The following is a 55,280-nucleotide window of genomic DNA, read 5'->3' as shown; positions in this document are numbered from 1 at the left end:
CATCTTAAGAATAATTTTTATGTATAGGAAAAATCGGATTTATGCGGAAGCAATTTTATGATATAGTATATTTGTATGCTTATCGAATTATTATCGTCTCTCAGACATATCTCTTGTAGAACGAATCTATAAGTGACCTACTTGTGTGTGAACTCTCTTCACGAACTGATCTCCTTTGCGTCGCAACATGAAACAATCTCCCTGTAAAGGCTGGCCGATGGCAGACCTTACATACTATCTCTCAAGGAGGTAAGTGGATGGTGGGTGTGGACACTTTCTCACTTTCAGAAAGATGACATTATCTCAGCAACACAAACGGAAGATCGACGACTGATGACTGAAAGAGAGAAATATATATATATGGGTCACAAGAAATTCTAACCCTAGGCTACTTGAGCTCTAGACTTCTTGAGTTCTTCTTATACTCTGAGCCTAATTGGGCTTATAGTGAAAGAGCGTAAATACAACATATTATGTACTCATCAATAACTTGTAGCATTTTTTATTTTTATTTTTAACTTTAGCTTAAAAAAATTTATAAATAAGTTCTTATTTAATAACAAACAACATATCATCTTTCTACCTGAATTAATTATACAAAATTTTATGCCATATTATTAGTTTTTGATTGATTTAATGTACACAATAGGAGGATGTTTAATAGATTTTTTTAAAGGTTATGTTTATCTCATTTTACATAAGATAAACAACTCTCCTACACACACAAAAAGGGTTGGATATCCCACTACTTTTTTTTTTCTCTCCTCTTACCCGTGGGTTCTACTTATACTTTTATTTATACAACATGAGATAATTTTTTTCCTACTTTTTTAATGCGTAAAAATCTTAACGAATGATAATTAAAATGAAAAAGAAACACGTGTTGTTGAAGTTTGCTTATTTTCTACAAAAGTTATTTTTATAACAACGATGCTACACACATAGTAATGTTAATTTGGGCCGACTGAACTTATTCGTGTTAGCTCAAAACCAGATCGACTCCTAACGGGTTAATTATTCAGCTCATTTGAGTTATGAAATATTTCGGTCAACTTCTAAGCTCGTATTTTACTTGTTTATTTATATTAAAATTTTAATAATATTAATTTCCAAATTATATATTCAAATAATTTATATTAAAAGATTAAAATAATCCATTACTTGAAAATAAATGATTGTTTGTTTCAAAATAATATTTATATAAATTTAAAATAATAACAATAATTATTTAGTTATTATAATATGTTTAGATTTATAAGTTGGTTCAAAACTGTCGTATATATACTCAATAAAGTTGAATTGAGTTTTTAAAAGCTTTTTTGTAATTAGCCTTTTTTTAATATAAAAAACGATTGATTTAAATCTTTGATTTAAGAGATACGAATGGGATTCAAAAGAATTTAATGCAACAATGAATAAGTAATAAAACAATAGTTAAATATGCCAAATGATAAGGCGAAGTGTACTAATAAAAAAGAGATACAGATATTACAAATGGAGATTTATGCTCCTTCGGCCACCGTTTATGATATATGTCTAATTTTCAAGCTTCAATATATGTCTAATTTTTAATGTGATTAAATAACTGGAGCTAGGTTTCTGAATAAAATTTAATGTTAAGTTCTACCTAAATTTTTGTTTACCATACTTAAATGAATAAGAGAATATGTACTGGCTTGGAATTGGGTGGTATTCAGATATTGACCCTCCAAAGCTAGTATTTGGATATTTATTGAGTGGTATGCATGTCATGTGTGTACTGGTTGTACCTATATTGGTATCCGGATAAAAAGCAAGTGATATCTTAAGATACTGACCAAACAAAAAGCCAATGTCTTTATCAAATCTCACCCATTTCAATTTTAAATGGCTCTCAATAACCTAAGAACATGTAATTTGCTATAGAAATATAATTTGTGATATTAAAACATGTTAAAAATATTTTCCATGCATTTTTGAGAGAATTTTCGGTATGAATGCACTATTGATTTATGCAATTTAAAAAAGGACTCTTTGTTCATACAATGCACTTATCATATTTCCTTACAAAATTTCTAAGTCTTAAAAGTGTGTTATGCTAATACCTTGAGTTTAGCCTCATGCTTTGATATTTAAAACTTATCTTTCTTTTATCATTGTCGCTTGACTTGTTGAATTAGACAATGGTTGCTCTTTGTAGATTTTGCTTCTAATTCATCTTTGAATGTTGCTTATGCACTTAAAATACATTTTTTATACTTGTTTATTATTATCAGAACTACGTTGATTTGGCACCATCAAATTATCTTCCTTATTTTCGTATAATTCCAAACAAGCCAAATTAAATAAAATTGAATTAGATCAAATTAGTCTAAAATATGATCACTCTATTTTTTTTCCAGGTCAACACACATCACTCTTCATCTACAAATTTTTGTTATGAATTACAATCAAGCTCATCTCTTTTTGTGAACATATACACTTTGGTTATGAGACATAAATATACATGAGAAGTGTATAACCAAGAGTGACATCTATCTACCATTTTACTCTTTATAAAATTCCAAGTATAATTATAGTTCACATTCTAACTAAACAAATTCAAATTAGAAATTATAATCTTAATTATTTATGCAATGACTAGATGTGATTTTGAGTATTGTGATTTGTTTAAGGGTGAGTTTTGTTTGTCTTAAGGAGTATAGTATGTCAAGTAACAATGAATAGATGAGGAAGTATGATGTACTAAAATTCAACAATGAAGTCACTCGTAAAGTATTTGAAGTGTGCGTCTATGAAAATAAGGGATTATGCTAGGTGACAGAACATTTATCACCAAGGTTATTAAAACCAACCTGAATCGACAGTCCGACTGGTTGAATAAGGAATCAGACCACTAACCAATTCGATTTAGTCAATTGATTGACTATGCATGCAACCCAGTCAAGAACCGGTGAACGGATTATATCATCAAAGGAAATGGAGTGAAATACTAACTGTTAAACCACATTATTTTAGTTGTAATTTATTTATTTATATATTTATTATATATTTTTAAATGTATTTAATATAATCAATTTAACCAATAATCCACTAATTAAATTAATAATCCATTGTCACGGACTTAGGGGTGGTAAATCAACCAGGGACCTTTAGCTCGGCTCGTGAAGATATGAGCTTATATGTCTAAAATTAGTTGTTGGAATCAGGCTTGAACTTGTATAAAAGTTCGTTTGATAAAAAGGTCTCAGGCTCCAATTCAAAAGTTCGACCTTATAGCCTCCCAGACTGGCCTAGTATATTAATTTTTATTTTTATTTTTATTTTATAGTTTTTATACTACTTGTAATAGTTCTCTCTCTCCTCAATTCATTTCACTCCATTTTATTGGTTAAACATACTTTTTGAATTATTTTGTTCTATACTGCGCTGTTTGGATATACATTGAATTTATGAATATTTGTTAAATTACTAGTACTGTTGATTGTATATTCTGTTGGATAAATTTTTGTTGTCTTATTTTTTTAAACAGGCTAAATCAGGTTTTTATTTTTTGCAAATAAGTCAAGTCACAGGCCGATAATTATATTTATAACAGATAACATGCTTCGTTAGGCTGACACATTTAAATATAGACTTAATCTTTTAAAATCAAAGTTCGACTCGGCTCGTTAACACCACGAGCACTGCTACAATCGACTCAATGACGGTACAAATTTAATAACACTATTTATTACATTTTAAGAGTGTAAGCATTCAGCCCATGTACTGGGCTCAATGGCCACTCGGAATGTTGGGTCTAGTGGCATGTCCATAACAAATTGTAATTCTTATATTTTATTATTTTTTAAATATTTTAAGCATTAAATTTCCCTTTTCTTGTTTGAGGATGCAAGAATTTTCTCTAGGCTCTCACGTTTGAGACTTTGAGTGAAGTTTTTGCATGATCTGACTTTACCCTGTGAATGTGATGGCCCACAGTAGTGAAAATGGGATGTCACACCGTTCACGTGCTAAGAATGCCAGTTGGTGCAAACCAGTGGGCCCCTTTCTCTTCCATGCCCCAAAACACACAATCCATCCATCAGCATTCAACTACTTTTTTAGTTAAGCCAAATAAAAGAGAAGAATTTCACCGGTTATCATCATTTATTTAATGGTTCAGATCAATTAAAATTATATAATTAATGAGAAAAAATAAGAGAAAAAAAAAAGGGTTATATTTATCTACTTTTACATAAGATAACTACATTTCCTACACACACAAGCTAGGTGGGTCCCATTTCTTTTTTTTTCTCTCTCCTCTTACTTATGGGTCCCACTTACAATCTTGTTTCTACAACATAAGATAAGCATTTTCCTACAACATAAGAAAATTATTTCCCAAAAAAAAATTGTCCAAGTATCATATCTTAAATGGAAGGATCATGTGGAGCCTCGAGCATCCAAAAAAATTTCTCAAATAAAAAGTCCAACCGACTCATAGAAGGATCTAACCCCTTCCTTCTATTTTAAAATAGATATAGGAAAATATTATGATAAAATTTATATATGAGACATGATCAACACTCAATTTTAATCATCAATTTTTGTCAATTAAGTAATTAATTGAGTTATTTTTATCAATTAATTATTAATTATTAATAAATTATAATAGTTAAATATACAAAAATTAATGATTTTAATATTGAGTAGAAACTTATTATTCTTATATTGGTGTAAGAATATCTGTCCCTTTATATATTAGTAGTTTAGTACTCTTAATATTACTGTGATATTATCATATTAATCCTTAAAGATTTTATAATTAAAATAGTCATTTAATATATAAAATACCATCATATTTATTCTTATGCATAATTAAAGTGGTGATATAAAAAAGTTAAACTTAGATATTATTTATATTTTTAAAGAATTAACGCAACAATTTTTTTAAAAAAACTAATATGATGGTACGATGATCTTTAAATATAATAAATTTAATGGTTTATACAAATAATAATGAAAAAATGTTGTAATTTTAAAATTTTCCCATGGAACTTATTCATTAAGATCCGCGCTTGAGCACCGGGAGAATATGTACAATTCCCAGCAAAACTAAAATTTAAAGATTGTGTTATAAAAAAAAAAAAAAAAAAAAAAATTTAAAGATTGCCACGTTTAAAAGGATGTGCACGGAGAATATGATGTATCAAGTTTTCGGTGCATCTTTTATTTACAATGTGACATGTGTTCTATTTTTATCAAATTATTAATAAATAATGTATTTTAAAATCAAGTGATAAATGATTTGATAAAAAAACAAGACATAATGTAAGATACACTAAATTTTCGATATATTCGTAGCACTAAATTTTTTTTCATGTACATGAGAGGGAATGAAAAACTCTTTTTGTAGAATATTTTATTTCCTCTTATATATATATATATATATATATATATATATATATATATATATATATATATATATTTTAAACATTTCCTCTTACATATTAAATCAAAGTCGAGAGAGAAGTTAAATATTTTAATGTAATATTTCTTTAAAATTATTATATGCTATTAATTCAAAATTCTTTAAAATATTTTTTTGATTTATATTTTTATATTATACTTAAAATAAATAATATCCATTCAATGCATAAGATATTTGTTACTTGTTAGTATATGTTAGAACTTAAGACTCTTTCAAAACATTTGGTCGTTGAAATCATTATTTTTATTAACATATTTATCATTGTTTATAGACTTGGGCAATAGTCTTTAATTCTTGATTGCTGAGATTTGGTTCAAGGGCCTATCATGTTTAATATTTTTTATTATTTTTATCATTATTGATAAATAATACATTTTAAAAACCATAATGCATGAATATATGTATTGTTGGTTTAGATTTTTCGCGCAAGTTCCTTTTTTTTGTTCAAGATTATATATGAAAAGAGAGGAATATAAAAATACTCAATAAAATAAATTTTGTTGATCACTATAAATAATTATTGTAGTTATTGTGAGAATCCATGCTTATTTTAATGGGTGATAAATAAGAAGTTGAAAATGAAATAAATGAAACAGATGAAGGAAAAGGGATTGAAGGAGTCTCGTAGAGGAGGATCCCCTAGATTGCCCATCGGGGCATCCTATTTTTACGAAGGGAGAAAGACTTAACTGTAGGAATGTGTAAAATAATCAAAAATCTGAACCGAATCATGAACCGAACCGAACTGCTCTTAAAATAATCGGTTTTTAAAAATCAGTTCATGAACTGAACTGGTTTTTAGAACTAGTTTAAGAATCGAACCATTTTGAAACGAACCGAAATCGAACCAAATTGATTTTTATAATTTTATTTTTATTTTTTATTTATTCTTTTCAAAAGAGAGTCGACCCGAACCGGGTTCGAACCGAATCGTTTTGAACCGAACCGAACTATTTAAACCAATTCAGTTCGATTTTTTAAAAAATCCGATTTGATTTGACTCATCCACGTACTTAGACGTAAGTGATATGCAATTCATCACACACGCACAACTACGGGCTGCGGCCGTTCGGCTTGCCACTGCACATATGTGGGAAATATTTATTATTTAAAGTTATTTTATTTGATCTTAAATGTTCCTGTCTTATTTGGAAAATTCAAAATTTGTCCTTAAGGGTGTGTTTGGTTGGAGGATTTTGGTTAGATAGATGGGCAAATGTTAAGTGGGATTGTAAGGATACCACATTTGGTTGAACCACTTCCAAACTTGCCTAGCTAAATTGGAATGATAGGTGACCAATTTGCATGTCTATTTGGATCAATTTAGCCGGCCAAAAATCCCACTTCAGATGTGGTATTGGGTCTTATCTATGTATTTGCTTATACTGTCTAAGAAGCAGATGACTTGTGTACCCCGCGCGAAACTGAAAATGTCGTACCCTGTTTCTGCTGTAGGAGACCTTGGAATGCAGAGAAATGGACTGAGGGTGGCCTTTGAAGCTTGGAACTTTTGCAATGAAGTTGGCCAAGAAGCTCCTCTCATGGGTAGCCCAAGAGCTGCTGAATGTTTTGATATTTCAAATAAGCCAAATCACACAACAAAACAAACATTGATCATAGTATTTTTGTTCTTTTACAAATTTATTTTTCTTTTGTTGAAACTGATAATGTAGGATGCACAGGTTCATTGAAACACAAGGTCACAAAAGCTGATAACAAACTTGGGGTGGGAAAGCCCTTTCCTGGTCTGGGACCAAAAGATATAAACAACACAGACCTTTATGCAGTTCAAAAGGAACTGTATCTGGGTTCTCTGTGTCAAGTTCAAGACACTCCAAGGCCTTGGCAATTTTGGATGATAATGCTGAAAAATGACAACTACGACACAGAATCTGGTTTATGTGCCAAGGATGGGAAAAAGGTACCCCTTTTAGTCCGGGGAGGTTTCCATGCTTTGGACAAGGGTGTATGAACCAGCCAACACAATACAGGTTGTTTAACATATAGACATTGGAACATGACAACCCTTTTTACGGGTAAAGGGTACTGATTCAAAATATCTGGAAACAGGGTTATTTTGGTAATAACAATCTTTTTTCCCATCTAAATTTTACCTACATCCAAACATAGACTTTATAAATGTTACCTAATTTGTCCGGTTAAATATTTTCCAACCAAACAACTTTTTTTTACATTTTCCTATCAAACTCACTTTCCAACCATTTCCAACCATTTTCCTATGTATATCATTTCCCTATTATTCATAAAATTTCTCCTCAACCAAACGCCCCCTAACAGTATCCAACGGTTTTCTCTCTAAACGTCGCAATTTTATCATGGTTTTTAAACCGCGCGAGTCATTCGCGTTATTTCATCATTGAATCGGAAGTGGATCCTCTCATCTGCTAATTAACATGACCATGTCATGTGGGACAATTATAACCATACATGAGTGAGTTAATCGTGATAAGGGAGGAAAGAAAAAAAAAATAAAGATAGAAAGTTACACAATCATCACAGTTGATTTAATTATTAATGGTTAAAATTCTCCCACATGACATGATCATGTTAAATTACACATGAGAGATTTCATTTCCCAATGAATCAATGCGTTATAGCAACCGTCTAGTGTCTATTTATAACCATGGACTTCAGAAAATCATCTTAAAGATGATTTTTTTTATCCCTATACCGACATTCTGCCAAATTTTTTTGCATTATTCATAATTTATCCGATCAATTTCAATCATTTTATTGTGTCGGTCTAGGCTCTTGATTGATAGTGCCATTATTCTTGAGAGAAATCTGTTCTACTAGAGGCAATTGTCCACTATACTTTGACATCAGAGGAGAGGACAAATTTACTTTGGAACAATTTCGGTTAGACTTGAATTTTTCGCATACGTCTGTATTTACAGTGTTATTTATCTGTTACATGTTCTTGTTCTTTGTTGTTTTTGTTTTCGGGATCTTCTACGCAGATTCTTCATTTTTTCTCCATTCGTTTAATATTTTAAATACATGGGCACTAACATTTATCTTTAACATTATTTGGTTATATAAAGAACTCATATTTAGCGATAGATTTATATAAATTTATATTAATATTTGTAACGCAATTTACATAAAATATAATAGCTTTTCTTGTACTTGTACCTCTATTTACAAATTTGAAAGAGTTATGTTATAAAAAATATTGTATCATGTAACTTGATAAAGTGAATGTATCATTTCAGGTTAAATTGATGATACATTCTCGATGATAGTTATTTATTAAACATTTTTTATATGACTTTTACTTAATAAAATAATATAATATTTTTTTTATTAACGTCATAGAAATTTTGACACAAAATCAATCCAACTTTATGCATCGTGTAATTTCTCCTCTGCAATGAATCAGAATGCGTCTCTCTCTGCTTGTACAATTTTTTTTTTGGCATTCCCGTCGACAGATCATTTTAGCTCATTTTACATGACTGTAAGAGGAAAAAAAATAAAATCATTTGTGGTCATTCGTTATTGTTTCGTCAAAAGAATTTGAGTAGAGTAACTTTTGAGTCCTTAATAAAAATTACGGGATCTATTTTAATTTTCTATAAAAACAGTTGACTTGTGGTCCCTCTCAAATTCAAAAAAACAAACGTTAGCATATCAAAATGTCTAATATGAAATTATTTTGAATTTCAGAAATATTACAAGTCAATTCTTTTTTTGCTAAAAAATTAAATTGTGCTCCTAATATTTATGAAGACCAAAAGTACTTTACTTAAAGAATTTGATTTCAGTTATTAGTAGTGAAAGGACTTTATTATATCATACCTGTGTGATTGAGTAGCCCAAATAGCTTGATGGTTGATGAATTATTTTACCGTTACTTCAGTTAGAATGTTGAGTGTTATGGGACGTTTGGTACAGGAGAAATTTTTTTTGTCGAGAATCTCAATTTTCAAAAATATGATTTTTACATTTAGTTTATGATAATATCCGTAAATTTAAAATTTAAAAAAATTCAATTTACCGAAATTTTTAAAAAATCCCCCGTACCTAACCGCCCCCAGCATGAAACAAATATGACAAGAGAAAGTGAGAAACTGAACAGCCAGATCCCATCGCTATTTCTTGCCATGACAGGTAGAACGTCCTTGTACATTGAAGTTGTAACAGGCAAGTAGAGCTCCTAACTCCAAAGTCCTACCAGTGGGACTATAGCTGAGTTGGGCTTTGACTAGGCCCAAGAAGTTATGTAGGCCTCTTGGAGTATAGAACGTGCTTGTACATTGAGACCCTGCTTATCTTTTTTTTTTTTTTTTGGGTAAACAGACCCTGCTTATCTTTATCCAATTCAAAAATTACATAAATAAATTAATATATTACATAATTATTTTATATCAGTGTAAATTATATGTTCAATTTTAGTTTTTAATTATGTTTATGTTTAATGACTTTAATTTATTATATATATGAATTTTTAAATAAAAGCGAATCAAGGCTAAAATTAGATATAAGAATACTTGTTTCTGCAATTTAGCACTCAATGATGGATTTTATAAGTTGCGAGTCAAATTTGTGACAAACCCCGCTTTAATCGAACTGGAGTATTTTTTTTACTCATAATAAAATAATAAAATAATTAATGGCACCTGGAAAACATATGTTAGTACATTTCAAATTATAAAAAATTTCCATCGTCAAAATTATTATTGTAACGGTATTTGTGACAAACTATAAGTGGATTAAATCATGGGAGATGATTCTCTCCGGTTGCCTGCCGAGGAGAAAGCATCTTCTGTTGTCTCATAGATTTATTTTTTAAGTTTTTTGTTTATTTTTTTATTAACTGAAATAAAGGGACCCACACAATAAAGGTTTGAGTGACATGAGAGATGAAACTATCTGCAACGTAAGAAAAGTTTTTGCCTTAAATCATAATAGTATAAGTCATGCGTAGTGGCGGGTTACAAAACAGTAGAGATGATTGAAATAAAAATGTAAATGGAAAAGTGATGCAAGACGGTTATGGGATGGGATGCACAAAATATTGAAATAGTAGTCATTTTCAGATATCTATATCCGCAAGAATTGTGACACATGGGCTTTGTGTTTGTCATATTATTGTGAATGAAACCCATCCCTCCCACTCCCACTACCACTCCCACCCACCAAAAAGGTGAAACAGTCACCCTAATCCCGTGCAACCCTCTCCCATGTGAAGTTGTGAGCTCAACATTTAGCAACCAAGTAATTTAGGGGTACCTTGGTCATTGTCCTCCCAATATGAACGAACTTGTCCATCCACGTAACATAGGTCATCAATTATGTACGTACGCTCCTCTTCCTGCTGTGGGTCTCACGACCTTTTTTAATGGGCTGGGTCCAATTTGTTAATTTGAATTTCACGTTTCATTGTCGATGAAGCTTGCAAGCTGCTTGTTAAAATGTCAGAATCATATAGGTGGAGGTTTTTCTAAAAAATAATGAGTGTTCATCAGCATTTGTTCGCAGGTTGCTCCAAATTTACTAATTTTCATCTCAAAGTTTGACTGGCAGGAGTTAGCAACACTAGAAATTTCACACCGTGATCCATGATCGTGTTATAAATTTTTTTATACAATATAGTAAGAATTGAACACACAATCTAATACAAACTACTCAAACTCTTCATCACTAGACCAATTCTACAGGTTTAATCGTGTTATTATTTTAAACTATAATGTCCAGTGTGTTGGTTTAAGTTAAATTGATCAATTATTACTTTGTTTCGTATATTCAAATTAAACGTGCTATTAAATCGTAATAATTTCAGAGTTCTAGCGTGTCTCCAAATTTACCAGCCGCGAGTAATGAAAGAAAGAAAGTAAGAATATATCTACATATTTTGACCATGATATAATGGATAATTTTTTGGTTCTTTTTGCGCAAGAGTTCTCACCTTATAGACCAATTGGGGAGTATATATACTATACATAAACTTCAAAAGTTGACCAATAACCATTAATTAAAGAATTGGTTTTCTTTAATCTAAAGTCTATGGACATGATGAAGCCTTATAAGTTAATTCCCTTCAAAATATCATTGACCATTCCAAATAGTTGCCCCCGCGCATTATCATGTGTGAAATATGTCATCCATGATTGCATGCTGGGTCTTTACGTAAAGGGTTTATTTGGAGTATCTGATAAAGAAGATAAGATAGGATATCTTATCATATCTTACTTTTATCTCTTATTTGGGGAGTCAATAGGATGATTATCTTATCTTATTGTCTCATTTTATTCTATCCAATACATGATTTCTTATTCTATGGGAAGGAGCTGAGTTAGGATTCAATAGGATAGGATACCAATATTGGGTATCCTATATATCCCCATGCTATATCCAATATATCTTCACGTTACCCAATATATTTATATTTATTGCATTATTTTTTGTTTTTTCTTTCTCCTTTCTCGTTCTACATAATTTTATCAGATTGCTGATCAGTGCTCATCAAACACAAAACATAATATAGACTTGTCAGCCTTATATCATATCCTACCCTTATCAGCAATTCAGCAGCATATCATATCCTACTGCCTGTCCAACAAACGAGACCAAAAAGTGTAACTTTTGCCCCCTTAATCTGGGGGCATTTACGTAATCTCACGTCGCTGGTCACTTTAACGTTTGATGAAGCCTATAAATGTCGGAGACACTGGAAGAGCCAAAACGGCTGCCAGTGTGAAAATTGTAAATGGACCATCAACCACCACCGTGCCCCGAAGATGACGTAACCATCACCGCCACAACTACCACCAAGAAAACCGACAGCCAGCAAGGCGGCACACGCCACCCAGTGTACCGTGGCGTCAGGAAGCGGCGGTGGGGCAAATGGGTATCCGAAATTCGGGAGCCACGCAAGAAATCGCGCATATGGTTGGGGTCGTTCCCGGTGCCGGAGATGGCAGCGAAAGCATACGACGTCGCAGCGTACTGCCTGAAAGGCCGAAAAGCCCAGCTCAATTTTCCCGACGAGGTGGAGCACCTGCCTCTTCCGTCCACATGCACCGCCAGAGACATTCAGGCGGCGGCGGCCAAGGCGGCGCATATGATTAAAACTTTGCCTGATGAGAAAAGTAGCATTGTATCCGACGGGGATAGCGGCGGCGATGATTTTTGGGGTGAGATTGAGTTGCCGGAGCTGATGGACAGCGAGTACTGTTGTTGGAGTTCTCCAAGCGGGTCCTCGTGGACTTCCTCCGGCGACCTCACGGCGTGGCCGGAGGTTCAGCTTTGACCGCAGCAACCGTTCATGGCGTGTCTATAATGTGTATTAATGGTGCCCGGTGGTTGGTATGTTTCTTATATAAGAATATGTTATTATTATTATTATGCGCCAACTGTTTGTGTTGTCATTAATAATAATAATTATCAGTACTAACATTTTTATGCAAAGTTATTTTTTGTTATTCGTTAAGTCAGCCACATTAATTAATTAATAGTATAAATACATAAACATATTTGTTAACTAATATATTATATTTCTTTAATAGACAAATTATTTTTGACCGGTAAGTGTACTATGGAACCCATAACCCGATCGGTCACACAATTTTTTATTAAAAAAATCAAAATTAAAATTATTTCATCTTGTCAGAAAAAATATGTAGAACTCATTTTAGAATTTTTCTGTAATTTTATTTGCTAGTAATATACTCTTCTACAATGACTTTAAATTTCAGCTTCTAATACTAAAGTAATTTGTGAAATAATAAATTAAAAAAATGTGACATATGTCATTATAATGTAGATGAATTTGAAAAACATGATGTCACAACATCTACTTTTTGAATATCGTGGAGAGGTATGCATCTGAAGATTCTGAGTTGCAATTTATATTGTCATAGTAATTGGATTTTTATTTATTTGTGCTTTATGAACTTATAAAAGTGTGAATGAGTAATTTTTGAACTTATTTAGTGAACTTTCTTTAACTTATTTTAGATATAGAAAATATAATTAAATTTATATATTTCATATTTATATATATTTATATATATTAGGATCAATCGACTCGACCAGTGACCCATTATTCCAACCAAGTCAATATACATGTCGGATTTAATAACACTACTATAATTAAGGCTTCATGCCCTCCGCACACACATATATATGTGTGGAGAAATGAAGTTTCATCTAAGACAAAAATTATTTTTCCTTCAACATGATACTTCATTTCCCTTATATATATATATATATATATATATATATATATATATATATATATAGAGGTAGGATCCTTTGACATCGGTGTCAAATTTCAAATTTGATACCTCATCTGAGAGTCGTTCGATCAAAAAAGATCAATGGTGTTGCATGCTTACGAATCAGAGTCGTTGATCTTCTTTGATCTAACGGCTCATAAATGAGGTGTCAAACAGTATCAAATAATCATACCTCATATATATATATATATATATATATATATATATATATATATGAGGCATGATCCTTTGACACCGGTGTCAAAAAAAAAGTTTGACACCTCATCTGAGAACCGTTAGATTAAAAAAAATCAACGATTCTGATTTGTAAGCATGTGACACCATTGATTTTTTTTAATCTAACGGTTCTCAGATGAGGTGTCAAACTTTTTTTTTGACACCGGTGTCAAAGGATCCTGTCTCTCTCTCTCTCTCTCTATATATATATATATATATATATATATATATATATATATATATTCTTTATTAACTTCTTTTCCAATTTCCATACCCGAATACCTTCAACGGAAGACAGATGGCCTGGTTTAACTCTTATCAAAATTGTAAATGTTCTTACATGAACTTGTTACTAATTAACTCCTTGATTACTCAGTTCTGCTCTCACATACTTACTTAGGTGATCTCATTCTCCAAATTTAATCCTTGTTTTTATTCCTTTGTTTTTAGCTTGGTAGATTATTATTCAACTGATGCGATTTTTTTTTTATATAATTCGATGTTAATTTATTTTTTAGAATGATTAAATTATAAAAAGTCATGGGTCTCAACCATAACTTCGTAGTAATTTTTTTAATTAAACTTGTAGACATCAAGTGTGACTTAAATATTAATTTTTTTAATTATATTAATATTTTTTTATTAAAAGTGGACTTAAGCACAACTTAAGCTAAATTAATTTATATTATTTTAATAAAGTTATCAACATGAATAACGAATTGCAATAAACTTAAAGAAAAGTGTCTGTCCTCATTCTTCCCCTTCATAATTTTTCATTGTATTAAATTTTTTCTATCGATAACCTCATTTTTTCCCATCATAACTTTCCATTGTATGATAATTATTTTTCACCGTAAAATTAAATGTTACCATTTTATTTAAAATTACATAATATTTTGTTCTTGAGAAATACATTTCCGTCATTATTGGTTTGTCATGGCTCTGTCAACATAGCCCTGAATTTTTTTCGTCAAGTCAGTTGTTTTTGTGCCACGTATTATAGACCTCACATCAAACATTTATATGATATATCTAACAAATGTCTGAAGCCTAGCTAGAGCTTTGTTGGTTTCAAATTGCTTATGACAAATGTATCATAAATATTTATATTAAATTCGGACAAATGTTTGATGTGAGTTATAAAATGCATATTTCGTGGTTAAAAAGTTACGATTATTATCATACATAATTTGTAATTGCATGTTATGATTGGGTTTAATGTTTTTGTTTTTCTGTCACATGAAATCCCCTCATTTTTATGTGACAGAGAAATTTTTTTTTTCAAAAATATTTTTTTATTTTAGGAAAAATGTTTATGTCTATGATTTTATTAAAATAATATAAAAATAAATTTGGGTTTATTGTTTGTCGTTTTAAATGACATAAGTTATGTCATTTGAGGAGAGAGATAGACACAGAAAAACGGAAATCATGTGAGAGAGAAAGTGAGCGATTTTTTTTAATTTAAAATTTAAATTTTCTGTGTCTGTATCTCTCTTAAAATGATATAACTTTCTGTCATTTAAAATGACAATCACTTTTCCCAATGCTAAGTCATGTGTCAAATCAATGCAATAGTAAAATTATTTCTTAAAATATAAACCATATATTTAATTGTATTTAATGTGGATGCTTTATTAAAAAAACTATTCCGAAGTTGGTTTAGATCTAGATATTTTACAATTTATACTATCATAAAAAATAAATTTAGAATTATACCATGTTATTAATTTAAAATATAGTTATACGAAGAAATTAAGAAAACCCTTAAATTATCCTGATTATTTATATATCTTTGGTACTTGAACCCTCTTCCATATTTTATCTGTCTTTCACTTTATTCTGTCCCGGGAAAAAATGCACATTTAGTTTTCTGCAGAATGCACATTGAGAAAAAGAACTGCAGCATGAGGGAGGCTTTGACAAATAATCCCAAAAATTTTTTTAGAATCAACTCAACCCTAATTATTTAGAGAAATTAATTTTTATTGATATTAGTTTTGATTCTTTGAGCCGGACTAATTTAGAGTATATGAATTAGGAATAAATTTTTTTAAATCTCTCCTAAAAATGAATCGAAGAACTTTTCATTTCCATTTAGTTAACTCTCTTACGAACTACCGCCATTTGTTAAATAATCAGAAGGTTATTTATCTTTGTTGGAACTCGGAAATATGTAACCAACCCATCGTTTTGTTGAGGTAATCATGTACGACAAAATAGTCTCTTCGTGTTCTAGATTTCACCAAAAGTAGCAAGAGGGAGGGAGGATAAAAGCTCTCTTTCCTCTCGTGCAAGTTAATGTAACCGATCGCGCAAATTAAATTGTTAAAAACCATCATTTTTTTTTTTGCAATAGTGGGTTCAATCTTAGGCAATCATCAATCTAAGATATTTTAAATTTAATTGATAATCTTTCCATAATTGTTAGCCTACCTTGATTATATTAGCGCTGCACTAATATTACTTTTTCTTTTATAACAAAAAGAAGAAAAATACAGCTACCAAAAAAAAAAAAAAAACAACAAGAAGAAGAAGAAAAATACTACTTTTTCTTTTACAAAGAATTAAAGCTATACTTTTTCTCATACATTCCACTTAGAATAAGATTAGCTTCCGTTAACCTCCCCAGAACTTACATATAACAAAAACCTATGACAAAGTCCACTCGCCCTCCACACTTGAAACAAATCTAGGTAACAGCTCAGGTCAAATCCAATATAGCAGAAGCAAACGAGTTTGGAAAAATAGAAGGAGGATCTAATTAATCGTAGGTATATATATATTTTCCCCCTAAAGTGGCCAGTCTAGTATAGAATGATGACCTCCATTAAGTCAAATTTAGCACGTCATTAACTATTTTGTTATATGTATTTCGTGCGGCAATGCATTGATGTCACGTATGAAGCATTGAGGAATCTTACAAATAATCATTAGTCCAAGTTAAACACGATAATAAGAAGGATATTATTCTAATTTGGTGGCATGACGTGTCTAAGAATCAATAATCGTGCCTTAGGGCTGTTTCTGTTTCAGTTTAATACCAAGCCCGTAACATTGCATAACTACGTGGGGCAACCAAAACTTTAAGGTGAAGTCAACAACGATACGGTTTTTGTCATTTTTGCTTTGTATTTTTCAGGGAAAAAGTGACAAGAAGTTGACCTTTTACTCGCTGTTTTCATGTGGTTATTTGTCTTTAACTCAATATAGTGGTAGGTGATGATATAACTCTCAATCGGGACGTTTCGGATTTTAGAACAATGAGGTGAACGTGGGTGATTGATCTTTTGACACGGAAGGTGATCGATATCAGCAATGTCATACATGTGGGTGGGATTTTCCCCAATGTCTCAGTTCATAAGACTAAGGGGGAAGGGGAGAGATTTTTGTTTGTGTGTGGGGGAGTATAATATGATTAGCAAAAGATAAATAACTTTGCCCAATAAAGAATAATGGCAAAGTCAAGAAGAAGTTGGGAAACAGAAAAATAGATGCAATTTTTCGTCCATTAACCGTAGGCTATATGATAGGAGTGAGTAATCCTTTCTTAATTTCTGTCTCTTCACGATAAATATGTGATTTGACGTAAAGTTTTGTACTTAGAGCGCGCAAATAAATTTATTAATTGACATTTTTACTTACAATGATTTGTATTAGTATCTAGTCTCATGGCCATTATAAAACACTTCATGCTTATTTGATAATATGTTATATAACTTCAATAAAGTATAATATCCCAAATTTATTTTCTATTAATATATTTAATTAAGAAAAAATCTTGTCATAAGTAATTATTAAAAATATTTTTCTCAAACCAATTCAAATGTACACGTGTCAAAAATATCTTCTATGCCTAAACAAGGAGAAAATTAAGCAATAAAATGGGCAGCAAAGTATGGGTTTGGAGTGTGGGGATGAGTATATTTTTAACAGAATGAGAGTAGATCTTGTGCCCCGTTTGACACAAAACTAACAAATATCCGAAGAAGATTTGGTCAATTTTTTTTTTCTTCCAAAAAATGCTTTCTTGTGCCCTATTTTTATTTTTGTGTGAATGATGTTATTTAATTCTTATTTTTATTTTCACTTTTCAACACAAACAAATAATCCTCTGGGAATTTGACAGTGTGTATATCTTGAAAAGTTATTTAAAATAAAAAATACTTGGTTTAGACACCCGAGCTAAAATTTAAAGTCTTTCGAAGTTTTACGATAAAACTACCAAAATTTTGTTCCACGTGTCATCATCGTGTGAGTCTAGAAACTCGCAGCCACAACAAATCCAGACTGGTTTCCACATGTCGCTGGAGTAGCTGAGCATTCTGAATGACAACGAGTTTGGTGGCCTCAAGAAATATGCCACGTGATAAATTAAACCAGCTGCAACTGGCAATGGGTTTGACAGCATGGTATTTTGACAAAATTTTAAGAGAACATGGCATTCATGTAAATTTTTGGGAAAACATGGCATGTGATTGTGCCTTTATCTGATAGATATCGTTAAGATGGGCGGTAGAATTCATATTCTCTTAGTTATAAGTCATGACTCGCTCATCGTGACTTCAAATATGATGTGGATAGTCATTAAAAGTTATGCTGATTATATTGAGTGTTAGACGGGTAAGGGGAAGTTCATGGTGTCAGATCATCATCAATGGGTTAAGGTACACTGACCTTATCAAGTGGATTCGATACCATATCTCAACCCATAATTTTAAGGCATTGACTTTATGGGTCCTTTTACTTATATAGATTTCATTTAGTCTATTACCAATCAATGTAAAACTTTATCACATTTAAATATCTCAACAATTTTTTTCCTCAAGTGTGAAACTCCACACTAGTATGTTCCCCGTCAACTGAGTATCACATGCACAAGTATTCAACTCGCCTCTAGCCAAACACCTAGCTTGCTCGAGTCCAACCTGACTTATATATAAATTTTCTAATTTCACTTCAGACCATTTCATACAAAATTTTAAAGAAGTTTATACAACATATATTTTCAACCAATAAATATTATATCAAAATTATAAGGAATTACAGATAAAATCTTGAAAACCTAAAATATCCATAACAACAAAGAAATCCTCATCACTAGTTCAAATAAAAATAAAAATTTCAAATAATATAACGAATACAATGCAATTTCTATACGAGAAATTCGTATGAGAATGGGATAATAAAACATTAAATATGTGTTACTTTAGCCATAACATTAAAAATACATTCCTATATAATAAAATAAAACACTCACTCTTGAGAATGGAATAATTTTTTATTGTATTCACTTGCTTTATTTGACGCGTAATTTCGTTGTTAAAGAGCACTTTTATTACTTTTTAAATATTTCCAAGTACTTGCAAATCAATTAATTTCAAACCTAGTATTCCTTTAAACAAAATGTTCAAATTCCTAATTCATTGTTTATTTTCAATTTCCGATTTAGTAGGAGTGTTTTCGAATTTATGTAAAAAAGATTATCATAGATAATAGGAGTGTTTAAAAAAACGGGGCCTCTTTGATTGTGTTTACCCCCCTCCCCCCTAAAACTGTTTTGTTAATTAACGAAATATGTGTTTTCTATGTTTTGGAAGTTAAAAGTTAAAAAAAAATAAAAAAAAATTCAGACATATTTTATAAATTTTATTCTAAAAACTAAAAAACAGTTATAATTTTTAGAACTATTTTTATAAAACAAGACTTATTAAACAGGTTTTTTATTTTTTTGTTTAGAAAATTAAAAAATTATTTCGGAAAACACAATTCAAAACAGGCTAATTTTTGTTTTTAAAATTTGAGTAAATACTCTTTTTGGTCCCTAATAAAAAATCGGTCTCCACTTTAGTCCCTTACAAAAAAATTAGTCAGTTTGTCCATAACAAATTCAAATTGGATCTATTAAGTTGAAATCGTGGTCCCTCACAATTTCAAAAAAGACCCATATATATTAGTCCCTCAAAAGGACTAAAATGGGTTCACTTTGAATTTGTTAGGGACCAACTGACTAATTTTTCTTTTGTAAGGGACTAAAGTGGGGATTGTGTTTTTTGTTAGGGACCCAAAAGGGTATTTACTCTTAAAATTTTAAGTTCAAATTCTTTTGTATCTGAATTAATGGATGTTTTTTAAATTCAAAACAGATACAAATCATTTTATTTTTATTATAATTTTAAATTTTAAAATTTTTATTTATTTAACCTCAATTTTTAAAGAATACATGTGAAATGTAATTTATATCACAATCTAGTTTAAATGTGAGACTGTAATTCTTATATGATTATGAAGTGAATTAATAAATAAATACAATAACTTTGTGAAATGAACTACAATGATTTAGTTGAACTTTATACTCATTAATAACTTCAATTTGCCAAAGATATGTATCTACTTTAAATTTTTTATCTAAGTTATTGTTATTTAAAAGATAGAAATACCATACTTTAGACAAAAGTTGTAAATGTAGAGTTTAATTTCATTGAAAAATAAAATAAAAATATATTGTTATCTAATAATATATTGTGTGTAGAAAAAATTAACTATCACAAAAGTTTAAATTGTTAGATGAATGCAAAAAAATAATTACATATTTTATGTTATGTTTCTAACAAGTTCACGTATAAAAGTTCATTGAACTTGAAAGATAGATATTATACAAATCCATATTTATTTATGTGAAGGATTTTTATAATTAAATATTTGTTAAAAGAAAAATAGGGCAAAACTCTAGATCACTTAATTATAAAGGTTCTACTATCATATCAAACAACTAAATAATTTTACATTATATATTATATTTTTAACCATCACCTTATTAATGAGTTTGATAACATATGAGATGTCATATTATTAAATAATATAATTGATGACCAACGGATCATCAATATCATAAGGAATTAGTATAAAATTGTTCGCACCAGAAATACGTTCAAATTAAATGCTAAATATTATTATGCATGATTGTAACCTCCAAAAAAGTATTATTAAGCACAGGCTTGGGCGAAGCGTCAGCTAAAAAGCTAGTTGATAAATATTTTATGTTTTGATAACTCAGTTGATAAATAATTTTAAGGTTATGCTTATATCATTTTACATGAGATAAACAATTTTTCTACACACACAAAAGAGGGATGAGTCCCACCACTTTTTTTTTCTTTCTCCTCTTACCTATGGGTCTCACTTATAATTTTATTTCTACAACATGAGATAATTACTTTCTTACAACATAAGAAGTATTTCCCATAATTGTAAGTCATAAACAGTTTCATTTTTGCTTGTATTTCTTGAGGGTGTGATACACTGATATGTCATGATATGTGTGCTCAATCAAATTGGGCTGGGCTAAGAGCAGAATGCGTTCCTTGATGGATTTATTGTGCCGACCTAACATTTCATGTCTGAAAATACCTCTTATTAATTGGTAATTGTAGTGTGTTTGGGGTTTGAGCCCACTTCAATCCACTGGACAGCATGCTGGTTTTGGTTTTTAATTCCATTTTTTATTCCAGGCCTACTCTAAGAACTTTTTTATTGTCCCTTTTGTTTTATGCTTTAGTAGATCTTGCTAATGTATTAGAGGTTTACCTGTAATGTAAGTTATTTATTTATTTTTTGAGCAAGTAAAGTGTAAACAAGATTAAATTTCTTGATGGAAAAATATCACTCATTACCTTTATTGATTAAGTTTTCAAATTGAAAAAGGGTTAGATTTCTGTCTGCACAAGACAAATAAAGACAATCAACTTCGGCTTTTAAGCTTGTTTGGATATGGTTTAAGGCATTATTATGAGCTACAGATGTATATGGGCCAGCCCGGACAGCACCGACACTCGCATTAGTTATTGAATAATAATACTTTCAAATAACTTTTTAGAATAACTATAGAATTAGTTCATAATTGAATGGTCACACATACGTGTGTGTACGAACAAATGTGCTGAACCTGTAAAAGCTCAAATTCATTTTATTTACTAAAATTTCCAACTCAAGCTTAAATCGTAAGCCTAATTTAGTTCATGGAGAGAGGAGCAAAGTTTAAATTAAGAAAAAAATAATTATTAGAAGAAGAAAGAAGAATACTGCCCTATTACTAGATAGGAATTTTAAAATAGTACACTTATTTTTTGTTTATGAAATTTAAAATTGATTAAATTATACACTTGACCCTATAATTTCACTCCAAGTTCAATTAAACCCTTATAGTTCAAAACCTTTTGAAAGATTCTTATAATTTTCAAACAATATGCAAAATGTATTTTTTTCCAGTTGTTTTAATATTCTCCCTCGGTTATTTTTTATTTGTTTTTTAAGTTAGTTGTTTACGAATTAAGAAAATAATTATATCACCTCAATTATAAGCAAAAATACCTTTATTTGATTGAATTATCATTTATTAGGATATTTAAAATATTACTATTACTCTATTAAATCTTCCTATCATTTATTAACGAGGTAAAGTGTGAAAAATAGAAGAAAAACATTTCACTTATTACATCCAAGCAATACTGTTCATTCGAGAGTTCCACATGTTCACTCAATTTAGAAACAATGACATTGACAATTACGCGGATGTTACATTGCAACAAACTGCATAGAGTAATATTACTTTATATTTTTTTTCTTCCAGAAATTATATATAAAGTATTTACTTAAGTTTGACAAAAAAGAGAACAAGTAATCTAAACATAAACGATCAGATTTCCAGTCAATGTGACATTAAGAAAAATATGAAAAACTAGAGCTGGAGAGTATGGACTGCATGACAAATGTAAGGGAAATTTTTCAATCCTCCTGGATGATTTTTTTCTCTTCTAGAAATGATTATAGCCAATAAATCTAGAACTACATAATTAAATAAATTTAAAAGTTATGATCTTTTATGAAAAAAAGTAAAGTCTTTCTTTAAAAGAACATATACAATGATATTTGACTTCTCTTATTTTTTAATAACAGTATGTGATTGTACTTAAAAGAAGACATAAATTTCATCAAGTACCTATCGTATTCAATTAATATTTTCGCTTTCTAACAAAATTGTATTCTATTGGTTGGAAATTCAAATGTCAACAATATAGTTCAGTATCAGAGATGAATAAGTTAAATAAGGAGTGTTTATCATAATTCAACAATATAATTCAAATGTTTTTTTTTTTGAAATTTTTTGAGGTAAGAGGACGTACATTTCTCCTCAAATAAAAGATTAATCTCATCTTTTTTTCGATAACGAAGCTCAATGTATCCGTTATTCTAATGAGGGATAGCCTTTAAGTTGTATTCTGAGAATAAAGTGACCCGAAGAAGTTGAATAAAAGCACATCTAAATTATATCAAAATAAAAAATAAAAATAAAATAAGGAATGTTTATGTATGAGCCCAAGTTTTAATGTTTTTAGTTGAGATATAATATCAATTCACCTAGCTATTGACCTATTGTAATAAGTTAATTGCTTAAATCCATTTATGTATTGATGATAATCTTTCTTATTTTGGGCACCGTCACCATTATCCTCAATCCATATACATCCAAAGTGTTATTATCTTTCTCTCGATTTGTTTGACTCGAGTATCATATTAAGAAATTTCACTCTATATTTCAGCCGTTTATTTGATTATCTAGTTTATTTAAAATTAATAATTAATAAATAGATATAATTTAATAAACTACAACTTTCTATCAACAAAAATCAATAGCTAAGAGAATAATAAGACTTAATAAACTACAACTATATATATATATATATATATATATATATATATATATATATATATATATATATATATATAGAAATTAACATGATATGATTATGTAAGAAAATGAATTAACGGCGATGATGTATAATTATCTATTTTAATATAATTTTTTTTCCTTATCACTATTAATTTATTTTTGGGAAATAATATCTTCATGTTGTATAAAAAAGCTATTTTATGCTATACATCTATAAAATTTCATGTCAATTATTTCTTTTTTTTAGATTGTGAATCCCACATATTTGTGTCACTAATACGAGAGTATTATCTCATATAACATGAGATTAGTAAATCTCTTTTATTTTTATATGATTATAATTTGTTGACATAATTATATAATGTTAATTAATACATAAAAAATTTCATTCCGTACATATCAAAGTGGCTGTAATGCTCACTTTTTGTTCTGCTTTTTTGACTTGGTGCGCTTGAGGTTGGAGATTGCAAGCTGCTCTGAATCTGTTGTTCTTATTCCGATACCCAGCACTTTGCTTATCCTTTGCATGGTTGTTGACTTCTTAGTTATCACGGAGTTGGGAATAATGATGTTTAAACAAGCACGAGTGATTTGACAAAAAGTGAAGGCTGTGGTTGTCTTTTTAAATGTACAATTTCTTAACGTGATTTTTTTTTTTTGCTTCCTCAGCCGACAAGAATGAATGATCCCTATTCCCTAGCTGCTACAGTGAAAGACGGAAGAGTGACCATTTGACAAAAAAATTTATCAGACTGTGACATAAACAGTAAATTTTGTCAAAATACCATGCGATATATTTCGTTATTATGTGTAGCGAAATATGTTTGCAAGTAATTCGCTACACAGTGTAGTGAAATATGCCATGTCAGGCTGCAAAGTCAGCAAAAATGTCACGTGTCAAGCAGGCAGAAATTCGCTACACTGTGTAACGAATTATGTTTGAATTTTGCTATTCGCTACACTGTGTAGCAAATTACTTGCAAACATATTTCGCTACATAGTATAGCGAAATATACCGCGTGACATTTTGGCAAAATTTACTGTTAGTGTGACAGTTTGATAATTTTTTTGCCAAACATGACAAAATGGTCACTGTTCCCTAATCACGTCTTATTCTAAATAAAGAGAGAGACAAGAGCCAAGAGGGATACTGATTTGAAGCTTGAAAGTGAATTTCTTCATTTTTTTTATTTGTTTCTCTTTTGTTTTTCATAATTATATTATTAAGACTTAGTTACTAAATTTTTTGACATAAATAACTTGTGTTGTTAACCATTTTGTTCAAACCCTGACAACCATTCTGACAACCATTAATGGTTGACAAGGATATCAACTCAGTCAACGTTAAGTAGTCTCATCAAGTGCAAAATGTTTGGGTAAATTAGATAAAGTTAGATTCCGATATTTATGCATATCTTAACATTTATTCTCAATATTTATGTTTGACATCTTGCGATTTGTTAAGGAAATCTAATGGGGTTTGGTAGCAAACAGGAATAGCTTGTTTGAAACGGTGTGTGATGTAGCCAATCCAAGTCCAACTAGTCCGTGCCCTGTTCATGCTAACTCACTACTCAGTTTTCTATCCATGAAAATGACACCAAACAAATACTAGACATGACCCGAACAAAACGGGTATACGTATTTTATCACTTAATCATTAATGTCCCCACTTCAGTTTATACAGCAAGTGTTCATTTTTCTTGGGTGGTAATGAGTCATGACAATAGTAGGCTAAATTCAAATGACGAAACAGTTCAATGTGTTAACATATATATATATATATATATATATATATATATATATATATATATATTCTTGGGTTAATAATCGTACGAGAAAATTAAGTCCATATACACAAATACTCGTAGATGTAACTTGTTAGAGAGAAGATGATAACAAGTACTTAATGGGTGCTCGCTCCTTATGAAAGAGCCCCAACCTTTCTGCTGAGAGAGAAAGAGTGAATTATTAATGGGTTGTGAAGCAGAGGCAGAGGAGCATAGCAAGATACCAATGCTACCCTTGTTCTCTATCCCAACAATAATGCAGTCACCAGAGCGTTCAGGGATGCTTACTCCCCCACTTCACACTTCAGCTGCAGTTCCATTTCGCTGGGAACAAGAGCCTGGAAAACCAAGGCCTTGCAACGCCCTTGTCACCTTCTCTAAGGGCTTGGAACTTCCTCCGAGGTTGCTAGCACCCTCACTCTTGGAGGGTTCTTTTGTGACCAGCAACAGATTTCGGTCTCCATCTTTTAGAAAGAGCAACAATTGCTATGGTTCTTTTAGTGCCGATAGAGGGCTGCATGGGGCTATGGTTCTCACCAAAGGAGAGGCAATCAAGGACAAAGGGTGGTTTTGTTCTTGGAGGAAAAAGGGCTTCAAGGTCAATAGAGAGGTCACTGGGGGTAGTCATGTCTTCCCATCTTCTACTGCTACCTTTGGAGACACTCACAACAAGGTTAACAGGTCAAAGATGAAACGTTCTGGAAGCTTTTCCAGCAGCCTATCCCATAACAAGTCTCGCGTCTGGGTAAAGATTTAACTCTTTTGTAGTCAGTCAACTGCTGGCTACTTGAATAATTGTATTGTTATCCTGAGAGCATGTAGTTTTGTAGCAATTTTTGTCTTGGTTGGCCATTTAGTCAAGATTCTCTATTATGTCCATGAATCTATATCTGGTAATTGGCTGGGATTCTTTTGAGGAAAATTGAGATTCTAATTTCTAAGAATGAGGGATTTCACTTGAATAAAGCTGCTAAATTGTGTGTTACCCCAACAAAAAAAATTTGCTATTTTGAGTGGGGTAATAGAACCCATTTGGGATTTGGTTGATACTGCTGTGAGATCCTTTTAATCTTAGTGGGGGGGGGGGGGGGGGGGGGGGGGGGGGGGGTTATGCCGCTTTAAAAAAATTGTGTGACTTGTGTCTCATAAAATTGTTTTGTGTTAGTGTGAATAAGATGATATTTTATTACATAGCAAATGTTCCTCTGATCTTGTAATTATTTTGCAGACAACTATCTGTGAGGGCTTGAAACAGGTGGTTCCGTGGAGTAGGAAAAAGCCGAAGAAAAATGGGAGTGGCCTTAGGCTCTGAGATTTTTTCTGGGCAACGTCGTCTGGTCAAATTCAATTATATGAAGCTACACCACTATAAAAACTTCGGATTAGTTCATGCTCGCCACCTGTAGCTGTATGTATGTTTTCACATGTTATAAGTTGTACAGGATTTATAACCCTATCAATTATCAATTATTAGAAGTAGGTATCTCCGTGTAATCTTGCAATGTTACAGTTGTCTCTGTCAACGTCTCCGTTCCATGTCCAGGGAAAAAAATATGTGGGCACGCATAACAAATTATTCGGAGTTCAAGTCATGAAATAAATTATGGTGGTACTACCCTATCCAGAAAGGTTTTACATATACTATTAGGGTAAAGCTACCCTCATGTAACATAATTTAAACAAACTTTACTACTCAAACAAAAATGCATGTGGGTCCCATATATGTAATAAAAATAAAAAGTAAAAAATATGGTGCGAAAACCAATGAGTCAGTAGGTAAAATTACATGATACTCCTTTTCTCCATACTATTAATACATTTTTAATTCTAAATATTATTTTACTCACTTGATTTAATCATTTATGCTAAATGATATATTTAATTATTTATCCAATTATATTAATTATGTTTTACGACACATTATATACAAATATCAAATTCCTTTACCGAGAAGTTAAAATACGCCGTAACACATTGGTCTAACATTTTAAAAATGCAAAGGTTTCGTCGAAGTTAAGTTAAATATGGTCAATATTTATCAAAAAAATATCGACAATATCACTATTCTAACATTAATGTTATTTAAATATTTCTTAAATAATTCATATAATTCTCTTCAACATAATTCATTTACTTGTTTTTTTTTTTGTTCTCTTTCTTAATCACCATCAATTACCCCTTTTATTTAGGTAATTATATTATTTTTACACAAGATTTTACGCTTCCCGTACAAGAGATAGATCTTCCTAAGAACAAGGCTTACAGTTATTGATAATTTATAAATTATGGTTAACGTATATTAATTTAGGGTAATGTAACTATCATATTACAAGACAGTGAAATGAATTTCCTGCACACACACTTCGTTTATCGAGCTTGTGTTTTTTTTTTTTCTTTTTAAAAATTGTGGGCACCATAAAACTTGTATTTGCAGGAACATTTGCTTCCGTCTAGGACAAAAGTAAACCCCGTTAATTAATTATGGAACTAATAGTTTATGTTCTAGGAAAATTGTTACCTCATGTTATAGATATAAAATTATAAGTGAGACTCACAAGTAAAAAGAGAGAAAAAAAAAAAAAAAAAAAAAGAGAGAAAAAATAAATAATGAGCCCACCCATCTTTTGTGTGTGTAAAAAAATTGAAAATATAACCCATAGTTTATTCCCAACTAGTAAGTAATTCGATTTCCTGCTCAATAATTAACCAATACATTTTTTTTTTTTGGTAGTCAACCAATACATATTAACTAATAGTATATCTTTTTTTTGGAAATATTCCAATTGGTTGATCGCTTCGCGATTAGTCCAATTCGGAGCGGGTTCAGGATTAAGACTTTAAACCCATCCCAAAACAATTCCATGAGAAGCGTAAACTTATCGTGCACGATGGAGGGGAAAAAAACAACAACGAATCTACATATAGCATGAAAAACACTATTAACTATCTTTTCAGTTTTTTTATCTTAAAAACTTTTTTAAACATTTTTCCATCGAAAATGCTTAAAAAAGAACACAGACAAATTTGAGTAAACAAAAATCCTTCACATTGACCCCAGAAAAACAATTTCAGAACTCGCAGATAAACTGATATTCAACCAACTCTTAACCTAAATTAATATGAAATGAAACCACTTAATGATTCCGGAGCAGATCCGTCACAAATAAAAGCTAAATCCAATATTTAGTACTCTTATTTCTCTCATTATGAATGAAAATAAGTTCAGACACGGAAGTTGGCAAATTTGCCATTATATCTCAAGTAAGTCACACTTACTTTTTACCAGTCATACCTGCAACCACCTGCAATGACACAAGACATCAATGTCAGGAAACGATAAATGAGGGAGGCGGAGGGAAGGAGTGCATGTAATAACACTTCAAAACAAGCAATTCCTGCAAATAATGGTGGGTTAACATATATTGAAGGAACTTTAAAACACTGGGTGCTTTGACTCAAGTGGTACGAGTAGATGAAACTGAAAGCGGGGGGTGGTTTTGAAAACCCAGCTCAATACACTGTGATGCTGAAACTCGTTTGTTTCAAAACCACCTTCCATTAAAGGCCTTTACTACGAGTTATTCAGAAAGAAGGGGACCGAGTAATCTGTCTCCTAACAATGGAAAAAACAGAAGAGAGTCCTCTGGACCTTTACATTTGAGGACATAACACCACCAAACTTGAGTTTAGTATGAAGAGTACTACCAGTGAACAGAAAACATATTAAACATTTATACAACAACTCTGGATTTGAAATTAACACTACAAAGTTAGTGCCAGAAGCAACACTCACATCACTTAAAGCGGGCTGAGGAGGTCGCTTGGTTCCCTGATACGAATCCAGCATAGGCCTCACAAAAGCTGGAAGAAAAAGCCCTGAAGGATTTCACAACATAATAAGTGACTAGCCTGTTAGTAGAAAATGACTATACCGAAAGAGAAATATGTTGAAGTGTATACTAAATCTAATTTTAGTGGACTCGCCATCCGTTAAACAGCATAAACTGGTTACGGAGAATATTAATTAATCAAAAGAAAATTTAAAACTAGAAGAGCTAAACCTCTCACTAGGGTTTCTGCCCTTCCCAGAGCCCAGTGAGGGAGCAAAGAGAAAAGAACCAGGAGCTAAGAGAAAGAACTCTTCATGCTTTTACTCTTAGTCCTTATTTTAAAAAAGAGATTCAATGAGCAATTTGAATTTAGTCCTATCCATCATGCACTCTTATCAAATAAAAGCATAGAAGATTCAGGCAGTTAGGTGCACAAACTACAGGCTGGAACAAGAAGAATTATTTTCATGATTGTGATCGAAATGATATATGCAAAACTTGAAATTTCATGTGGCTGGTTCAAATGAGGATTTACATCCACATTTACAATTCAAGAAATTGAACATGAGGCATAAGCCGCAACCTAACATTCTGTTGGTTAATTTTAGCATATCAGACGTACCTGTAGGATGTGAGATGAAAAAGGGGAAAAAAAGGACTTGATGAAAAAATATGAGTTCGTGAGAATAGATTTTTTTTTAAGAAAAAAAAGTTATATAATAAAATAATAGTAAGTAAATAATACACTAGAAGAAATTAACTACTAATTACCATGAACTAAATGGAGGAAATAATCTTTTGATCAAATTCAACGCAAAACAGCCATCCATCACAGTCAAAACGTATAAAGATACAGATAAAAAAGATTTGACGAGCAGAGGAAATAATTTGCTTGGTGACAATCATCAATCATGTAGCTAACAAAGGACACGTTGGTTGCCCAGGGAATCTGAAAAAAAAAAAAAATCAAATCTACTACAATCTCCTTCCAAACATTTGAACAACAAAAATTACAAATTTCTATCCTTTTTCGTACATCGAATGCAGTCTTCAATCAATCTCACAACAATAAATCCCAAAAACCAATTGCAGATGGAAAGTTAAATCAATCAGCACAATTATACCCAGTAATTTTATGAAATTATTCGCAAAAGGAAAATTCGAAAGGCGAGGGTAAAGAGAATATTGACAGAAGATTAGGGTTTCGAGACATACCAAAGCCAGCGATGAGAAGGGAAGCAGTGACCACTGGCTCTTGAACAACAAACATCTTCAGCTTCTCCATCACTGTCATTTTCGATTTCCTTTCTCACTTCTCACTTCCAACTTCTTAAGAAATGCGGCAATTTTTTTTTTTTTTGTCTTCCCCTCTCGTCTTCCGTGTGTAGGTGCATTCCTATTTTTCATTTTCAATATTATTTTTTTTGCCTTCTGAATTTTACACAATTTTTTTAATTGGTGGGCCCTATGCAACTTTGGCCCATCCAATTTAAGATGGTCAGAATCAGGCCCGTCCAGCCCGTTAATACTGCTTTTGAGTAGGTCATTAGGCTAGTAGGCTATAAATTGCAGCCACACAAACAGCCTGCAATGCTTGAATAGAAAAGCCCAAACAGACCAACTGATCCTACTTTTCGAGTGGTGTGTGTCTGCTGCACGCTTTGGAGGCCCACGGTGGCCTAAACAAATGAAAAATATATAGTACTGGGCTCGGACAAGATAGCTTGCCCATTTTTCATTCAGCTTTCCATGTGATGTCTAGAATGTCTTAATTATAATTTTTATTTTTAAATGACTCAAGTGGTTTTAGATAAATAAGACTAACAACATCCTAATAAGTAAATACTTAAAACTTAAAAGAGTAAGATAAGTGGGATATAAATATTTGGAATAGTTATAATTACTTATTAATTTTAAATTGTTGAGGCCGTCCGTTATTGACTTGACTTTGTCAGAACAGTGAGTTTAATATAGGTACCATGCATCACATAAAATACTTGGAATATAAATTCAATCACCATAGACTTGGTCCTTTAAGATGGAACTCTTCCTCTCAACAAAGAGCCACCCCCATCATTTTTCTTTTTAGTGTAATTAGTTACTGAAATAAAGTTTTTGGCAGTTTGCAGCTTGATATCTTCACCTACTCCCCGAAAGATATTTGAAGAGAAATAGCTGTTTGACATCATCTTCACAAAAAGATTTATGTACATCATCTCATTAACATATTCATTACAAAAGTGATGCAGAATACACAAATGTAAGGACCAACAAATCTACAAAAATACATGCACATCATATAAAATAATGGGGCTTCTTTCCATGTTAACCAATTCCCCTTGTTGATTAATCTTCTATGACAAGCAGGACTATGATTCAAGTCATACAGAACTATGAACGAGGCCACATCCAACCCACTGTCCATCCTAAGAGCAAGCCAGCCCCAACAAGACTCAATCCTAAAGCAAACGCAACAGCATATGTTGTAATATCACATTTTGGCTTGCCTTCCCTTTCTTGTTTGGCACTGGGAAATTTCTGTTTTCTCTTCCTTGAGTTCCTACCTTCATTGGATATCCACGGAAGAGCCACTGGAAAGAGAGTAGAGATTGGCTTATCCGTGTTCTTAATCTGACTGCACAGAGTTTCCAGCTGCAGCAGTTGCAACCATTGCTTATAGGCAAAGAGTTGTGAAGCCTGTTTGAAAATGAAGGTAACAATGTGCTCTTTCTCAGCCATAGCTTGTTTTGCTGCTGCTTCTGCTTCCCTTGCACGTGTTTGAGAGTGACACAGTGCTTCCATTAGTTGAGCTTTGCTGGGGTCTCCCTCAAAAGTTTGTTGACTCTCCGTGACATCCTCATGTATAGGGGTATAACTGCAACAAAGTTGCCAGTCCAAACCAATATTAAGCAAATGAAAAGCTATGCGAAGTTGTATTGTTTTGGGTTTAAAATAGCTTATAAACAAATTCTTTCTGAGAGATCTTATGACAAATAAGCAACTTTTGTCCCAAATTTATACAAAATCAAACACATGGCTACTACCTATGGTAGAATATAGAACATTCCCCAATTTGTCAACTTTTTTGGCTAAAGATTTTGAGCGAAATTTAATGCAATCATCTGACATCAACAGGAAAATACCTTGAAGATTTGTCAGAAGCAAAATATAAAAGCCCTTCATTGGCAGAAGGCCGCAGCTTCTTATGCATCAATCCTGAATCTAAACTTCCCCGTGCATGAACTGTCAAATTGGAAAAGCTTATGGGTTTGGCCTCACATTCATAAGATGCTGTCTTTATTTTGTCATCACAATTACTATCACATGGGTGTCCTCTAAGATGCTTCTTCTTGGGTGGAGGAAGATCACAATTCTCAATATGGTTGTGTGATTTCTGTGAAACAAAGGAAGCTAACTCATCCCTATCTGTAGTCCGCCACCATGGCACGGCCTTATCACCTTCAACCCAAGAATAATCTGATTCCAAGCAAATATCATTTGTTTGCTTGGAGGACACTGAGCATCCAACAGAATCTCTCTCCATTGATTCATATTTTGCCATCACATCCATTAATTCAGGAAATGCTTCAGAATTCTTACTAAATGTTTTATTTTCATCACTAGCTATCAAAGTTTCCATCTCATCCTCTAATGCATTTAACTGTTCACATGTTAAACCCTTTTGATACCCATAATTAGATTGCAAATGCAACCACCACCTAGAGTCAGGTGAAAGATTAGAAAATGATGTTTTACTGTTAAAATGGGTGACATTGGAAGCAGCATGATCAGATTCATCTGCTGTATTGGCAGGTCCAGCATCAACCAAATTTGATGTTGCACATGAAGATTGACAACAAGCCAACTTGGGAGCTCTTTTTGCATCTTCTTGGACAAAGCAACGATTAGCAGTTCTCTGCCACAGAGCCCTCGCTTCTGCTGCCGCCATCACTCATCTATTCTTTCTTCATAATTTCTGGGCAAAACTAAAATATTAGAAGTTAAAAACATCTGAATCCATTTAAAGGGATTTATTAATTATGCTTGGCAAAGCCAAAACTATGAAATCACAAAGAAGATAGCCTGTAATTGGTTGACCACCAATGCACTTCTGACAAAAAAATAAATAATAAAAACAAAACATTGAGATGCATAGATTGGTACGACTGCTCCACATATATCAAAAGAGATAAAAAAAAAAAAAGATAATAATTTTAGTAAAAAAAAAGGCCAAAATTTTCACAGAACTCGGTACAGAGTCAGACTTTGGGATTTCTACATACACTTACAAGATCATACACCAAGTTTAAAGGGGCAGAGAACAGATAACATAGAAACTGAAAACTCTCTTGCATGGAAGTACCAGGCCAAGACTTTTTTAAGTAAAAAGGCTTATCAAAACAGATCAAAATGGTCAAACCCAAACATATTCATAACAAGCATAAAAAATCAATCAGCACCAGAATGAAATTAGAAACAAATACATAAAATAGAATATAAAGTCCGCAAATTTTGAACCCCCCAGAAGACAATAATCACTCAGACCGATAATCATAGAAAAGACGCAAAGAAACCTTGGCATATGAACAGTTTAAGACCAAAACAAAGTATATTATCAGAGAGAAAAAAAGAGGAAACATAGAAGGATTGAGTGAACGAACCAAGAGAGAAATTTGCACATAGTGGGCAAGCCTGGATCATGGTGAATTGATGGAAAAGAAGGGCATAAGATAGAAATCCAAGAAAATCAGAGACAGCAATGAATGAAGAAGGAGAAGGTGATGACGCTTGTGAGAGAGCATGGCTTTTGTTTTGTGTCTGCTTTTCTTGTTTTCTCATTTTCTTTTATCATTCTATTTTACGCTGTCGGTTTACACGCAAAGCTTTTTTTGCTTCGGTACAGGGACACGACAACTGAAGCTTAAGACCACTACGACGCCGTTTGTGGCATTATCTCTTCTTTCTTCGCAGTCTTTGTCAATTAGTTGCTCTATGCCTAGCAATGGCGGGGTCCACAAGAAAATCAATCTGAAGAGTTCTTCATGAAGCCTCTTGTATTTACACGTGGCGATGACGCAAAAGAATCAACGGCTGATCGCTTGTCCGCCTAGCCATCAAAAGATAAGGAGTAAGAACTCTTATCTTTCTTTCAAAGAAGAGATATCATTGTCTTTTTCCTTTTTTTAAAAAAAATTGCACGTAGGAAAAGCCCTTATCCACAGGCCATGCCAACGACCGTTTTGGTCTGTCCTAAGAAGTAGATATAATCACAAGTTATAAATGCTTCCTTTTTGGTATTTTTATAAATTTATTGAACTAATTATTTATTCTAATTAATATAACACACAAATTCAGTGGTACTTTGGAACTGTCAGTTAACTTAACTTGAATTCTAAAGATAAAGGCCTGAGATCAAATTAACTACTAACACAGAATGATTCATTTTGGTCAGGATCTATTTACCATTAAAAAAATCAAAGTTCATAATCATAAAAAAACAACGTGCGTAGCCGTAGTTTTATGGTTGACAATCACAAATTGCAATGGCTTGAGTGGAAATGGTATATGACTACTAGGATTTGAATTATCTCACGTGAAAAAGTAGTTATGTGATCATATTATTTAATTACAATTATTTATTAATGATGAAATAAGAGAGAAAAATATATAATTTTTAAATAAATAATTATAATAAAAAAATATGATCATATGACCACTTTTTTCACGGTATTACCATAATTGTGATCCACGTCAATTCTGGTTGCTAGAATGAAAAGATGAATAAAAGATCCACGTTCCAGGCTGGCAAGTGAATCCACAGATCTAGGTTGTTTTTCTCTCTCTGTGTGCTGCAACTCATGCGGGACCCATTCGTATCCTCGGGTTACGCACACACTATGCAGTTTGGTCCCTCGTAGTACTGGATTATGGAATCTCAAAAGTCAAAATAATGCTCAAAATTATTAAAGCTGCCTTATCGCCCATTTTCAACTGTTCCCCACTTAATCACTTCCAACTCTCTCTTCCAGTGTGATAATTACAAAAGCAATATTCCAAAAACCTCCACAAAAATTATTGATATTGCTAATAATTTGTTGGCTGAAATAAACAAAGGGTTTTATAATTCACAGATAAAATATGCGTGTGACTTTATAATATGTAATAACTAATATGTAAGTATAAAATATGGGAAACACTATTTTTATTTTATATGAGATAATTATTTTATATTTTTTCATTTTGAAAATTTTATCCTTTTTTTTTTCTTTTAATGATTGGCTTCATTTGGCTCCTTTTTATAATATGAGAGAACTATTTTATATTTAAAAAATATATATATTTTCATGTAAAATAATAACAGTATTTCCATCCGAACAAAATCATTGTTTCGTTGATTATAACGATGTGCGCTCATTGTTGGTATTAAGCCCAACTTCCTTTGGTCCAGGCCCATGCCTTTCCTTTTTCTTGCATATAAGTATGTCGACGGCCCATAACCATAGAATATGCCATACCCATAACTTCTATACCTGAGTGAGCCTTTGGAATTCGTAAAATCATCCCATTTACATTTGGGATCTTGTCAGAATTCAAAGATTTGCTGGAGCTTTGTTCAACCTTATAAGCACGCCTCAGCTTTTTAGAATTTGTTTGGGAAAAAAAAAAATTCAAGGGAAAGAAAAGGAAGCGAAAGGAAATGAAAGATTTTTCCCTTCCTTTATAAATAAAACCCTTAAATTGGAAGAACTTGATTTTGTGAAAATTTCTAAATCTTTTTTCTTATTATTTTAAACTCACAAACAATAAAATAGATTATTAAAACCATTGTTTTTTTTTTTCCTTTTTAAAATTAACTCTAAAACAAACCCTTGATCATTGACCCGTAGACATATAAGGAAAGTCAAGAAGTCCAACATCGCCATTTTTGCCACCAGTCAATGACTCAATATAACCGTTTCGTACTCATTATCAAACCCAGAAAGAGAGCGCCCACCACCTTCACAAGAGAAGAGTCAAGAATTGTCCCGTAAATAGAAATGAGCCAATATTCATACACAAAACAGGTCACGAACCTTAAAAAATAATTCATCATTTGACCCTCATATAGAGCTCCTTTTCGCAGAAAAAAAATAAAAATAAAATAACGAGTTTTATCCTTATATTTTTAATCTTGAGAACGGAAGTAATTACAAATTACGTTTGATTTTCTCTTTAAGATTGAATCGATAGTCCATAAACAAGAATTGGATTTTTTTTTTAATTTCTTCATTTCTGGATTAAAAATAATAATACTTATTTCCGGTCTTGAAAATATTAGTTCTATAATAAGAGTGAAATATGGTCTTGAAGTGATGTATAAGAGCTGAGTAGGTGATGAAAGAATTTTAAGAGAGGCTTAAAATTATAATCCCTGACTCGTGTCGAACTCGGGATTAGTTCTATAATCGACTCAAAAATTTCGAAGCCCTGGGAATATGAGGAATTCTTCTCGCCTAAAAGATAATTAGGGTTGATATCCAATTAAAAAAAAAAGAACAAGTCAAAGGGATTTTAAATTTTATTTTTTAATATATACTTTTAGTCTTTGATTATATATTCTCGTAAACATTATCGTAAGGCTAAAAATGTCTCAAGGCCTTGTGCCAAAAAAAAAAAATGTCTAAAGGCACCGTTGCGAGTAAGGAAGCACAAACACTTCTAAAAACAGGGAGAATCGTGTCCGACACGCTTCGACACGGCGACACGCTCCGACACGGTGTCGAATACGCGGTCAACTTTTCCGACACGTTGACCATTCCGACATGCGAATTTGACCATGTCCGACACGATCAAATGGCATTTTTTTAATTCTTTTTTTAAAAAAAAAATTATTTTTTTTAAAAATTAAAATATATTAATAAAGCTTCTACCTGATCATATCAATTTTATTTTTTTGTCTTTTTTCTCCTTAAGTAGATAAGAGATCATCTCAGCATCATTGTTGTCAATTCCTATCACGCTCTTGTTGTATCTCCTTGTCTCTGATATCTCTCTCTAATATGATTTGATCTTTCTATCTGATATTATATCTCTCTCTCATCCCAATTTTTATTTTTTTATTAAAGCTTCCATCTTTATAACGTGTTGATGGGTATTATTAATTTAGTTTCATTTTTTTGTTAAATTATTAAATATTAAATGAAATATACACTATATAAATTAAAAATATTATTTAATATTAAAACGTGTCCCAACGTGTCGAAATCCATAATTTTTTAGGATTGACGTGTCGGAGTGTCGTGTCACGCGTCGCGTGTTGTATCGGTGCTATATAGGTTGCGAGTACGACTATCAATAACAACATCTTTACTCAGAATTCAAATTTTAAGTATATGTTTGAATGAAAGGATTTGAAAGAAAAAGAAATGGAAGATTAATTTTTGTCACTAAATTAATATAGTTACCAAATATTTATAAACATGAATAATAATAGATGATTTATAAGTTACACATAATTTCTTATTTTATTCTTTATTTAAAAAATTTCTCAAATAAAGAGAACGTGTGTACTTATATATTTTAAAAAAGAGGAAGGTTATATTTACAACTTTTTTTTTATAACCTCTACAACCATATATCATAACCGTTGATTTTCGCCAATCAACGGTTGTCATTTATTATGAATTAATAATTAATTAATGAGTTTAATTTGCGAAAAGCGTAACCGTTGATTGGCGGAAATCAACGGTTACGATATATGGTTATAAGAGGTTGTAAAAAAAAAGGTTGTAACTATAACCTCTCCCTTTAAAAAAATAATTATATATTTATGTGTTAAACTTTCATTTTCTTTTTATTCAAGTTAATATTACAAATATTAACTATCGCGAGGTTGAACGAACAAGATTTATTTCCCACTTATGATAATAAGACAATGTTTTCATTTCACATGATAACGTAGTGTGGAAATGTTTTGTAAAAAAAGTAAATATAAATGCTGTCGAATATAATGTGGCTATTTTTTCTTCTTATATTATAAATTAAACAAATAAAGATCACGTTGAATTGATTTGTAATCTCCAATGGTTTTTTTCTATTTACAAAATATGAAATTATTCCTTTATACTTTAATTTTTTCACTATTAATTTCCTGTTTCATTTAAAATAATACTGATAATTGTAACCAAAAAATTAACAATATTGATAATTAGTTACTCAAATATATACGCGATTAAAATGGCTAATAGTTTACAGTAATCATGTAACAGACGGGGGCAAATTCTATTTTCTACAAGTACTTGCATTATAATTCAAGAAAAATTGTTAATGCTGGTATGGTATGTATTATACAGAATCAGGTGCCAGTGCATACGATACCTAGTTTCTGGCTTGGTAATATTCGGAGTTCACAGAAGACTTTTGTTTAGAAAATTATACACGCGTATACATTATCCTGAACTAACATCAAGTTCTCTCTAGCAGGTGGATATTATTAATATTGCTAAGTACCCAGTCACCTTCTACAGGAAATTCAAGTGGCTCACCGGCCATGGGATGATCAAAGTCTACTAAAGTACCGTAACCATCAAAGATAGGGTTGTCATTGATTGGAAAGACAGTGTCAAGATGGCCGTGAGCGTGTTCATTATGAATGCTCAACAGCTGCTCTTTTTGTTCTCGCTGCTCTGAGACCCGAGTTTCTATCGATTCCAGCTGCGCCTTCAGTTCCTGAATCATCTTTTGCAGCTGGAAAATAGCACCAGCACTGCCATAAACTGGGTCTCTAAGCCTTGCCGTGGCCTCATAGACCATGGCTTTAACAGCATCCTCTCTCTTTGTCTCCTCCACTATCTAGAACAACAATAACATGTTACAATGTTAAACCTTTTACTAATCCTTTCGCACCATGTTCATGTGTAAGAAGAACAAGTATAGGCAAAGGTGGATTTGGTATAATTAAGTTATATAATTAGACCATTTTTTTTTTCTCTCTAAATTTCCCTCTCTCTTATAAAGGAGAGATGGTTTGATTTTATTAGTTTATCATATTTGCCATAGCAGATTTTAACAGTATCAATTAGCATATATAGCATCAATTCAATCCCAACATAATCAGGGAAATAGCTAAACATTGGACAAAAACAAACCTTCTAAAGAACCTTGGGATACACCATCCCAAAAGCTAGCTCAAGGGGTGAGAGTGCCCCAAGGCCTTATAAAGGCCATATTAGTTGTCCATCCAATCAATGTGGGACTATATATCATCTCAACACCTCACGCAAGAGTCCTTTGGGCTAGAAGCGTGGAATTGCACATGCCCATACACCACCCCAAAAGCTAGCTCAAAGGGTGAGAGTGCCCAAGGCCTTATAAAGACCATATTAGTTGTCCATCTATATATCTCAACAAAGACTATTGAAGGATTTTAAATATCTAAGGTTAAACTTTGGTTAATATCAAAATGGGCACATATAAATTCACTTGGAAATTAACGTAACAGTCGTGATAAAGGATATATAATTGTATGAGCAGCTATATATGTCACCTGAATCATTTTGATGACGTTGCTAGCACCGAACACCCTATGCACTCCAACAAATTTTTCAACCTCGTGAGTTGGGAAATATGGAGCAAGTAGGCACTTACTGTCACATCTACGGCGTAGCATCCTGCAAGCTGCGCAAGGTTGATGGGTCTTCGACTCTGCCTCAGCATGGAAACCCATATGTTTGAAAGATGCAAATTGTTATAATAATGACTAGCTAGGCTGAGTATGACCAAAGTGCAAATGAAGCACATATATAGAAGATGGAGAAGTTGTTACGTGGGTTGATAGGTCGAGTAGCAGAAAAGCTTCTTGTTTGGATGCTAGATTTTCAAAGGCTAAGTGCAAGGAAGATGCAGAGGCGGCCACTAAGGACAGATTTAGGATGATGGTATTGTTGAAAAAAAAAACTTGCGATGTGTTACGTCTCAGTCTCACTGTTGGCATGGTGAACCTAACACACGCTAACCCAACTTGGCTTTTCCCAAATTAGACAATTGGAAAATTGGACCGGGCCAGTCGCTGTTCTGTGTCCAGCCGATATAGAACTCCCGCATGGTGAGATCCAAGTCCAACTACTTTCGAAGGAGTCAAACATCAGAATTCTGAACAAGTGATTTCAGTTATATATTATTGTGCGAGCCATTTTTTATTTTTCATTAATATTGTTCAATTGGAAATGTTTCATTAGGGAATGTCCAACCCAAACATTGGTATAGATACTCGTTTTGAGATGATTAGAATCCGTAGGCCAATAATCCCGTGTTAGGGGTGTGTGTACTGGAGTGAGGGAGATTGAGAGAATTTTAGGCATAGTGTGCCCAAGTGAATAGGTTGATGGATGTGTATATTGGACTATAATCTCCTTAATATACGGGAGCATTTTGACAATTGTGGAAGTGGTGCACTTAGAAAGTGATTCTACATATCCCTGAAGAATGGTCGTGTCGGTAGCTACTCACATCAGTGGATAGAAAATAAGACCAAGTCAATAATATTCCTCATCCAATGGGCCTTGGACTTGATTGGAGATCATGGCACAAATAATCAAAACCATACATGTATCAACGATTGAATCAAAAAATCTAATATTAATTAATAATGAATTAAGTGAACATCATATAAATAAAAGGACTTTGCACCTAATAATATCATTGCTCACTTGACCCATGGTTGACCGTCTCTTCCTATCATGAGCTCCGTCTGCACAGCCGGCAATTATCATTTAATAAATATTCTTCAAATAGCTATAAATCATCAAAGTACAATTAATTGGAGATAACTTTCGTATTAACTAGTAACAAGGTTCAAACTGAATTTTATGTGGGATAAATAGTTTAGAGGATTGAAATTCACTCAATAATATTTTGCAAAAGGCAGCTAAGTATAGCGTTCAAGTAAGAACTAGCCATACAATCAAAGAAGATACTTAGGTCTTTGCGGTCAATAAAAAAAAAATCATATTCTATCATTAATTGTATTTGATATTTATGAAATTGCATTTGAAAATTGCAAACTTTACTAGGACTATCAATTTATCATCTATACTAGGGTTTGTTTGGTGTGATATATAAGATATAATAGTATAAATTTATAATATACATTATGATATTTTTAGTTGTTTGATGTTATCATCGTATAGTATTAAGCTTATACAATACGTTATGACATTTTTAGTTGTTTGGTGTTACCATCGTATATATAGTATAAGCTTATACAACATAATCCCTTAATACATCAAAATGATGTATAACTTAATCAGGTCTAAAGGGGTGAGATTAGGTTTGATAAAGTGTTTATGTATTAACATTACTGACTAATACAATTTTCAATAATTAATATATTATTTCAATATTAATATATTAAAATAAAAATTATTTTTTTAAAATATTAGATATTTTTATAAAAATTAATAATTTTTTAAGCACACTAATCAATAGATTTTTATAAAATTTAATATCATATGATATATTTGGAAGAATTATATAAATTCTTTATTAAAGGGTATCTTTGTTAAAAATATTTATTTTTATCTTATCTAATGTTATACAGTGCATTACCAAATGTTAAATGATATTATCTTATATAATAACATGTCAAACGCTGGATAGTATTAAAATTTATTTAGGCTTATACTATCAATCTTTATCTTATATTGTACACCAAACATGCCCTAGAGATTGAAATATGGCAACATTCCTTAAAAATATATATATAATAAAAAATAATAATCACTTCAAATTACAAAGCGAAGTACAAATTAAACTAACTGGTTTTGAATTTTGAACATTGACGTTAATTTAATTTAATTTATTTTTTAAACCTAGAAGTTGGAAGTAGATAGTTTACTCTTCAGTTTTCTTTCTTTCTTTATTTTTTTCTTTTTGGCCAAATTTACATGTGCTTGTTAAAAAGTTTTACTTACTTCATTCAAGAATAATATATAATCGGAGGAACACAGAATCCAAACTCAAAATTTATGTGACAATATAACGAAGAAACTTATCATTGAGATTTGAATAAAACGTCGTTATTAGGTAGGAAGTGTAAACTTGAGAATTCGAAGTAGCTAGGAAGTGTAAAATATATAAACAATTGCGGTACAATATTGATTACTTCAATGTTCGTTGCTGCGGCGGCTTCTTTCCTTGAAAATAGAAAAGAAAAAACAAAAATGTTAGCTAGCTTTGCTTTGACTGATATCGTTTTACTCTATATATCTTAAGTGTTTATCCCATTGATGACCGGTCACAGCTAGCTAGGCTTTGACTGCAGTGGACAGCAACAGCAACAAATGGAAGAATTAATCTTCCAAACAAAGTGGAATTAATTAAACCTTGTTGTCGGTGTTGGTGTTGGGAAGCTAGCTAGCTAGGTATGTGCATGCCAGTCATTTTCAACTTCAGGATGTTACGTATATATATAGACATCTCATCTTCTGTAAGTCTTCTTTGCTCTGTTGTAGGTGACTGGAATTGGAATTGGCGTACTTAGACGTTGAAATTTGAACTGCTGAGCAGGCTTAATAAGCTAACTCATAAAACAATAATATTTGATATTATTGCCGGTGGTCGTCGGTGGCTGAAGAAACGAAATAAGATTAATTATCAATAACAATACAATCTTAAAGCCAACATATACGATACCGTTTCCTGACCGTTGTTCTAGAGCTTTGAATAGACTGTTTCGCATTTTGAATTTTTTACATGAGATGTGATTTGTGAAGAAATCTCATTCGGGTAACTTTCGTCATTTGTAAGGGCTTTCCTCTGTATCAAAATCATGAAAAAGTTACTGTTTTATGTGATTGTTTTGGGGTAAAATAAAGATAAACAATCAATAATTTGCAACGATAATATTGTTGTTAACTTGATGTTCTTATTTTATTGCCATAGAGTTTAATTGAGCAGGAAGAAGTTCTCTGATTGTTTGTGAAGATAATAGATTATTGATGTCAAATTTAAGCATGTCTTGGAAAATATTGCCTTAAAATATTTGTGGATAGGTTTTTCCTCAATCCGTTTTGAGTTTATTTCTGATTCTATTTCCTTCCAAATCATGAAACAAAAGTAGTGCTTGTGAATTGGCTATACTATCCAAGGTTGACTGGACATCTTCTGGATTTTTCGTTCTCAATTTTTTTTTCTAAAATCTTTTTGCAATTGGTCAGACAAATTAAGGAGAGACTTTAACATTGAAGATAGTCTAAAATGTAGAAAACAACTGCGATTAAGTATTTTACGTATTGAAATTTCAACATGTTCTCCTGTACTTGTTCCTACATATAATAAAATGTCATAGATGTCTTGATGCCTGATCAAGAGATTTTCTTTTTAAGTAGAAATTAGTCCAAATAAGTTTTTATAAAAAAATTTGTAACTAAAAGAGTTATTTTTATAATAAAGAAAAAAAATCAAAATTCAAAAGTTCATTGAGGAGATTTTTTTTAATCTGTAGCAGTTTTTTTTTTTTTTGAAATGTGTGCTTTTTGTGAAATGAACCACTTTTAAGCTAAATTTTTTTATATAAAACATCAAACAACTTATAGATTTATTTTTAAAGCTTTTTTTTAACTTTAAGTCAAAAAGTAATTTTTAGCTTAAAAAAAAGAGATGCCAACGAAACTCTTAACACCCTTTTCTAGAGATTATCTGTCAATACTCTTTTTTTTATAGGAAGTTGAAAGAAAAGTAAAAGAAAGAAGGAATCAAAGAAATCACTTGATTTATTTCAGCTAGGCACACAAATTTCATAAGTAATTATCTTGTAAGAATTGTATCATAAAATATTCTATATTTTTCTATCGATCAAATATTGTATGTATGAACCGAACCCCCATAGACTAATCGAATTGTACTCTCATTTTATTTTAGACTCTCTCGAATAGTATCAAATATAGTATCAAATCAAGATTCAATTTTTTTTTCTAAACAAGTAAATCTAAGAAGTTGTATTTGGTCAATTTAATATCTTTTATTTTGAAAACAATACTAGTAGTACCTTTAATAATTTAAGAGCAACATTTTTTTTAATCAACACCAATATCTTTATCCCAAACTAATTGAGATGAGATAGATCAACCCAAATAAAAAATTAAGAAAAAAAGAAGAGAATAAATACATACATAAATAAATAAAATCAAAACTAGTGATTAGTATTTAGGGATAGGTTATTATACCCACCATTTTTCTGCCTACCTTTACCTACCATCCTAAAACACCGTTAGATCAGAATATTAACTAATATTTATCTTTCTCTCTCTTATGATCTAACGGTGTTTTAGGGTGGTAGGTAAAGGTAGGCAGAAAAAATAGTAGGTAGAATAACTTATCCCTAGTATTTAATCCTGTTCACTTATTCAAAATATAATTTTTTGTATTTAAATTTTTAGTAATTTAAACACATAACTAAATATAAACCATTAATTACCAATGTATAACAGTAACTGTAACACCCCGTATATATCCGGTAATGTTATCATACTATCGTATTAAGCGGCGCTTAATTAAAAATGCGGAATATCTTTTTCTTTTCAATTATGATGTCATTATCATTACCAACTTGCTTATTAATCATTTAATAAAACAATGCCGGTATATAATTGCAATAAAACATCTATCTGAAATACCTCATAACATAGATAATAAAAGTGTGGCTCTAGTCACGGAACTACAACAACGTAGACCGGACCATCTAACAGTTTATACAACTCCAATCTAAAAGTACGAACATAAAGTGTCATGGACAATTCTCATGCTCACTCAAATAAGGCAACACGCCCAACATCAGTCTCAACAACAACAGTAATCATAAATAGCGGAAAACATAAACAGCATCCAAATCCAGTCATGGCAGCAATACATCATAATATCATCAACTAAGCTCTGGCCTCCTGCCGCCAGAGGCATCAGTTACCATACTACCGGAACCTGAAATAAGCATTCCCCAAACGTGGGGTGAGATATCTAAACAAGAAATCTCAGTAAGACAAGGGGTCCTCAAGGATCTTCCACCCCAAGCTCACTTACATGTGCAATATAAGTTTAAAAGCAGTTCATCAATATCATTTCTAAGACAGTGCAATGCAGCAGATAATCTTGTCATGTGTGTCAATTCTATTCTACTGGCCAGAGAAATGCAGGATTTATATACGTCTAATACCCATAAATAGTGCAAGACGCTACTTGCATCCACCCCGGATCACCGTCTTGTATGACGCTACATACTCAGGCTTACCGTCAAGATGGAACAACACATGCATATTAAAAGCCATTACACATAAAGCTCAACAGCATTTCAAATATCCAAAGCATGTAACACAGCATGCATACAACCATACCCCCATGGGACATGGTGGAACCACAACATGGCTAAACCGATGACACGAAAGCTTACCTTGCAAGCTAACACCCAAGGCCAAGAGTTCACAGCTCAAAGTCCAAACACAGCAGATTCACAATCTGTTATTGACCAATACTATATCAATAATAATGTACCACAAGCATATAACTTAAAGACAACGCATTTCCTTACGTTTTACGTCTTAAGGCTCCATACCAAGCCATAAGCCTTTAATCACTATGATTCTGACTTAGTTCATTAATTACAGAAGTTCAACTTCATCAATCTAGGGTCCACAAACCCCCAATAGCCTACTGTACACACAACACAGCTACTGTTCTACGAAATCCCAGAATATCCGAATATTCCTCGGGACCATATCCGGATATCTCACTGGACATATCCGGACCAAATAATCAGTTCTCATTATTTGGACTTGAAAATCGTTTTACAAGTCCTACATATCATTCTAGTAATTATCATGCACTTATTATAATTTTCCAGGATACTTTTTCGGTACGCATTTATACCGACTAGCAGAACCAGTATCTGCACTTTTCTTCCGAAAAGCGGCTTTCAGCATTATTACTCACTTACCATAATTATTAAAGCCTCATAATAATTATTAGGGTCAATTATGGAATCATTTCCTATTTTCTCATAATTTATTAATTAAATTCCTTAATTAACGGTGCGGGTTCTTACAGTAACCATTGTATTTATATTTGGAGGATGGTTATGATGATCGAAATAGAAGATTTTGTCCGCAAAATTAATACACATGAAGTCAAGGAGGCTTTAAAAAGGATGAAGACTAATAAAGTTTTGGGACCCGATGACGTACCTATTGAAGTGTGGAGAGGCTTAGGGGAGGTGGCAATAAATTGGCTGACCAATCTTTTTAATAAGATTCTTCAAAAAAAAAATATGTTTGATGCTTGGAGGAAAAGTGTGCTTGTGTTTATTTACAAAAACAAGGGAGATATCTAGAATTGTTCTAACTATAGTAACATTAAGCTTATGAGTCATACTATGAAGTTGTGGGAGAGAGTCATTGAACATCGTTTGAGGAGAGATACCAAGATTTCTGCAAATTAATTTGGATTTATGCCAGGAAGATGTACTACATAAGCTATTTTTTTGATGTGTCAATTGATGGAAAAATATCGAGAAAAAAAGAAGGATTTATATATTGTGTTCATAGATCTTGAGAAAACAAATGATAGGGTCCCAAGAAAAATTTTATGGTGAGTTCTTGAGAAGAAAAAAGTATCCTTAAAGTATGTAAATGCAATCAAGGATATGTATGATGGGGCTATTACATGTGTGAAAGCTTGTAATGGAACATTAAGTTATTTTTCTATTACAGTAGGTGTACACCAAGGTTCGGCTCTGAGTCCTTATCTCTTTGCCTTAGTGATGGATGAACTAACAAAAAGACATTCAAGAGGAAGTGGCGTGGTGTATGTTTTTTTGCTGATGATATTGTGCTTATTGATGAGATCAAAGACGGTGTTAATAGGAAACTTGAATTGTTGAGAAGCACTTTGGAGTCTAAAAGTTTCACGTTAAGCCGGAGCAAGACTGAGTATATGAAGTGTGAGTTTTCTCTAATAAGAGATGGAGATCAAGACCTCGTGCATCTACTTGGTCAAGAAGTACCAAAGAAAGATGTTTTTAGATATCTGGGATCAATTTTGTAAAAAGGTGGTGAGATTGATGAAGATGTAAATCATAGAATCAGAGTAAGATGGATGAAATGGCAGAGTGCATCTGGATTTTTGTGTGACCGCTGAATGTTGGCCAGCACATAGGCAACACGAGCATAAAATGAGAGTAGCAGAAATGAGAATGTTAAGGTGGATGTGTGGTTATACGAGGATAAATAAGATAAGAAATGAAGATATTCGACGAAAGATAGGAGTAGTACCGGTAACTGAAAATATGAGGGAGCATAAATTGAGGTGGTTTGGGCATGTAATGAGACGGCCCCTGGATGCTCTTGTAAGAACAAAAATTTGTTACCAAAAGCTCGACACAAAGAGAGGTAGAGGTAGACCGAAGCTTACATGGGGAAAGGTAGTTAAATAAGACTTAATGGAGTGGGACATAGATTGGCGGACAATGTGTCTTAAGACGGAATGGAGAAAAGCTATAAGCAGGGTGGAAAGGTTAAATCCGTTGTTATTTCTATGTTTCAGGTGATCTCTTTTTAGTCCTTTTCCTTTTCAATCCTCCCTCTTTTTCTTTTCCCCTTTTTGTCTTTTATCTTATTTCCCCTTCCCTAATTTTTATTTATTTATTTATTTTATTCTATTATTTTTTTTAATCTCCTCTTATCTATCATTGGATTCATCTACCACCGACCTCAATTAACTTGGGTTAAAGATATTGTTGATATTGATGTTGTATAATAGTAACCCTGAAACCAAAATAAAAAATGCAAGGGTACTAGAAAAAGCTCTTAAAATTTATGGTTCCTCGTTAATTAGGGAATCTTTTTTCAATTGACAAATCACAATCTTTAAGATGAATTTGGTAATCAAATGTTATATTTTAATTATACTAGACTTTTTCTGTCCTTATGCTAGCATGTTCTTGCAGTTCGTTCAAAATTTAAAGTTTACCATTCTTGTTCAAATGTTAGTACATTTAAATGGTGATTTTTATTGTATTTTTGTCAAGGGTGATTAATGATTATGCTGTTTTTTTATTCAAGATGTATAGTTGTGCATGATTGTGGACCTTAACACTTGCAAAACTGAAAATCCCCATCTGAACTGAATAATAAAGAAAAGCTCAAGTGCAAATTTAGTTGAATCTAACATTAGTATCAAGTTTCTCTGATGAAGAGATGAGCACGTTACTTGGTCGAATGAAATGCGATATGTCCTCTTCATTTTTTGTTTTTAAATGAAAACTGCATAGATCAGCCCGGTGTGTAACAACTCCCATAGCATAACCCTACCAAAAGCTGTGAACATGAGCCCAGGCCACACCACGTATCCCTAATAAGCCCACAAAGATAAAAGTTCACCACAGAGTCTTGCGGGCTAAGGGCCCCTTTGTATTCACTTTTTTAAAAAGTTCTTTTTATAACTTCCTTATTTTAAAAGTACCTTTTATAAAAGTTACAGATATTTAAATTTTTAGAAAAATATTTGATTTTTGAAAAAAATATTTGACTTTTGACTTCTGTTTTTTTGAGAAGCTAAAATTTTTAGCTTCCGAAAAAAGTAAGTTTTTTGCTTTTTTTATGACTTCTATTTTTTTTAAAAACAGACATACAAACAGATTTTTTTTTTAAAGTACTTTTTTTTCTTAAAAAAAGCAGCTTTTGAAGGAAAAAAAAGCTCATCCAAACGAGCTTTAAGACCAGTTCATGTAAACAATCTCCGAGCTCAAGAGATTATATTCTAATTTAATACAAAAAAGTATTTTTAAATTCATGTAAAAATTTAAAAATATAAATAAAAAATTATTTAAAATCACAAGGGAGATACGTAATTAATAATTAATTCACGTAAAATCATTAATTAACGGCTAACCCTGATATATAAAGATATCATGCACCCTAATCTTATGTTTTGTAAAGGGACTGTTTGTTAAATTCAATTATTTCAGTCATATTACAACGGCTTAAGGGCACGAGTAAAATATAAATAAAAGTATTTATAAATATAAAAATATGTATAATTAATTTAAAATAATTTAAATTCAAAATTCAAAAGAATATAAATTGTGAATCATATGTAAGGTTCATTATGAAAAGTAAACTAAAAGTTTAATTAAGTCACTTTGTTCTAATTTCGTATATAAAGAAAAACTAAAAAGGCAAGTTGCTTTGAAACTTAAAAAATAAAAATTATAGTTTACGTCATCCTTAATGGGGGAAATATTTTCATATCCTTTTACACGTTTTCATCTAAACTTTCTACAATATACATTTCCTTTTCACATTTACTACTAAGTCAAACATATTAGCAAAAACCCTTACGTAATGAAATGATTTCTTCATGGAAGCTGGTTTTTACAAGTATTCACATAATAGTTTAAGTCGCAGTCAAAGTTGCACGAGTCAAAAAAAAAAAACAATGAAAGGTTAAAGGAAATAATAGCAATTAACTTTCATGAGTCAAAGTACAATGTAATACTAGAGGAAACAATTGTACATTTACTTACTCCACGGCAAGTAAAGATCCTTTTACAGGAATTTATGTTTGGATAAATAACATTTTACTATTTATAATTTGACAAAACAATAGTAAACTTTGAACTTGACCATAAATCACACATCACTTTATTTTTATCATTAATTAATTATTAACTTAACACTGTTAAATTTTTTTAAATAAAAAAATTATATAAAAATTTACTAATTAAATTTTTAGCAAATAATATCAATATTTTCATGCAAAAAATTAAGTTTTTTAAGTTCGTGATCTTTGTACTTAAATTTTAAATTAATATTTATAATTTACAAGTTTAATATAAATTTATTCAGTTTTTAATTTATATATAAAAAAAATTTAAAATAAGATTTCAAATTATTTAGTTAATTAATTTGTGTTCTGAAATAATTTAAAAGAAATGGTTTTTTTAAAATAATAAACTGAATTCACTTTTATACTCACCAACAAATATATGAGGGGGAATATATAAGTACCAAAAAAATTCACTACAAACTTATTACCTATCTAATCGTAGTTGGATCAAAGAAAAAGAATACTAAAAAATTTCAGAAAAGAGAGAAAATACTGATTCAACATTGATTAGATAAATAATGGGTTGATAACGAGTTATTTTGATAGTAAGAATATATCCCTAATATATATATATATATATATATATATATATATATATGACTTATCGTTTCTCAAGCTGCCGAGATAATTTTATCTTCGGCTACTCAGTCATAACCATACAAAGATGGGCCAATTGTGATAAAGGAAGAGAGAAAAATGGAATCATAATCATTCAAAGGTGAATCATAACCATATAAGGAAATAAATAAATAAAATGACGTAGTTTTGGGGTGGCCGTAGATAAATTTATCTCAAGTTGTCAGAGAAATATTTTTCTATATATATATATAGGACAGGATCTTTTTACACTGGTGTAAGACTAATAAATCTTACCCTGCATCTCAATCGTTGATGGACGAAAATCATCGGTTGTCATTTATATTGTAATTAATCATTAATTAATTCGTATGACTTCCTAAATAATAACAGTTGGATGCACGAAAATCAACGGTTGAGATGCAGTGTATGACTTATTCATCTTACATCGGTGTAAAATGATCCTCATCATATATATATATATATATATATATATATATATATATATATATATATGTGAGGTTTACATTTCTGCAGTTGTTGTACGTGCAGCAATCTAATACTTGTCATATATATACGTGAAAGTATTAAATGCAGGAAATCATAACTATACAAAAGATGAAAGCATTAAATGAGGGGAATCATAACCATACACCTATTGTTGATGTACGTAAAGCGATTACAGAAATAATTTTATCTATATATATATATATATATATATATATATATATATATATATGTTTTTAAAAATTTATAATTCTGCTATTAAAATTAACTTAACTCATCATAAAAGTAAAAAAAAAAATCTCTCGAAATCAATTTTATATTTTTAACGCCACCGCACTTCCCATGATAGTGAAAAATATTCGCATATGTTAATTATTGTACAAATCACGAATTGGATTTTACTGGCGGAAAATGTAAAAGGGAAAAGGTAAAAGTCAGCTCAGGTTACGTTTGCGTTAGTAGTTAGTACTGAACTAGTTCAAATTGAGACAAAATATATTCATTAATTTTGTTGAAATATGATGGGCCAGCGCCAGCCTATTTTATCACCACTAAATCTGTCACTGTCCTTTGCGACATGGTCCATGGTCCATACATATGCACGATACATTGCCACCCAATTTTATCACCACAAATGCCATCACTTTTTCGCGTCATATATGTATGGATCTTGTCCCATCACATTTTAATGTTACGGAATAAAAGAGAAATAGAAAGACAATTCATCGTGTACATGGTTTATACCATTATAGCGATTTAGAAAATCCCATAATTTATTTTATGTTTATGTTTGTAAATTTTTTCGTCCGCATGGACGGGGACTTTTTAATTTGCTTGTTCAATCTATAAGTATCGCTAGAGTTTTTTTTTTTTTTTTATGGAATTATCGCTAGAGTTTTATTATTGTGATAATTCCCCTTTTCAATAAAATAATGGTTCAACTTGCTAATATAAGTTACTATGTGGAGGAATTGCACTTTCGAATGTGAGGATTTGAATTTTAATAAAAATATTTTATTGTGTGTTTATTTACTAAAAATTTAATAGACAGCGCACAACATATAAACGAGTTTTTTTTTTTTAAATTGTTTAAACAATATAAATATTAGAAAAATATTTTAAGACATATTATAAATCTCTAAAAAAATTTAGTACATAATCTCTAAATTTTTATTAGTCATTAAAATAAACTTAAAAAAAATTATTCACCAAAAAAAAAGATCAATAATTCCTGCCGTTTTCATTATTTCAGTTTCATATTGACTCAACTATCACTTATATTATATTATTTTATTTATACTGCCACTCAATATGCGTAAAGGCCAGAGTAAAGTAGACGAGAGTAAAAATATATATATTTATTAGATAAGAGTTTAGTTCATGTATAAGAGTCGAGTAGACGAGAGTAAAAGTATATATTTAATTTTTTTTAATATTATTTTTGAAAGAAATTTAAAATCTTAATCTTAAACTGACCTGAACAGAATTATCATCCATAAAATGTACACGTGATTTATCAAAAAATAATGGAAGCCGCACTATGATATATTCTTGAACAAAAAGGTAAATTCTTTTAGCATTAATAATAAATAATATAATAATGATGTATGAATGATAAAGAATCCCGCTTTATCTCTGATTTGGAGGGTAGGTCATGAGTTTAAAAGGTTAATCAAAGTCAAATAGAGTGTGGACAATTAAACTTATTATTTGACATCATTTTCCATTTTTTAATAAATGGCCGCGAGGAAGATTGCAACAGATTCTGCTGCAAACTTATTTTAGTCAGATCAGACAATTGTAAATGCTTGTATCTACTAACTATGCTATTTGTATAGATAGCATTATGCTACCAACTTTTCATATTTATTTAGTTGTTATTTCATTTATTGTTGTTTTGTTTATGAATGTCAATTCCGGCAACTGGCGATTTTTATTTTAATGTGTTAATTTGGACTGAGTCATCAAAGTGATTTAAGTTTAAGGTTCGCTTTTTTTGCAGTTACTGCAGATAAGTTATCTGCAGTAAGGTAATACGACGTCGTTTTGGGACGAAAATCATGGTGTTTTTGTAATTTTAATTTATTTCAGGATTATAATAGTCTTTATATTTATAATTTTTTAAGATTTCAATCCCAAAACGACGTCGTTTTGAGAATAAATGCAAATAACTTATCTGCATTAACTGCAGAAACATTTTAATGTGAGTTAATAGTGATTTTAATTATAACTAGTAGATTAGTAGTCTAATTAATTAGTTTAATGTGAGTTAATAGTGATTTGAATTAGCTCTTTTTTTCTTCTTATTATTAGAGTTTAATAATTTATTTATTTTAATCTAAAGATTAAATCATTTAAAAAAAATATTTTGAATTAATTGTTTCTTAAAATGAATATGTGTTTATTTTAAATAATATTTATTAAACTTAAAAAAAAATTAATATTCTGAAAATTAATAGTTAAATTTGTTATTTTTAAATTTACAGGTGACTCCAATCAAGGATAAATTTGGTAAAAAAAAGAATTAAATATTAATTTTATTAGGACGATTTACTTATTTTGTCGGGGTATTTAAGTTGGTCAAACAAATTTATCCTATTTTACATCTATGATTTTTTTTAGGATAAATTTGTCCATCAATTATTGCATTTGATTCCAACTTTTCCAATATCTTATAAAATAAGCAGGTATCCTGTTATTAAAAAGACATCGATATAAAATCATTGATTCCTACGTCATAGAAATGTGTTCACATTCCCCTCTCTCTGCATATATTAATATTAATATTAAGTACAAAATAATTTTTATATTGGTATAAATTATATTCTTAATATTAATCATTAATTTTACTTGTATTTAATAATCAATGTGATTAATAAATTAAAATTATTAAATAAAAATAGAGTAATAACTAAAATTGAGTGTTATATATTGTCCTTTTAAAGGATCTAAGATTATGTAATTTTAGTGATTATAACCATGTACTTTGGGGAGTACATAGTTATAATATAAAAAATTATTTTTTTCTCTTTTCATTTCAACAGACAATTTTTTGAAAAGTGTTTGAAAATAGAGAAAAAAATAATTTTTCATATTATACTTCCCGACGTACATAATTATAATCACTAATTTATCTTTAAAAAGATAAATAGTTTTTATATATATATATATATATATATATATATATATAAAAGAAAATGCTTTGTGCACTGTGACAGAAATTTTTTATCTGCCACAAAGGAAAAAAAATGAGAAAGAGAAACCCATAAAAAAAGAGAATATGGTAACTGATAGATTTCACCCCATTCCCCCCCCCCCCCCCCCTCTATGATAGATAAACTGTTTTTTTTTGTCAAAAGATGCATAGAACATTTCACACACACATATATAAGGGTGTTATTAATTTTATGTTAAAGGAAATAAATTATCTTATATTATAGAGATAAATCTGTCAGCCTCACTATTTATAAAAAATAAAATATAATAAAAAATTTTATAAGACCCATCTTTTATTAATGTAGGAGAAAAAATATTATCTCCTCTAACATGAGAAAATATTTTCATTATATATAAACACCAACTTCTTTCTGTACCGAAAAGGCCATAAGAACGTAACTAATTAATTCATGCAAGATCAGCCGGCTCTGGTTTAAATCAAACTTTTCTGACAAGTTGTTCAGAGTAGCAACTGCATGATTTTCTGTACAGAAAAGGCCATAAGAACCTAATTAATTAATTCATGCAAGATCAGCTGGCTCTGGTTTAAATCAAACTTTTCTGACAAGTTGTTCAGAGTAGCAACTGCATGATCCGAACCTAAATATTTAGAAAATATGCTACTGATATTATATATCATTGATTCTACCGGAATGTATCATTTTAATATTTATGGATCTCAGTCAATAATATAATTAAAATTGGCACTAAAAAAAATATTAATGTCCTCCTCTTACCGTGAGATAGAAGATATCTGGGACGTTTCCATTTAACTATATATCACTTCTTCTAGCTCGAATTTCGGATTGACTTCTAATAAATGACAGTTCAAGAGGGTTGTCAATAAGTTAAGAAAAGAATATTAGAAAAATCAGAGGATGCCGTTCCGGAATACTATTGTGCTATACGAAAGATATGTTACGAATCTTGTGTCAGTACTTAGAACTTCGTGACCTTTGAACAAATCTTTCAGTGCCCCACTGTATATACAACTTTGCTAAAAAGAGTAAAATGTTAGGATTTAGAGTGAAATAAAAATGAAATTGTAGATTTAAATGGAATAATTTT

The 55,280-nt window shown here is 31.1% G+C and overlaps 5 protein-coding genes and 1 pseudogene across 6 annotated transcripts; 3 read left to right on the top strand and 3 right to left on the bottom strand.

Annotated features, from left to right (window-relative positions):
- Nucleotides 1-6,882: 6,882 nt before the first annotated feature.
- On the top strand, nt 6,883-7,459 carry LOC133315301 (uncharacterized; annotated as a pseudogene).
- Nucleotides 7,460-12,179: 4,720 nt separating this feature from the next.
- Nucleotides 12,180-12,856, top strand: LOC133315317 (ethylene-responsive transcription factor ERF023-like). The gene has a single exon (XM_061516915.1). The coding sequence runs from the start codon at nt 12,186-12,188 to the stop codon at nt 12,726-12,728; it is 543 nt and encodes a 180-aa protein (XP_061372899.1). The 5' UTR covers nt 12,180-12,185; the 3' UTR covers nt 12,729-12,856.
- Nucleotides 12,857-25,603: 12,747 nt separating this feature from the next.
- Nucleotides 25,604-26,978, top strand: LOC133315320 (uncharacterized protein At4g00950-like). The gene is made up of 2 exons (XM_061516919.1): nt 25,604-26,197; nt 26,681-26,978. Exons 1-2 carry the CDS (start codon nt 25,637-25,639, stop codon nt 26,762-26,764), a joined length of 645 nt encoding a protein of 214 aa, XP_061372903.1. The 5' UTR covers nt 25,604-25,636; the 3' UTR covers nt 26,765-26,978.
- Nucleotides 26,979-28,481: 1,503 nt separating this feature from the next.
- LOC133315314 (uncharacterized) lies at nt 28,482-30,681 on the bottom strand. The gene is made up of 3 exons (XM_061516913.1): nt 30,498-30,681; nt 29,246-29,328; nt 28,482-28,754 (listed from the first exon to the last, which is right to left on the bottom strand). The coding sequence occupies exons 1-3, from the start codon at nt 30,574-30,576 to the stop codon at nt 28,725-28,727; spliced, it is 192 nt and encodes a 63-aa protein (XP_061372897.1). The 5' UTR covers nt 30,577-30,681; the 3' UTR covers nt 28,482-28,724.
- Nucleotides 30,682-31,462: 781 nt separating this feature from the next.
- LOC133315280 (uncharacterized) lies at nt 31,463-34,187 on the bottom strand. 2 transcript variants are annotated; one of them, XM_061516873.1, is made up of 3 exons: nt 33,944-34,187; nt 32,426-33,268; nt 31,463-32,157 (listed from the first exon to the last, which is right to left on the bottom strand). In XM_061516873.1, the coding sequence occupies exons 2-3, from the start codon at nt 33,229-33,231 to the stop codon at nt 31,674-31,676; spliced, it is 1,290 nt and encodes a 429-aa protein (XP_061372857.1). In that variant the 5' UTR covers nt 33,232-33,268; nt 33,944-34,187; the 3' UTR covers nt 31,463-31,673. The 2 variants fall into 2 exon arrangements, with proteins under 2 accessions (XP_061372857.1, XP_061372856.1); XM_061516872.1 differs by having other exon boundaries at nt 32,426-33,258.
- A 4,539-nt stretch (nt 34,188-38,726) lies between these two features.
- Nucleotides 38,727-40,002, bottom strand: LOC133315300 (LOB domain-containing protein 25-like). Its single transcript, XM_061516898.1, has 2 exons — nt 39,808-40,002; nt 38,727-39,113 (listed from the first exon to the last, which is right to left on the bottom strand). Exons 1-2 carry the CDS (start codon nt 39,985-39,987, stop codon nt 38,727-38,729), a joined length of 567 nt encoding a protein of 188 aa, XP_061372882.1. The 5' UTR covers nt 39,988-40,002.
- Between the last annotated feature and the right edge of the window lie 15,278 nt (nt 40,003-55,280).

Source organism: Gastrolobium bilobum, unplaced genomic scaffold (assembly GCF_033153095.1).
Source record: "Gastrolobium bilobum isolate Gb01-03AN ecotype WA unplaced genomic scaffold, APGP_CSIRO_Gbil_v1 utg1030, whole genome shotgun sequence".
In the NCBI taxonomy this organism is placed as follows: Eukaryota; Viridiplantae; Streptophyta; class Magnoliopsida; order Fabales; family Fabaceae; genus Gastrolobium; species Gastrolobium bilobum.
This window is presented reverse-complemented; position numbering and strand designations above follow the sequence as displayed.

Bases quoted from the DNA above. Each gene is read 5' to 3' on its own strand.
- LOC133315317 (XM_061516915.1), top strand. From the start codon at position 12,186: ATGGACCATCAACCACCACCGTGCCCCGAAGATGACGTAACCATCACC.
- LOC133315280 (XM_061516873.1), bottom strand. From the start codon at position 33,231: ATGGCGGCAGCAGAAGCGAGGGCTCTGTGGCAGAGAACTGCTAATCGT. The intron at 32,158-32,425 runs GTATTTTCCTGT...ACTTTGTTGCAG, and splicing joins GCTTCTGACAAATCTTCAAG to TTATACCCCTATACATGAGG.
- LOC133315300 (XM_061516898.1), bottom strand. From the start codon at position 39,987: ATGGGTTTCCATGCTGAGGCAGAGTCGAAGACCCATCAACCTTGCGCA. The intron at 39,114-39,807 runs GTGACATATATA...TTGTTGTTCTAG, and splicing joins ACGTCATCAAAATGATTCAG to ATAGTGGAGGAGACAAAGAG.
- LOC133315320 (XM_061516919.1), top strand. From the start codon at position 25,637: ATGGGTTGTGAAGCAGAGGCAGAGGAGCATAGCAAGATACCAATGCTA. The intron at 26,198-26,680 runs GTAAAGATTTAA...ATTATTTTGCAG, and splicing joins ATAACAAGTCTCGCGTCTGG to ACAACTATCTGTGAGGGCTT.
- LOC133315314 (XM_061516913.1), bottom strand. From the start codon at position 30,576: ATGACAGTGATGGAGAAGCTGAAGATGTTTGTTGTTCAAGAGCCAGTG. The intron at 29,329-30,497 runs GTATGTCTCGAA...GAAATCCTTCAG, and splicing joins CCTTCTCATCGCTGGCTTTG to GGCTTTTTCTTCCAGCTTTT. The intron at 28,755-29,245 runs GTGAGTGTTGCT...GTGTCATTGCAG, and splicing joins CTCAGCCCGCTTTAAGTGAT to GTGGTTGCAGGTATGACTGG.